At 36.7% G+C, this 72,089-nt stretch overlaps 2 protein-coding genes, 1 long non-coding RNA gene and 1 other non-coding gene across 9 annotated transcripts; 2 read left to right on the top strand and 2 right to left on the bottom strand.

The window, feature by feature from the left end:
• Positions 1-23,204: 23,204 nt before the first annotated feature.
• Positions 23,205-33,871, top strand: LOC116245965 (AT-hook motif nuclear-localized protein 10). 3 transcript variants are annotated; one of them, XM_031617610.2, is made up of 7 exons: positions 23,205-23,486; positions 23,626-23,677; positions 24,165-24,829; positions 26,154-26,206; positions 30,961-31,092; positions 33,128-33,289; positions 33,421-33,871. In XM_031617610.2, the coding sequence occupies exons 3-7, from the start codon at positions 24,328-24,330 to the stop codon at positions 33,646-33,648; spliced, it is 1,077 nt and encodes a 358-aa protein (XP_031473470.1). In that variant the 5' UTR covers positions 23,205-23,486; positions 23,626-23,677; positions 24,165-24,327; the 3' UTR covers positions 33,649-33,871. The 3 variants fall into 3 exon arrangements, with proteins under 3 accessions (XP_031473470.1, XP_031473471.1, XP_031473472.1); XM_031617611.2 differs by having other exon boundaries at positions 24,030-24,829; XM_031617612.2 differs by lacking the exons at positions 23,205-23,486; positions 23,626-23,677 and adding an exon at positions 23,760-23,988.
• Positions 33,872-46,765: 12,894 nt separating this feature from the next.
• Positions 46,766-50,224, bottom strand: LOC116245884 (heavy metal-associated isoprenylated plant protein 45-like). Its single transcript, XM_031617482.2, has 3 exons — positions 50,083-50,224; positions 49,114-49,189; positions 46,766-47,198 (listed from the first exon to the last, which is right to left on the bottom strand). Exons 1-3 carry the CDS (start codon positions 50,086-50,088, stop codon positions 46,999-47,001), a joined length of 282 nt encoding a protein of 93 aa, XP_031473342.1. The 5' UTR covers positions 50,089-50,224; the 3' UTR covers positions 46,766-46,998.
• A 10,229-nt stretch (positions 50,225-60,453) lies between these two features.
• LOC116246515 (U6 spliceosomal RNA) lies at positions 60,454-60,560 on the top strand. Its single transcript, XR_004170701.1, has one exon. It is a non-coding gene; the product is annotated as a U6 spliceosomal RNA (small nuclear RNA).
• Positions 60,561-60,740: 180 nt separating this feature from the next.
• On the bottom strand, positions 60,741-66,114 carry LOC116257767 (uncharacterized). Of its 4 annotated transcripts, none has more exons than XR_007572607.1 (4): positions 65,709-66,114; positions 64,671-64,785; positions 61,998-62,100; positions 60,741-61,852 (listed from the first exon to the last, which is right to left on the bottom strand). It is a non-coding gene; the product is annotated as an uncharacterized LOC116257767 (long non-coding RNA). The 4 variants fall into 4 exon arrangements; XR_004173464.2 differs by having other exon boundaries at positions 60,747-61,852; positions 62,304-64,785; XR_004173467.2 differs by having other exon boundaries at positions 60,741-62,100.
• Between the last annotated feature and the right edge of the window lie 5,975 nt (positions 66,115-72,089).

Raw genomic sequence — 72,089 nt, 5'->3', positions numbered from 1 at the left:
CTTAAATGCATATAGAACATAGTTAATTCTTATACTTTCTTTAATCATGAATTGTATATCTATTTAAATATGCACTAGATTACCTTGTACCAACATGCACCTCTTGTTTGAAACCAAACTAGGTCAGCTTAGTAACATACCGTGTGTGCATCAGCCTAGGTTTGTGAAAACCTCGATCCAGTTTGGTCCTCACACTAGAATCGTCAAATCATAGCCTTCTGTAAAATGCTTTTTAAAATAAATCTTTTTACATGATTTTGAAAACCTGGGTCATGCAGGCAAAGAGTCTAATCTTAGTTCAACTCTCAAAAACCCAGCTCGGACTGATCTTAGAGCTTACTACTTATAAACCTAGTCTCATAGCATAGGTATAGTCAAACGTCTTTAGACAACCACATATGAAATGAATAAAGTTGATAGCATATGCCACATGGTTTGACTAACACAAAACCCATTTACTATAGTCAAACCTATCCCAAGGTAGGTTTAAACTTAGTGTAGGCAAGACCGAACCCAGTCTTTTTGACGTATCCCTAGCCTATTTGGGTCATAAATCTCAATTATAGACACTGAAATCAAATCACTAACCTTGTAACTGATTTAAGCCTAGATATTAAACCTAATTCCAGTATATGATATTTGGATCTCAATTATTAGATTTTAGATTTTATATTATGGACCTCAGATCATGGATATTAGATTATGGATCTTGGACAACGACTACAATTGTACATCTCATTAAATAATGCCGCATGTAGAGGATTCTTGGCACAATATGAGGAAGAAATTGAACATATAATTTACTGCATGAGCAAGACCTTCATCTAGTATGAAAATAAGTACCCTATCATGGAACAGACATGTTTGGCATGTGCCAAAAATGTCTGACATACCTATCGCTTGATTCTAAATGTGTCAGTCCGCTGGAAGCTAAAATCGTTTTCTTCAGTTCTCAATCTTAGTATTTATGACTTTAATTTCAGGCCAATCATTCAGAATTGAGTTTGTTTTTCATCCTACAGATTTATTTACGGTTGTCCAGTTCTGGACATCTCATCTATGCAACTCATTCTTCTGAGCTCAATTCTGGTCAATCCAGGAATCGGTTCCTCAATTTTGTCATATTATTGCAATCAAATACTCTTTAGCAAAGTATTTCTAGCTTCAGATCAGACTAACATACCCAAGATTAAAACTTCCGATATTACCAATGCACACCCCACAAAATGGGACATTTTACGGTCCATAAATTTAGAAATTTTGAATTTTTGATGGGAAAATGAAGGCATTTTTCAGTCAAATTTTGTAGGTTGTCTCCTTGCTACCTTACACACTTTTATGTGTGGTCAGCTTGTCCACACAACCTATTGAGCTCAGTTTATGTGCCAAGGACATTTTGGCCTTTTGTTAATATGTACATATTTATTGGTGAACCTAGCTTATGAGCCACAAAAACCTAAGTTAGCTTTCTTATACAAGTCAACATGGACCTAGTAGGCTCATGCCCAGCCTGACCCACTCCAGAACCACGTAAACCTGGATTCCTAAAATAGAACACAGGCTAACCAGCTAAATTCAGCGCCCATCCTAGGTCTGAACCTACATCAAGATGATCCCACTCCAAGTCTAGCACTAGTTGTTTGAGTCTGAACCCACCTAGCCCAAACTAAGCCAAGCCTAGGTTCACACAAGTCTACATCTTTTATCTAAATTTAAGATATGTGATCTGCCTTTGTAAATCTAGATCCATCATTTCAAATTTCGGATCTCAATATGAGATCACGATTCAAATCCTCACATCTATCCATATTTTTAGAATCTTCATTAGATATGGATCTGGATCTGGATTCTAGTATCAAATCTAAATCCAATATCCACATGTGAGCATTTATGCATTATATTCATTTAATCCATCGTCAATTTTTCACTTTGTGCCAATATTCGTACAGAGTACATGAGCTGTGCGAAATTTTCAGCTCAGCAAGCTAATGCAAACAAAATTTAAATCGGTATTTTGTACAAAGTCAGAACATTTTTCTACTAAATATCAGTTACAACATATGTTTTTGATGTGTGTTTTCTCCACTCCATATTCATGCATAGTTCAGGCTCCATGCCACGTGTCAATCCGAACTGTTTAGAATGAACTGATCAGCACTTATTCGAGCATGTGTTACTTTTCCTGGAATTGAATTTGGATCCATATTGAGCACGCAGTAAACATTCTTATCCTGAAATCATCAATATAAAATATAATTTTCTGTTTTTGACTAGAGGAAGGGAACCAAAGGTTTAGTCATGTCTCGATCTCCATATGGGGGATCGACCTTTCTTAGCACTATTGAAATGGATTTGTGTCCCTCTCCTTTGGCACGAATTTTAAGAACTGCCATAAGGTACTATTATTGGTGAAAATTCCAAAGTAGTACTTGGATTGGCTTGACTCAATTCAATTTAAATTTCATATATTTTAGTAAGGTCTTACATTCAAGTTGCAGCAGCACTCAACCAAGAACCTATCTAGACTCACAGGAGGGGTCGTGGAAGCAGGCTCGGCCAAGCCTTCAGCAAGTTCAGGTAATTTCTTTTCCGTTTCCTTTCTTTTCATATTTACAGTTTAATGCTTTCTTTCTTTTCTTTTTTTAAAAGCATGCTTAGATTTCCTTTTCACTTTCAATCTACTTAGGTTAGTTTATTTTCTGCTTGGCTCCTAGGTTTACTTTACTTTCTTTAGTATGTTTCAGTTTAGTATATCTGTTTTGATAGGGTAACATTTAAGTTAATGTCTTTAGGGCAAGGCATGAGGCTAGGTATGCACCTCTATCTATGTGTCTTTTAAATTTTGTGCTCTTTCAATTTCTAATTTACGGCTTCAAATATGCATTGAACATGTAGATTCAATTCCGTCATATAATATCAAATATGCATTTCATGAATTGTTCATTCATGCACATGAACCATATCTCTTGCACATACACCCTCTGCTTAAGGCTAAACCCAGCTGGTCTAGTAGCATGCCCTGAGACATCTAAACCTAGTTTAAACTCTTTGCAGATACACTTTTAAAAACAAGATTTCCTTCCAGTGCGTTACAATTATTTTCTAAAACCCTAATTGATGCACTCTCAAAGGCCAACCCTATGTCCCATGTTCAGTACTTTAAGAACTAGCTCAAAATGGTCTTAAAGTGCTCAACCAATGTCCCCAAATCTTACAAATAAGTTCCTGGCGAGGCCTCAGAAGCCTACTTATATACTGAATCAAGTCCAAGTATAGAAGCCTTCAACATGGATTTATTATAAAATTCAGTTATGATCACTAAAACATGGGTATTTGTAGATAGGAATTATCCTAAACCAGACTAGGCTTCCAAGTTAAACCCTTTTCGTCAACCTACCTTGAACCCATTCAGAGTTTGGGTTTAAGTGTTGGATTTTGGATCAAGAACTCATCAAACACCAAATTTGGATTTAAAATAGTTATATTGTGGATGAAGAATCAGACTTATTGGATCTTAGATTTTGTTTTTTGGATCATAAACCCAAACATCAATCTAAAAGCAAAGTATTTTGGATATTTATAGTCGCCCTTATCTCCGTTTACACTACAACAAACATAACAGTAGGAATGGTTACTAAACCGTAGCAGTTGTCGAAAAGAAATGGGTCGGCTCTGGATCCGTTCATCTTTACAAAATAAAAAGAAAACAAGTGCAAAACACTTTTGCTTGTAGAAGCTCGAAACTTCATATTCCTCTCTCTCCTAGTGTTCTCCTCAGACATGCTCCCCATTGCCATCCCCTGACACATCTTTCTTCCTTTGCTCTCCTAAGCTCAGCTGCTTAGGCCTTTTTGACACGTTCAGCCTGCTGGTGTGTAAATGAAGTCCTTCCACTGAACTCTCCTCATAGCACAAAAGCAAAGTCGAGATGGATAGAGACACAGCTGAAAGAAGGAGAAGAAGATTGCGGCAACGGGTTAGTCGGAGACTGCAATCTTCATGAAGCGATGAGAGCATATATGCTTTGAAATAGGTGGACGAGAGCTAACTCTGCTCTGAGGAAATGTCATCCCCCTCGTCCGACTGATGGACGTCCTCAGGAATACTGATTAGAGCTTAATCAACCTCTCCATGGATCGTCTGATTGATGAGCATCTTCTTATAGTATCAATCGGGCTCAATTCACCTCCATTGATAGTTCGATTGAGGAGCATCCTCTACAGTGCTGATTGGTGCTTAGTCGTCCTCTCCATGGATAATGACAAGGACGTAAAGCAGAAGCTCAAGGTTGAGTTTGATCCTTCACAGTGAAGGCGATTGACCTCGCACAACTGCTCGTTATGGCACATATCTTGTCTCAATTCTCCACATTGTGAAAGATCCGACATGAACCTGAGCATCTTAGCCTCTTTGTGTGCTCTGGTCTAAGGCTGGGCGTGTCAGGTCGCGTACCCTGTAGCCGGTCTAACTTGGGATCAGGCCAAAAAAAAAAAAAAGCACCGGGCTGGATCGACAGCCGGTTCGGCTTGATAAAAATTTTAAATACATATTTTATTGATTATATATATAATATTTTATTACTATTAATTATATTTATATATTATTTTATATTAAAATATATATTTTTAAAATTTAATCAGGCCGGGTTCAGACCCAGGTTTTAGGTGTCAGGCCGGCCCGAGCCCGACTCCTTATCGGGCCGGGCCAAGTCGGCCGGATACCCAGACTTACCCTAGCCTTCATTCTTAACTCTGTTCTTCTTCCCCTCTTTATAAATGTAAATGAAACTTTTCTCTCTCTCTCTCTCTCTCTCTCTCTCTCTCTCTCTCTATATATATATATATATATATATGTGTGTGTGTGTGTGTGTTGTGTTTTAATGTATTATTGTTAGGGATTATTGAAATTGTTTTCCTATGGTTATTGAGGTAAACTTTTTTGGCTAATCTTGTCAATTTATTGCTTGTTTGTGTTTTGAGTTCATATCAGAATTAACGTATGAGACGGACATCCCCGCATTCCCTTGCATAGATTGCAAAATAATGGTAAAGTGCATGTGCTTGTAAATGAGAAGGCAAATTGTCAGTCCCTATTCATCTCCTTTTGTTTGAAATATTGTTTCAGAAAAGCCTAGGGTTTGACTTAATCCTTATTTGCCAAGGCAACAAATGTATGTATCTCATTCGGAGGCATGTTCCACTGTTGTGGTAAACATTTTGTATCATATTTGTGTCTTTTTCGTATCTATCATTTTGATTCATCTGGCTGGTAAACTTGCAATGTTTCTTTTGTTTTATTTTACGTACTACTAAAATTCTTGGTTGTTGCCATTTATTTGTTGGGAACTGAAAAGTCTATACCTGTTCAAGTAGTATAGATAGATGGACATTTGGATAAAACAATTTGGTATGAAGAAAATGAAGTTGCATATGTTTTATCTACTTAACAAAATCTTGGTAAAAAAGGCTTTTCTTTTTTATTTTTAGATATTGTATTTGTGCGTTACTTTTAGTGTGCCATCCTCTTCAAGAGAAGACGTGAGCCCCTATGCAACACTTAAAGGCCGTCTAACTCAAAAGACAATGCAAAAACTAATATATATTTTACCAACACAATTAAACTCCCAATCTACCATGAAGGAAAATTAGAGGACATGAATATGAAAAATGCAGAAATTGAAACCTAATTCTTTCGGCACTCAGCAAAACCTTTTTTACCTTCATCTACATAGTGATCTCATTATTTGTGCTCCTTTTATTTAAAGTGTATTTATCGTTTTTTGCAAGAAGCCAGCAATATTTTAGATTTCTTAATCTAGTTTAGAGGACATGAATATGAAAAATGCAGAAATTGAAACCTAATTCTTTCGACACTCAGCAAAACCTTTTTTTCCCTTCATCTACATAGTGATCTCATTATTTGTGCTCCTTTTATTTAAATTGTATTTATCGTTTTTTGCAAGAAGCCAGCAATATTTTAGATTTCTTAATCTAGTTTATTTAGTTTGCACATAATTTTTTCATATGCCTTTGAAGTTTGTTTAATAAATCTAACTATGTTAATTATGTGGGTGGATGCAACATGCTGAAAAGGTTAACCTTTCTAAGCTCTTAGTAGTCCTCAGGGTTGTTTATATTGTTTTTTTGTACTATTTTCTTTTCTTTTGTTTATTTCATTGAATTATTCTCAAAGCCTTCAAGGGTAACGCTCTATGTTTCTCCACGGTATACTTATTTGTATAATATTCTTATTCCTTTCAAGGATGTTAAGTGGTTATCTTATTCGATAAGCACAGTGTCGTAATTTCTTTATGTGAAGCCTGCTTCATTTTTCATTTGAAACTTATTATATATTTTTAGTGACCCTTCTTTCAAATTTTGGGAGTTGGTATGCCTACAAGGTTGCCATTTTTTTGTTCATTATGTTGCAAGTGAGTTTCACACCCTGTTTTAGGCCCACATTTTCTACAAATGATGAAAGAGGTGCATCAGATCATATTTTTTTGTGTTCACATTCTGCTGAACATTTCATGCATTAAGTGTAGTCTGCTGCTATTTTTATTTGATCTTCTTTGGTTTTTCTTTTTTGTGGTCTGATTGCACATGTTTCTACTAATGGAAAAGGTCTTTACGATAATTTCTCTCGAACTTGATAAAATTGCAATCCATTTGAAGTCGGCATCTTGCTTTCACGGCCATAGTCAACAAAGCAGTTGGTGTTCTTTTTCAATAGCTACTGAAGCTGCACACTCTGGGATTGAATCCCCTGCATTTCTTGATTGGGTTGGTGTTCTGTTTATGGTAACCTATTCTTACTATTTGGTATTGAAATCCTAATGTGGATCAATGTTCAGTTTTCTTATTTACGTCACACCAATAGTTGTTTTTGTAACTTCTCTTATACTAACATGAATTTCACATATACCTTGTTCAAAGAAATCATATCGTTGGTTGATGATAGTGCAGATTCTTCTCTTATTGCGATTAAAAGCATCAAACTATACCTACGTTCTAGCCATGTTTTTTTAGATATCTTGAAGGGTGCAACCTTAATTGCAGGAATGTTTTTCTTGTAGACACATCTGTGATGGCTTTTTATGTGAAGATATGATTCGGTCCTTTCATGGATTTTAGGGTAAGGATTTCCACCTTCTTGTTCTTGTTCTTCTTCATCTTCTTGTCTTTGTTTTCTAACTTGTGTTTGTTGATTGGAAGTGTATCTTTTATCTGTTTTTATTGGTTTCAATTTGGATATTTAATGGATTTTGTCTCTTGGTTTCATCATTCTAGGAGTGGTTAGCTTGTAGAGATTTCTTGTTGAATCTTAATTTAGGGGTTTGAGGTCAATAGAAGTTGCCTTTGGTGGGGCAAAAAGAGCTCTTATCAGGTAGGCTTCTACTGGTTTGCATGGGTACCACAATATGGTACATTTTGCAAGAGGAATGTTGGGTTCTTTGAAGCACTTCAAAAAGAACCTGGACACCGTCTACCGTAGTTCAAAGACAACCAAAATCTTCAAATCCTCCATGCGCACCAATAAACATCCTGCAATATGAGCCAACAATAAGCATTGGATTTACTTTAATTCATCTCAGATTCTCCCCTCATATATCTCTCTGCACATATTAAAGAAAGTGGAGGAATTGCTGGTTATTCCAAGGCTTTGATCTTCTTAAAAAAGAAAAGGAACTGCTGGTTACATGGTTTCTTCTTTCTGCTCTGCTGCACTGCTGTCCTCTTACTGGGAGGTGCACAACCAGGTCAGTACTCAGGCTCTTTGTTCTTAAATCGAGTCTTTCTCATCAATTGAATGATTCTCTCATGGCAAAGGCCAGAACCTTCTCTCAGGAGGCAAATATGGAATCTTTTACCAGCAATTCCTTCTCTTTTTCCTACAGAAATCTTGTTCCTTATATTTAGTTAGCACTAGCATAATCAGTTGTGCCTTGATGCATTGTTGTATTTTTAATTGTTTGTAGCTCCCATCAAATATTATTAATTCTGATGTATGAAGCTTAAAAGGAGAAAAATTATGATACGACCTACCTAAGTTAGACCTACTCTTAATTGACTAGTTCACGCTACCCCTTCAGGGCCTGTGAATTAAGCAATAAGTTTTTTCATTTTGAATGGTGATTACAAGTTTCTTTTATAAGTATCTCTTCTTATTGAAGAAATCTTTATTTTTTCTCTCTAAATGCAGGGATCCGTACTCGGAAAGAATCAATTCTTCAGCTGCAAGATCTCCGCTGGAGTGTACAGAGGATGGAGGCGTAACCATCCCGCATATGAATTAGATGACTGTGCCATTGCCCGTCTCTTCCCTGAAGTCAATGTGAATATTGAGGACAACATAAATGCGACAGAACAAGCTTGAGTGCCAGTAAGATGCTTTTAAATATGTAAGTACCGAGGGAGGTCATTTGCGATCAAATCCAGCCTCACTATTTTTGTACCGAACAATTTTTTGTGATAAATGATAACAGAGATTAATCTAATTTTTTGGATTAGCTCTCTCTTTATAAATATATATATATATATATATATGAAAACCATTGCTACAGGTAAAAATCCCTGGCTAAAGGTTTTTATGCACAGGCCTAATAGCTTTGGTTGTTGTTTACTTTAGCAATGGTTTCGAACCATCGCTAAAAGCTTTGAGGATGGTTGTGGGAGTTTTTAGCAACGGTTTTTGCTGTTGCTGCAGATAAATTTTCTGGTAGTGTAGAATCAAGATCTTATATGAATCATGAAGAGCTGAACTAAGTCTTTTGGATCAAAATCAACTTCTTGGATTTGAATCTTACCTCCCAATTCTAGGTTCACATCCCTCAGTTCAAACCATTTAGAGACTGGATTTCAAGTGGTCCAGTTGTGCATGCATCATTCTACATATAGTTTCATGTTTTTATTGGATCAAGGATGAACTGGACATGAACAAATTTCAGCTTGATTTTCCTTTGTTCACATCGTTATGAGGATCTAATTAGATTTTAAAACTGCTTTATTTCATATTCAGGATATGTTTGCTTTCTTATGATATGGACGACATCTAAATCTAGATTTAGAACACTTAGTATAGTCATTGATCTGTCTACTCTTAGTGAAGGCACCAAGAATGGTCTTGTATCAACAGGTCTCGTCTCGTCTCTCAAATTACAGCATTCAAAAAAACAGATGGGAGTACAAGAAATAATTCCCATTTAAACAGTCTATATGTAGAACAAAACTTTTACATGTAAATAAAAGTGGGGACCATAACGGGAGTTGTCTCTGTTTGATTAGACCAAGTGACATTCCACCCTTAGAGCCACCTAGGTGACCTCATCAGGGTGTTTCTGTCATTGTATTTGTATGTACTTTTAAATGTTTGATTTGGAAAACTGACCGTCAGTGAATTTGCTGGAAAGGTTAAGGACGTACTTGATGTCTTTAAAAAGTTGGTGCCCATCTGACATTAGCCCATTTGCTGGGCATGCTTTTGTAATTTTTCCTAAGAAAAGTAATGAATGAACTAAGTGGGTAACATGCAATCATTTTTTAAACTCATATGAGCCCATCCCAAGGGGCATAGCTCAAAAGGGCACTTGTGCTGTACATCCCCAGTTTGACCCAAGGGAGGTTATAGGTTTTATATCCAAGTCGCTATGTTCTTGCACCAAAAAAGAGAGGTAGGTTTTTTATCCAAGTTGAAGAATGCTGCTATCCCACCGCATAGTACGGACGCATCTCTCGACCTGATGGCAATGAAAATGAGGAAGAAATTCAGCTCTCGTCTAGGCTGTGGGATGACCTCCCTCACCCAAAACTCATACGAACTCAGAGTGTCAGATGATAAGCTGCCATTATTAGCGGCGGATTGGATCAGAAGGTCATAAGCTGGGGTCTGCCTAACACGGGTCATCACCCGAATGATGGGTTTGTCAATCGCCAGCAAGCTTAGACGAATTTGTCGTTTGCTTAAAAGCAACGAATGAAATTAGAAAAAACCCCTAAAAATTATCGGATATGTCAACAGGAATGGCTGACAGGGCTTGAAGTTGGGGTCCATTTGTTGGCAAAGCTAAGGGAATATAAAACGAGACATAAAACCCTTCTGCAACAAAAGTTTTGAGACCACCAGTCTCTTCCAAACCCATCTCTTTCCAAGCCTCGCGACAATACTCAGTCCCTGTTTTTGTTTCTGTCGCACCCCTAGTGTGGTGGTAGGATTCAAAGTCAGTGAGCGTCGGTGGCTTGGACAGGGCGTCTCGTCACCTCTCGAAAACGGGGACGCCCTGTCCCGCCCTTGACGCGGATATTCGAATCAGAAAATTTATTCTGTGGCTATTGTTTTTTATCATTCCTCTTGAGAGTGAGGAAGGCTTTCCTTTCCCAGGTTTGAACCAAGGTCACAGGCTCCTTTCCAGGAATCTGCCAGCAAAAGCAAACAGAAACTTCATGGGGAGCGCGCCGCGCCACCAATCACACAAATCGGACAAGCTCGAGTGTTTTGGCTATTGTCGCTGTCAAGCGATCAACAGAATCTGGTGAAATAGGGTGGGTCTCTCCCGTGTTTGTTCTTCGTCCTATCCATTGGTTGTGACGTGTTACAAGATAAGCAAATCATTCTCGAGATTGATGACATTGATTTCAAACCCCCACAGGCCTATGTCCCCTGTGGTACCCAAGCTTTTAGCAAGAGGATCGTCACCATCGCCATCCGGGACCACGATAAAAGGGCACCGTCGACAAAACTTGGAGAGGACCGGAGAGAAACTAAAATATAGTGTTTGTTTAATGAATGAATTTGAACTATTGAAATTCTTCAGAACAAATTGTGACTATGAAGTAGTTGGGCGCAATAATATTTTGTAAGGGGCTCACAAATCTGCCCTATTAAAGCAGATTCATGCAACAATAAATCTAATGTTGTATGAATCTGTCATAATCTCTATGCTATATGATATTTTTATTATCAAACAACCACTATAAATATATTTGATAATCTTCAAATATAATAATGACGTCTAGGGGAAACATTGCATCATTCTCTCTCTCCCACGAAATAAAAACAAGAGGGCTTCCTATTTACTAGGAAAAAAGGGCTTTAAGTGATATAACGTAAGAAGTACATTGCTGGATGAGTAGATTATATGTAATACTTTAATATTTTTTGGGTGATCAAAAGGTTAACAACCCACCAACTGAAAAGGACTCAAAGGCCCCCAATTTAACTTACTCAGGTTACAACAATTTTCACCTAATTTAAGGATATAACATTTCATCCCAATTAAAATTATAATGAAAAGAATTCGTTAATATCTTTTCATATCATGTGAAACCGTGATAGTCAGGGTCATATTTCATTTAGCTCATGTTTGCAAGTGAATTTTATGCTTGAAAAACCTATAAAAATTCAAATGGCTCTCGAATGTCCGTGTTGAAATGGGAGAGAGGAGGAGGATGAAGAATTGAAACACAGATTTTACGTGGTTCGGTTCATAGACCTACATCCACGAAGAACACCAGAGCAGCAGCTCTTTGCTTTCCTCTATTTTCTTTTTCTCTATTTTTTCTTTGATTTACAAGGACATATATAATATATTATCAATATGAACGTTTGATGAACTTTACATACAGGAATAAAGATTATTGAGGAAACTAACGAGAATGGCAATAATCCTTCCAACGTTCAATGGGCTTCAAAAAGCAAGATTGAGAGGAGCCGTTGAGTATGCTGCGCTGGCTGAAACGATTACTTTCAACACTCTCCTTCAAGTGGGGCGTAGAGATTCAAACAGCCCCACTTGCTTTTAATATCGTCAAATTGCTTTGTAGGAAGTCCCTTAGTAAATCCATCGGCCAGCTGCTCTGTGCTTCTAATATATGGAGTTTCAATATCTCTTTTTTGGACCTTTTCACGTACATAATGACAATCAATTTCTATATGTTTGGTGCGTTCGTGAAAAACTGAATTTGCTGCTATATGAATTGCAGCTTGATTGTCACAGTGCATTGGAATGGGAGACTTGATAACAGATCCAAGTTCTTGGATGAGTGATTTTATCCAAATGAGCTCGCTTGAGGTAGTCGCCATTGCCCTGTATTCAGCCTCAGCACTGGATCTGGAAACAGTATGTTGTTTTTTGCTTTTCCAAGAAACTAGGTTTTCACCAACATACACACAATAACCTGTCATCGATCTTCTATCTGAAGCACCAGCCAAGTCTGCATCTGAGTAACCTTGTATGTTAACATGCACATTCACTTTGTACCACAAACCTTGTCCTAGAGTCTTCTTCAAGTATCTGAGAATTCTTTCAACAGCTTTGACATGAACTGCTTTAGGCGAATGCATATGTTGACTTATCAGACTGACTGCATAATTGATGTCAGGTCGTGTGACAGTAAGATAGATTAATTTACCCACAAGTCTTTGATAGCTTGTCACATTTTCAATAGGTTCATCCTTGGTATTGTCAAGTTTAGGGTAGACTTCTATGGGCGTATATGCTGGCCTGATACTTGTTTTCCTCGTTTCTTTAAGTAAATCAAGTATGTACTTCCGTTGGTCTAGAAAGATACCTTTCTTGGATCTAGCAACTTCGATTCCCGAAAAGTACTTTAGTCTCTCCAAGTCTTTGATTTCAAACGTATTGTGAAAATACCACTTTGTGTGATCCATCTCTTGTTCATCGTTGCCTGTAATTATTATGTCATCCACATAAATCAATACAACAACAATTTTATCGTCTGATCTCTTGATAAAAACTGAATTATCTGAGTAGCATCTGATGAATTTTTTGTTTTCCATTGCATCAATCAATTTTTGATACCAGGCTCTAGGAGATTGCTTCAATCCATAAATCGACTTCTTGAGTCTGCAAACAAGACTTGGAGTGCATTCCATAAGATGGCCTGGTGGCAAGTTCATATATACTTATTCTTGAAGGTCGCCTTGTAGAAAAGCATTCTTCACATCTAACTGAAACAAAGGCCATTCAAAATTACAAGCAATTGATAGGAAGATTTTGATGGTAGTCATTTTTGCAACAGGAGCAAAAGTTTCTTCGTAGTCTAACCTTTGTGTTTGAGTATACCCTTTAGCAACCAGGCGTGCCTTGTGGCATTCAATGGAGCCATCACTCTTGTACTTGGTTTTGAAAATCCATTTGCACCCAACGGCACGTTTTCCCACTGGAAGAGTTACAAGTTCCCATGTACAATTTTTGTGGAGAGCATCTAGCTCTTCATGCATGGCTTCAACCCATATTTTTTGGTCTTTGGCTTCTTGGTATGTAGTAGAATCTTTTTGTTTTTCAATGCGACTAAGGAAGGCCACATGGTGTTTGGGTTGATTGCTATAACTCAAATATTTTTCCAAAGGATGAGAAACAACGATGTTGGTGACAAAGTCTTTCAAATGTCTAGGTGGCTGAATGTTTCGAGAAGATCTCCTTAGAGTGGGTTCAGACAGGTGAGATTCTAAAGTTTCCAAGTAAGGTTCAATAGGATCTATAGCTCCAATTTCATTGTTTTGATCTGCTTGAGGCTCAAAAGAGGCTTCCGTATTGTTAGAATCAGTTCAAGGTTTTCAACGATTTCTCTTCCTTCAAGGTCACTACAATGATGGGTTATGGTGATATCAAAATCATTGTATGATAGACTGTTGGGTGTGACCATGATGTCGTGCTTGGAACTATCCTCCCCTTGCCTTGCATCGTGAGAGAAATAAGACATTTTTTCATCAAAAACTACATCGCAAGAGATATGGATCTGCTTGGCGGTAACATCATAACACCTAAACCCCTTTTTTGTTGATGAGTAGCCCAAGAAAATACATTTTTTTGCTTTGTGGCTGAGTTTGTCTGCAGCTTTACTCTTGACATAGACAGTGCATCCAAAAATTCTCATGTGGTCCACTTTAAATTTCTTTTTCATGAGGGCTTCCAAAGGAGTTTTTCCAGCAAGAATTCTTGTGGGTGTGCGATTGATAGTATAACATGCTGTCAAAACTGCATCACTCCAAAAATGTTTAGGAACATTCATATCAAATAGTAAAGACCTAGTCGTTTCTAGAAGATGACGATTTTTCCGTTCCGCCACCCAATTTTGTTGGGGTGTATCTACACAGGTGAATTGATGGTCCATCCCGCTCTCCTTTTTGAATTGTTCAAAGAATTGGTTTTTATATTCCGTACCATTGTCGGATCTAAGACATTTTATATGAGTTGCAAATTGAGTTTCAACCATTTTGTAAAATTCTAAAAATTTTGCAAAAACTTCATCCTTGGTTTTTAGTAGATAAATCCAAGTGGTTTTTGAAAAATCATCAATGAAAGTGAGATAATACCGAAAATTTGAGTAAGATTTCACGGGGGCTGGCCCCCACACATCGGTATGAACAAGATCAAAAGGAAACATATCATTGTTTAAGGATTCATGGAATGGAAGTCTAGACATTTTAGCATACTTGCAAGTTTCACAAACATATGAGTCATAATTCAAATTTGGTAACAAAACATTCAAAACACGACGTGATGGGTGACCAAGTCTCCGATGCCAAAGTTTACATTCTCGGTTGATTTGGGCAGTCAAGGCATATTCATTGATGTTCAGCATGTATAGCCCGTTTTCGTGAGTTCCCTCACCAATCTTCCTCTTCGATATAGGGTCCTGTAAAACAACGTTAGTGGGAGAGAAAATAACTTGACAATTTAAATCTCTAACAATTTTTGAAACGGACAACAAGTTGGTCGAGAGATCTGGCATATAAAGAGTATCTAATTCTCCTTCTCCTTGAACATGCATAGAAGAACCATTAGCAATAACAACAGATTTTTTTTCTAGTCATAGAAGAATAATTACTAAGGTTATGGCAGTTCATAGATATATGATCACTAGCTCCAGAATCGACAATCCAATAATCAGATTTGAGTGAAGTAAAAGCGTTACCAGTAGCATTTGCTGAAGCTGCCGTACTGTTTTGATGTTCTTTATCATCGTGATTCTTGACATTTTTCAGCAGTTCGTTTATTTTTTCCGACAGCTGAGGAAGATCCGAAGTATCAAGAGTTTTGGCTGCAACATTGGCTACGGTAGTGGTGCTCCCCTTCTCTCTTTTTTTTGTCCTCATGGTGGTGGGTTTTCCGTGGAGGAACCAACACCTTTCCTTGGTATGACCCTCCTTTTTGCAATGAGAACAAAATCGTTTTGGACGATTCTTTCAGTTATGTTCACTGCTTTTATCGGCTCCATAGAAGGCAACATGTTCTATATTGCTAGAGTTCTCTTTAAAAGAATCAGAATTTTGAAACATAACTTTTTTTCTGGATTCGTCTCTCATAAGAATTGAGCAAACAGTGCTAAGAGAAGGAAGCTCCAGGGACATTAAAATTTGGCTTCGGATGGGTTCATACTCTGGGCCAAGAGTCGCAAGAAGCTCAAAAATTTTTTGCTGTTCACGCAACTTTTCTCGAGATCTAAGTGTAGCTGACATATCCATAAGATAGTCAAGTTCATCCCACATACCTTGAATGTCGCCTAGCAGGTCCCCAAAATTTTTGTTGTGCTTTTTGAGATCCCGAATACCTTGAGAGAGTTGATACATACGAGCAATGTCGTTTTTTTCACTATAGAGGTCTTTTGCCTCTCTCCAAATTTGATGAGCAGTTTCTGCGAAATAGAATCCTCGTGCGACTTTAGGCTCCATAGAGTTAATTAACCAGGACATTATGAGATGATTGGTGGATCGTCATTCTCTATAAGTCGGATCTGTTTCAGCAGGTCTTGGAAGATCTTCGGTGATGAAATCCGGCTTGTTTCTGCCACTTAAATAGAGCATCGCCGATTTGGACCAAGCCAAATAGTTGCTGCCATTTAGAAGTACAAAAGTAATCTTGTTTGCAGGGCTTGGTTGCTCCTGCACGATAATTTTTTCTACCACTCTGGTGGTGGTTCCAACACTTGAATCTTCTGTCATGGTGAAGCAAGCACTGATTGACGCTGGTGGCAGCTATCGCTCCTATCTCCTCCTTCGGATATTGGGATTTAACCCACTGATGAACAGGGCTGATCCAGCGATCAGGCTTGCTCCGCACTCAAAAATTCATTAAAAATCAATCGGAGGTCCGATTGCGCTGAAAATAGGTCCACAGCACCCTTGGATAGTTATGTTTAAATGCCCCAAAGATGAGCTCCAACCGAGCTCCCTACAGGAAACGCGACGCACTTGAAGTCCTCAATCTGTTGCAGTCGCAGGGTAGGTTCTGCTATAGATGATGAACAGGGGGACGCCAGGGTAGGTTGCTACTCCAAAAATCCTTAAAAAACACCCAGACCTCCAAATGAGATGAGATTTGGACTGAGGGCTGCTGAGATGATGAGTATTGGACGCTCATCTGGCCGAGATCTCTCTCCAGGGAAAAACGCGTGAAGATTTTCTTCTCGCCAGAAATAGAAGTCGCGCTGGTGGAGTTTTCCTGTTGCGCCTCTGATTTCCACCCAACTCCGATATGCTCCGGTGAGCTAGGCAGATCTGCTTTGATTGTCGTCAAAATGCAGCAGATTGTTCCGCTAGATGAAAGGAGCTAACGGAATCGTCTCTGCCCACCGGACGGCCTCCAGTTGTCGAAAATCAGGTCTGATCAGAAAACCCCCTTTTCTGTTGAAATTAGGTGCAGCGGTTAGATCTCCGGCAATGGACAGGAGGAACGCTCTGATACCATGTTGAAATGGGAGAGAGGAAGAGGATGAAGAATTGAAACACAAATTTTACGTGGTTCGGTTCATAGACCTACATCCACGAAGAACACCAGAGCAGCAGCTCTTTGCTTTCCTCTATTTTCTTTTTCTCTATTTTTTTCTTTGATTTACAAGGACATATATAATATATGATCAATATGAACGTTTGACGAACTTTACATACAGGAATAAAGATTATTGAGGAAACTAACGAGAATGGCAATAATCCTTCCAACGTTCAATGGGCTTCAAAAGGCAAGATTGAGAGGAGCCGTTGAGTATGCTGCGCTGGCTGAAATGATTACTTTCAACAGTCCGCCTCCCGCATAAGCCTAAGCTAGGCCTTGGAGACATTGTTACTAGAGTTTTATAGGGAAAAAGAATCTGAGTACTGTTTTTCAAGTTCCAAACAAAAGCTGACTTATAAATGATTTTCTTATTGAAGAGAAAATATACAACACTAGATCATGAACATAATGTAGTATAGTTACATCTCATGACAAAAAACTAATCAACCTCATGCTATGTTCGATAGGCCTGGATATGAGATCTACGGCTGCTTTGAAATTTATGCCCCCATGGATTTATAAGAAACACGGACCTGAAGTCCGGTTTTTGTGGGAGAGATGGAGTGATCGGACGGATCATAATCACATATCGGCGATCTTCGCCTCCCCCATGATCGGAGAACACCATAAATCCGAGATCTGCAGTTAACAAAGCCCCTCAAATAAGATTCAAATTTTGATGCTATGATAAATTAGTGGCTCGATCCATACTCTATGAAGGGTGTTCAGTCATGTGCGACTCAATAATACAGCAACTAATGAATAAAATAATGTATTGATTGCAACGGACAATCTTCTTGTTCTTTTTCGTTGGTAGCTTGGTTGATGATTGTGAAGGTCTTGCCACCATAAGTTATGATGTCACAGTACAAGCCAAGCCTTCACCTGAATCATTTCATACTTGTGGGAAAAAAAGGTCTCATTATCAAGTATCAACAAACGATGTTAGGGAGGTTGGAAAGATAATGTTCTTTTCATTTTTCTTAACTAATTTTAAAGTATTTGTTTCAAAGGGCCTAGCATAGCTGGTAAGGGTAGGGTACTCATCGAGGTATGGTACATGTTGATGACACATCCTCTGCGTCTATTTATGTGGGCACTACTCCCTTGGGCCCTAATGGTAGGGGCACTCTATTGAGCTTAACTCACCTAGACCCTAATACAGTCATGACTTCAAAGACAGAAAAAATTTGTCGTGAGGAGGGCTTTTGGGCCTCTTTTTCAAGCAGTGGGTTGTTAACCTCTCCCTCACCCAAAACTATTTTAAATTACTTATTAATTAATTTTTCAATAAAAAATGGTTCGACATGAATCCATGCATATTGGTCAAAGCCCCACAAGGAGCAAATTGATGTGATCCCAAATACCAACATTGACAACAACAACAAAAAAAACTTATTTCTGCAGTTAATGTTGCCACATAAATACTTTGATGCTTGTTAAATCAGAAAACCAACTAGGTTAATACTCATAAATTGAACTGGTTGAGCTAACGGCTCATAAAAAGTTAGCCGCTAGTTTGATTCTCATAGACATCAACTCCTTAAACTTCAGAGTTTTATGATGCCAACAAGCAATAAAGTCTCTCAACCCAAGTTGGCTTCTCTTGATTATAAACTACACCAAAAAAAAAACTCTATGAAGTTATATCTTAAAAAATAGTAAAACAATTTAGGAAAAGAAGAGATTGAGAAACATGCGAGTGCAGCAAAATGAAGTTATAGCTTACAAAATACTCAAATAACTTAGGAAAAAAGAGATTGAGAAATATGTAAGTGGGTTAGGCAAAATTAAGTAGTGCACTTTAGGCATGACATGCACCTTGCGACCCTTATCATGATAGATCGGGTTGTGCCTAACAGTCAAAAAAGTGTGGGCCTCCGCCAAACGCACTTTTTCCCAAGGCAAAGGACTAAACCCTTTTTTTTTTTTTTAAAAAAAAAAAAAAAGCGCACATGAAAGAAAGGACAAAGAGGTGATGAATAAGGAAAAACATGGGGGGATCTATACCCTACCACAGGATGAATGCCGTGTGGCTCTGTAGTTTTGAAAATGCGTTGGAGTCTTCCAGAATAAATTATTAAAAGAAGGCATCAATATCTATTTTTCCAGCTGTAAAAATAAATTATAAAAGAGAAAAGGGCAAAGCAAGGAAGGTTTTAAAAGAGCGGGGCGTCAATTATTGTCGTCCTTTTCTCCTGTTGTGGTAAAGATTCCGTCCCCATTTCACGTCTTTGAAAATAACTTTGAATTTTTGGGCCAAGTGGCGAGCGAGAGTTAGTTGTGATTGGATGGTCCATATTCTTAAAGTTTTCTTTTTGAATTTTTTTTAAAAGTGATTTTATCGTTACACCAAAAAAACCCTTATAATTCAAAAGGCCCACCTAATTTTATTTGGAGTAAATCGGATTTCAAATCCATGTTACATCTAACCTTTCATAGTTTTATTTTTATTTAGAATAGTACAGCCCTTCATTTTTATTTAGAATAGTACAGCCCTTCAAAGCCCTTGAACGTTATGCTAATACAAAGCGACACTTGCTCTAATAGAATACTCTATGTTTTTGTACGCTTAACAACAATTTGTAGTTTTTTTGTTTTTAGTTTTGTGTTTGCCACATCTGTTTAAGAAACTTGGTCGCTCACATACAAAATAAAACCGCCAAAACCATTCCCTACTTCCTTGGTCCCGGTACGTGTTGATTTTCGCAAGCAGTGAGTGCCACTGTGATTTGAAGCAGTGATTGGGCTCATTCTAACCAATGACCCAACCAGTTGCCCCACATCCCTTTCGGCAACCATGCTATCTAGTTAGCAGTTCAAAATTTTGCCTCGTTAATTTCAAATCTATCGTGAAGTTATGTAAAATAACGACAACAACAACAACAATAATAATAAGAATAATAATAATAAAGACCAACTTGAGTTCCAAAAAGAAAAACAGCAGTCTAAAATTTTAGACATGTGCGTATTTTTGAATTAAGTAGAAATTCGAACCATGTTTTGGTAAATAAAGGTTTGTTTTAATTGAACAGGAGGCATACTCATTAGACAAATTTTATTTTGTATGACCAAACAAGCATGTAGGTTAGTTATAGATGACTTTATTAACACATTCAATAATGATGATGATTTTCCATCAAAGATGGGGCAACGGTCGAAGTCTTTCCGCCAACATGTAGGGGCAAAAAATACACTGCTATTTGGTGGCAATTGGCATCAATAATGTAGAGCAGAAAATATTTTTCTATTGTCCATATTTTACAAAATGGAGGTGGTTGAAGTTAAATAAATAACATGGAAAATGCATGGAACCATAATGAAACCCAACAATTACTTCAGTGCATGTATTTGAGACATTCCAATTAATATATATATATATATAAACTGAACTGTGACTGGTAAAATTTGATGTCAAATGAACTGCTGATCAAAACCATCCGATCTAAAGATCGGACAGCTCTAAACTGTTTATTTTTTATTTATTTATTTTTCCCAACCATTATCTCTGCCCGATTTCTTTCCTTCCCTTCCTCCCACCTGCTACCCTTCCCACAGGGCACCAACGGCATTGGGAAACGGCGTCGGTGGTGCCCCATGGGTAGGGCAGCCAGAGGGTGGAAAAAAAAGAGATGGGCGGATTTCTCCACCCATCACCACCACTTGCGCCCATCGCCTCGCCGGCCGGCCTGTCCCCCGGGGTCACCCGGCTGGCTGGCCGGTGCTGCGTAGATCCGTCGGGGGGGGGGGGGGGGGGGGGGAGGGGGAGGGGAGTGAAAGTGGCAAAGGAAGAGAGACGGGAGGGGCAGGGGTGTAGAGAGCGTTGTGAAAAAGGGAGAGAGCTGGAGGAGAGAGGAATAGGATTATAGGAGAGTTAACGAAGGAAAAAAAAAATAATAATAATTTGGACCGTCAGGTCTAAAGATCCAAACGGTTATTATGAGCAGTCTCTTTGACATAAAAATTTACTAAGTCATCATTTAATTCCTATATATATATAAATAAGAATAAATAAATAAATGCACACATACACATAAAAAAAAGGGGTTTCATTGATACGCTTTGAGAGCGCGTCCTAGACAAAGTGGTCTATAACGTCCCACCTTCACAAGTATTATTTACTCTAGATGTTAGATTTAAGGGTTTGCTCTCATATAGGAGCCCAATTTCATGGTTTTAAAATACTATAGATGTCAGATTATTAATATTTTACAAAATCAATGATTGTGAAACTAGAGGAGGAGAGAGGTACATGACTCGAGATCCATGAATTTAAAGATGTAAGATCTTAGACCATTTAGAAAACAAGGTCTGAGGTAATCAACCATAATGTTAGGGGGCATCTGATTATCATTGGTTGACTCTGGTGTAACATCCTCTTGATTTGTGATCCAAGCAATTAATGTCAGAGTTTATGATCAGTAGTTTGATTTTATATCAGATTAGTTGCGGAGGCAAAAGGTGATGATCTAAAACATGGAAACCATAAATTTTGTTGTCGATATTTTGTCACTTGGTTACGTCAAGTCCACGACTTTAAAACCCTACTTAGTTATGTGTTTTGGTTTCCCCGTTGCCTCGAGTCAAGTTTCGTGCATATTCTCGTTCCCGAGCCGAGAGGACTTGGACACTTCACAAAGTCCATGAGAATGTTTTACGTAACCTCACTGGTGACCTTCTTAAAAGTGAAATGCTCAACTTCTATGACTACCTAGCGTACTTACTTGATGGAGCCTGTGCCTATCTTCATCGTACATCCTTGCGTCGATCCTCGAAAAGTTTTTCTTGAAAGATTTTCCCATAATACGCTGCATACCATAGTGTTTTTCTGATTTTTTTTTTATCATTGACAAAGATTTCCTATTTTTTGTCTTATGGATTATTTTAACTCGCCAAACGGAGGGAGTAGGACCCTTCTATTTTTCTGGTTAACGAAACGGCCCTTAATTACGAAGGTCAGTCCGGTAATTTTGCTCGGCTCAAACCGAGCTTGCCTGTCTTAATTGTTCTTGATCGCTCGTTTGATTGCGGACACGTTTTCTTATCAAAGGTTGACTCTAATCTTAATCTAAGTCGCGGCGGCTTGGCTGATAGCAGGCATCTGCCGCAAAATTAATGAACTCCCCATGCTCATCTTTTCTGAACGGCCGATAAAAGATGATTTTCCAAAATAATACCGAGAATACATCCGTTTGGTCAAACTTTGATTTCCACTTTCTATAGTGCCCAGTTCGGCGGGATCTCGAATTTGAATTGGAGTTTTTTTTTTTTTTTTTTCAAGTCTATCGGAGCAACTGGCAGGTGTGGGATTGGATTTGGGCCTTCAAGTTTGAACCGACGGTCCAGATTGTGTTTCTTTTACTTATGGGGTGCGAACTAGAACTCACAAGATCACGATGTTATATAAACTTTTTATACCATATAATACGATTTACAAGATCAGATCCTAACGGATGACGATAAAAAGGATCCGGAGAATCCAGAGTTCATGGTATTGGTTCGTGAACTTGGTTGTTTCTAAAGTATGTCAATAGATCCAATACAAAGTGGATATCTGACTGAACTGCTTAAAAAAGACAGTCATGAGGGAAATGATGTTCGATTGAGAAATCCGATCGACTTCGGATTTAAGAAACGGTTCAAATTTAATTTTAAATAATATCCTATATCACATATCTATACAATAAAAAATAACATCCGACTAGGAAATGGGATCAACTTCGGATTTAAAAAATGATTGGCATTTAATGTTTAATCATATCCTATATCTCATATTCATACATGTTTATAGTCAGTTCTTTACAGATCGCAATGCAGTTCAGATTTGGTTTCAAATTTCGATTCAAACTGGTTGCGAATTTTAAAATCACATTAAGATCAGATTCAAATTGTGAATTTAGATTCATATTCATATATTGTATGAACTTTTCTTGATTCATATTGGAATCCAAATACAGGAACATCCAATAAAAAAGATATGGTTATGGTGAAATGTACACAAATTCGATCAACTAACATTCCTACTTTTTTCTTAAATTAGAAATGAAATTCAGATCCACTAAGATTCAGTATTTGATTCTAATTCGAGTTCGACCCAAATACCAACCTTGCTTTCTTCCATCCCACTCCAAATCATGCCGGGACAGGACTGCATCGGGGATGGATTCAATCATAGTTGCAGGGGAGCCGAATCCGACCCATTAAGTACGATCCAAATGACCACCGGCAACTCGAAAAGGCGCGGTCAAGAGATAGTCGTCGAATCCATTTTTTCCACTCTGCTGAGATAAATTAATTTGAAAAACGACGTCTAAAAAATAATAAAAAATAAAAATAAGATAAAGAAAGTGAAGAGATAGGGGGAGAGAGAGAGAGAAAAGAAAAAACGTTGAAGGCAAGGAGAAGGTAGTGCATTTGGAGCAGGAGTTGGAGTTAATGAATTATTTAATTATTTTTAAATTTCTTTTTTTTTGTACGTGAGCAATTTCGGCCTGCTTTTGCCTGCTTTTTTAAATAAAGAGCCCCAGAGTGCTAAAAGGGGGAAAAAAAATCAAAGAATAAAAAAATTAAAGGAAATACTCGAAAACCATCTATTTTTTTTGGGTCCCTCTTCTTCTCCTGCGCTCTGCAAACCCTAAAATTTGCTCATTCGTCCGGAGAGAGCGCAATTTGGGATTTTTGGTCATTTTCTCAGGTGAGATATGCGGGAGTTTTTTTTCTTTCTTTTTTTTTTGGGGGTTATTTTCTGTATTTTCCTGGAATTTGGTCCCTTTTTCTGGCTTTTGTTTGGAATTTAATCTGCAAATTGGATGATATTTTTTCTCTTATTGCAGGCTGGGAAATCAGGAGCGCAGTATGGAGTTCATTTAGAGCTACAGGATAAGGGTTTCCATCTTTGCATTTTTACTTTTGTTTCTTTTTTTTTTTGTTGGGGGGGGGTGGGGGGGGGGGTGGGGGGGTGGCTTGTGTGGGGTGGGTTTTTCTTCTGAAATTTCCGGGAAAGAATTCTTTGCCTTTTTCATATCTACAGAGCGGTATTTTTTCTGTTGAAAATCGGCGTTGATACCTGAATTTTCTTCCCGATTTTCTTACTTTCAAAGCAAAATCCTTCTCTCAAAGGTTTTCGGGGAGCTCAATTTCGGCTTTTCTAAAGGATTTTTAACGGCCTTTCATCCCCTCTGTGAACTTGCTCCCTGGTACTGTTTTGATCTTCTTATTGTTCTTCTTCGTCTTCTAGGTTTCTCCTCGTTTCTCTACTAAGCTTTAGCAGTAAACGACAAAAATCTGATCTTAGAGTTCGGGAATCACAGCAGAAATTTCTGTCTCCTTCGCAAAAAAGGAAGAGTAATTATTTTTTTTTTCGGGGATTCAGACGTTACAACTGTCCAGCAAGGTGAGCTCGGAGCTCCTCTCTCTCTTCGGTCCAGCAAGCAAACTGAGAACTACCACTTTCCTCTTCTTCTGTGGTCGCCATACTTCGATATTGGAAGAGGAGCTTTGGGGGTAGGCGGGGTTTCCAGGAGGATTAGGGATGAATGGAAGCAACGGAACAACAGCCTCGCTTGCCCGCATCTGAGCCAGGTATGATGGCGGGGAGAGAGTCGGCGTTCAGCGTGAGTCTTCAGAAAGGTAGCGTCCCCGTATCGGCGCAGTCGCCTGCGGCTTCGGTGCAAAACATGCGCCTGGCGTTCACCTCAGACGGCTCCGCCGTTTACAAGCCGGTGACGGCGACGTCACCGCCTTATCAGGGGGACGGCTCTGCAGCTATTTTACAGCAACAGCAGCAGCCGCAACAGCAGCAGCAGCAGCAGCAGCAGGGGGTGCTGGGGATGGGCATGGCCGGAGGAGGCCCAGTGAAGAGGAAAAGGGGTCGGCCGAGGAAGTACGGCCCTGATGGCACCATGGCCCTAGCGCTTACCCCTGTCTCCTCCTTGCCCGGCGGCTATTCTTCCGCTGCCAACCCGACGTCACCCACCGCCAAGAAGGCGAGGGGCCGGCCGCCTGGCTCCGGCAAGAAGCAGCAACTCGCAGCTCTCGGTTCGTGCCTTCTCTCTCCCTCTCTGTGTGTGTCGCTTCTTGTCTGGACTGGCTCATGAGGTGGCTGACTGAGGCCCCTTTGGTGGGCGAGTTGCCTCGTTGTCAGTTTTGGGCTTGTGGTGTCTGGGGTGGGCTCAGCATGCCTTGTGGGCGACCACACCGTGCGCAATTTTGTTGAACTAGTTGGGTGGTGCCTGTTAGTTCTATTGGAAGATTTTTCTTCTTTTTTTGGAGACTGTGATCACAACAGTGTTTTAAAGATTTTAAGAGCAGCATGGTAACTTGATAGTGTTATGGCGGATTTTAGGATTTTTGTGGAGTGGGAGCTTTTTGGGGAACAAAGTATATTCTTAAATTGCGTGTTTCCTCTTGGATTTGGGCTTCATGCTGGAACAAGCGAACGGCATTTGCCATGAAATTACTACTCAAAGTTCTCCTCTTACTGTTATTGATGCGGCTGTGTTAGTATTAACAAGAATAGGAAGGTCACAGCAATATTACTGTTATGATCAATGCTGTTAAAATTGTAACAACAATAAACGAGTAAGATAAAAATCAGACCGACAAAATGTTGAAAAGTTATTAAAATTAAAATCTGAATCAGTAAAATGAAAAATTATTTATTAAATAAGAAAAATGACTTCATTTTCTTGTGTTCTTGATTTGGACTCCCATATGCTCTTCCCTTGGTTAATTAACGCATTGGCTTTTTCCTTTTTTGTTTTTTCCAATTGACTGTTATGTTTATTTGTCATTGACGACCCTTTTTTGGTCTGTTTAATGAGTTCCCTCTTTCTTCTTATTCTAAGGGTTGGTTCTTTATCTGGCTTATGTTTGTTAATCTGTTAATCTTATACGATTGAGCACTTTGAGATCGCAGAGATTTCCTACGTTGACCTAGTCAATGGAACTGCTGATAAATGGTACCCATCTTTTTGCTGTTGTGACGTTTAAGGGGAATATTGCTATAGCTATTGATGTTTAAGGTTCGCAGCTCCATTGACCTTGTCAGTGGACATATTGATAAATAGCTATCTTTTATGGTTGTGACGTTTAAGGAAAATTCTCATGGAAAAGTTGTTTTACAGTAAAAGATGGTTAGAGCCATATCAAGATAAATTTCATTTTCTCGAAATGGAATTTCCTGTGAGAATCAGGCCATCTGACGTAGCTTGTCCCTAGTTGTCTCAGCAAATAGTTTGTTGTTGAATTTCTTTTCCGCAGTATCTTGGGACCATCTGATCCTCCTCCTTCTAAACTGTGTTGGGGTTAGTATTGCTTTGCAGTTCAAAGGATTTACCTTTTTGTTTCCAATGGATCGCAGGATCTCCTGGGACTGGTTTTATGCCTCACGTTATTACAGTTAAAGCTGGCGAGGTTTGTCTTCTATCTTTGCTTCAAATGAAAGAAAAATGAGAGTGCTCTTCTACCTCATTCCTGCGGTACCTTTATTCCATTGTGTTCCTTTCGAATCTTATTACGATACTTGCACATGTGAGAAAATCGTGGGTGTTCTGTACTTTCTTTTTATCTGTCACCTTGTCACATGCACTCAATGTATAATGTCTGTTGATGTCCTAACTGGTTCTGATCTGTATTGTTGAATATGGGTGATTCATTTCTGAATCCGAATTGCATATCCAAATTTTGTGTTCCCTGTAATAGTCATTTGACACTGGCTTTGATTTTGTTCATATGAAAATTTTAGTACTTTGAGATTTAGGTGTTCCATCATATTTGATAACTGCGGTAGGGAGTTTGGACCAAACCAGAACAGCCCTGTATGGTTAAAAGGTTAGTTTAATCTGTTCAACCTAGTCTAGTGAAGTAGGATATAATACACCCTTGCAGTGTCTGGTTTACCTTTCGGGTTTTGATGTTACAATAGAAAGTGTTTATTATGTAAGTCTTCGAACATAAAAGACAACAATTTTGTTTTTGAAATTAAAGTTATATAAATTTCTTAAGGCTGAATGTTTAGTTTGTCATGGAAGACACTCTTACATATATGAAAGGTAAAATTTAGGCTGATTTTGCACAACAAAATTAGAGCTTTCATAGTTTTTACACAAGAGCCTATATGTTTCCTCCAAAATAATAATTCCAGGTCCTCTGACCACTATGTAGTATCACAAGTCCAAGGAGTAAATTATACACAAATAAAAACTTTTTATCTTGATAACCATTTAGTATTGATAGCATTGCCTTTGGGAAGTTGATTTTTCTTTGGAAAATATTGAGAATTTAAAAAATTTTAAAAATGAAAAAATTTAAAAAATTATGAAAGTTTAAATTTCCACAAGTTTTTTTTTTTCAAAAACTCTTATAGAAGTTAGAATAATTATTGAAACATTAAAGATGCCTCAAAAAACTTAAAAATGTCTTTTAACATTTTTTTTTGAGAAAATGCAAAGCATGAGGAACATTAAAAATGCAATAAAACATGATTTTTTCATTTCCTTCCCAAAATATCATGATTCTTGGACCTTTTTTTTGCTTTCTTTGTGTTTCCTGTTTTTTCATGTCTTTCAGAAAAAGACAGTGATGGTTGTGACAATGATGGATAGTCGTTTAAGTTTTCAATTTTGATGATTTATAATGCAAGCAAACATGTTACCGTAGCATGTCTTTGTTATTTTCTTATCTTTATGCAGCTCATGTGTTTTCATAGAGAATTCTTGTCCTATTTTTTTTCCTAATTTTTCTTATCTGTTTGTATTTTTCTATTTATTTTATATTTTCTTAACATTAAAAAATAAGTTTGTGATTTTTTTTAATCTTACATCATTTTGAGATGATCTTATATATCAAATTTTGTGCCCAACTGATATGGGTTTCCTCGTTTTACCACATTGGTCCAACCTGTTTGCAGGTCCACTGGATTCTGTACTTTTCTTCTAATTGTTTATTATGCTTTCATTAACCTGTGATCTATGTCACAAGGACTTTCCAAAACAGCAGCAGCACCCATGTCAACATGATGCAGGTGCAGTCAATGGGCATCCTGTGTGGTCAACTGCACCAGGCTAAAATTGCCCACTTTTTAATCACACCTGACTCACATCAACCAACGAGTTGGGTGTGGTCAAAGTATGTTGGGGATGTTTTTGTCGTCTTTTAATTTTGTTTGACGGTGTTTTTTTAAAACAGTTTTAGTTACTGTTTTGCTGAATCTATTACAATGTTTTTAGTATTTTACTGCATATTTTTGCAGTTTAATATTGGGGATATATATGCTGTTTATAACTTTATATACTACATATGGTTATGTATGTTGTGCTGTTTATAAGTTTTGTTAATCAGTGAACAAGTTTCCTTTAAGTTTTGTTAATCAGCCAATAAGTTTTCTTATATATATATATATATATATATATATATATATATATATATATATATATATATAGTCACTGAATCCTTGGCTCTAAGGTTCATCTAGAGGCATTCATCCTTTTGATGGAAGGCTCTCATTGATCTTTTTTAAGTGCATTTTTTACTTTTTTTTTTTGTGAAATCGTGAAATAGAGGAGGGAAGGACAGGAGGAGGAGGCCCTGCTGGCTGATGGCGGCACTCAGGCTTTTGGCCGCCGCCCAACGGTCACCGACCACTGGGTGGTGCTGGCCGATGGCCTGGGTGCCGCCGTCAGGAGAGGGAGAAACCCATCCTCCTTCTCCTCCGCTACTTCCTCATGTTTAGACTCTAGAGGAAGGGGAGGGATTTTTCCCCCTCCGGCAGCGCCCAGGCCGTTGTCCAGTGCCGCCCGAAGGCCCAAAAGCATGCATGCATATATATATATATATATATATATATATATATATATATATATATATATATATATATATATATATTATTTTTATAAGTTTTACATGTGTCTTGCCAGTTTCACTAAACAGTTTTATACATATTATATATGACATTTTGCTTTATGTTTATGTGTTATAAGCTTATAATACTGGATGTATAACAGCTGCTTGCTTAATGCCTACTTATGTTATCCGTAGACAGTAAGCTTGTAAAATCTGAAATCAAACTCCACAATATGTATATTAAATGGAAGAAATAAAATACTTCAGATCTTGGAAGGCTTTGGGTAGTAATTTTATTATTCAGTTGATAATTTTGTCTTGTTTAGGGAAAGCTTGTATGTATGTATACACTATTGCCGCACCGGTATTCAAGTTCTTTTGAAATTTGCTGCCTGCATTCGCACCGCACTTGCACCTGCAAGCATCTCCTTTTTCATAATTTGAAATTGGATTTTCAAATCTAGGAATTCTGTCAGCTTTGTGAGATTTTCTACCTTTTCTTGCCTGATCCACTCTCTCTTGGACTTAGTGATTTTTATCCATGAAAGAAATATCTGATTCACAGGAGTCCTTTCTGTGCATGTGGTTTTCACCTTTTTGGTACCGAAAGTATCATGTCCATGAAAAAAGTTTTGCCTTCATGTAGTTTAAGGCATATTGGAAGAAGGAGGCAGAAAAAAAAGGAAAGAGTGGGGTGTTCGGAAGACCTGGGGGAAGGATCTTGGTGTTGGTTAAGAGACACTTGGTCTTAATGCGATTTAACCTATTATGTGGTTTTTGCTGGATACTGCTTTGGTTACTCCTAGATAAGTTTCATTTATTTTCACACAATTTCAATACTCCTGGTGGAGCCGATTTAATATTGTGAGATTTTCGTTGCCAATTCTCTTCTTGTTTTTCTTCAAGCAGTATAAGTTTCCTCAGGTTTGCCTTGTTAAGAAGACTTTTGGAATGATTTTGCTACTATCACTCTCACTTTTTGTCTTGCTATTGCTTAATTTTTACTACTTGACTTCTTTAACGACCAAAAATGTATTTGACCTATTCAACGGGGATCAGTTTTTCGTGGGTCTCTTGCACTTCGTTTTATGCTACTGGTAATATTTGAAGTTCCGGTAACCTTAACTTGTAATAGTAATTAGCTGTGCTGCTGTGGCTTGTATGTGGTCTGCTTATTTCTTATACTAAACAGGTTGAATAGTTGATCACCTTAGCCTTTTAGTGCAAGATGGAAATTGTACTTTTAAGAGAAATCATGTGGGAGATGGCTGCTTTTAGCAACGGAAAAAATACAACTAGTTTTAGTGAAAAATTCTTGTTTTAGTTAAATTGGTCCCATTGTTTACCTTTTAGGTGATTCAGACTATCTTGACGACCCATATCATGTCATGGCATTTCTCATTATCTGCATGTGGCACATCCTGTGCTGTTAAAAGCGCTATGCAAGATTAGCGGCATTGAGCAGTGTGAGAAAAAAATATCAATATGGGAATACCAACAAGAACAAGAACAACAACAACAACAATAATAATATAGACAAATGACATATTTGAATTAGCGCATGATGGTGGTGCACACTAAGGATATATTAACATAGAAAATGAACTGTTAAACTATCCTACATATAGTCTTTATTACTTAATATGTACAATATGTATTTACTATGGTAGATATTTACAAAACAACATTAGACAAAAATCATGTCAGTATATTACTAGTTAACTATGCGACTAAAAGAAGAGTAAGAATAAGAAGACGAAGGAAAAGGTAAAAAGGAGAAAAAGGAAGAAATGAACATATCATATATCTGTTTTTGTGTGTGGCTCAAAACAATGTCCTTTTTCTTAGAAACTCATAATACTACCTAAGTTGTGGTTCCCTAGATGTGCAGAGGTGACAGCCTAGGCTAACAGGTGCATCTTTAACAACATAAAGCACATCATGCCAGTCCTGCATCTTAAGTAGAGCGACCTTGGCATATCTTATATCGTGAGCAAGATGGATAATTAATTGTAGTGTGATGAGTGCAGGCTGGCTTACCTTGTTCATATTAAAAGCTGATGAATTGAGTCAGTGGCATCGGTTTGAGTGCATGTACAAACATGTGTCATGAACATGGTTATGGGGGCATGGAACTGTAGCTACTTGTGCATGCATGTATGCATAAATTTTTATGGACTGCCTTATGCTCTTTGCTGAACTGAGTTTTGAATTAGTTGATTTCCGTGTTTGGTTAGTGGGCTTGTCAAGTTCAGATTAGATGCTTTGTGGTTCAGTACTTGGTCACTTGTTGACAGATCTGCATTGTGAATGTTGTTCCTTTTTAGGATGTTGCTTCAAAGATAATGTCATTTTCTCAACAAGGACCAAGGGCTGTGTGCATTCTCTCAGCTAATGGAGCTATTTCTAATGTGACCCTTCGTCAGCCTGCCACATCTGGCGGTACTGTTACATATGAGGTCTGTTGGAAAAGTTACCTCTGTGTGTGTGTGTATTCACATGGGCATAAATGAACTTTCACACTACTTTGGTTCCTCCAGCTTCACTTTTTTATGTTGCTAAAAAGTTGTGGCAATACCATGACGCAATGCACAACGCTACATATTTCATTGCCTTTGCTTTTATAGGATTATGGCAGGTTGGGATTGGATGGATATGTATGTCTATGGAAAATGGGTAAAACCAACCCCAAAATGGGACTGTATTTTTTGATCTCCTCTCCCTAGGATTTTTATCAATCTTAGATGGAGACTATAATTGTGAGAAGTGAAAAAATGAAAATGAAGGAGGGGGAGTGAAAAAAGTAGGTGAAAGAGTGCGGAAGAAAGAAGAGGTCGGAAGAAGCATATCCAATACATGTGTATTGGCATCTGCATGTGTATGTGTGTTTTTATAAGTTTGATGAGCAAGATGAAGGTCTTAGATTAGTTACAGTCGTTTGCTGGGGCCTGATGATATTGTGTTCGGAGTAGTTCAGCTCTGCTTTAACTGCTAGGATTGCAGTTTAGCTAAACGGATCGTGGTTGGTTATCTGAGTTAGTTTTTCCATTCCAAAATGCTGGCATGGAATTGGATTCAATCTTGTCCAGATTGTCAATAGCTAAGTGTTTGAAGAGTCATAACATTTTGCCGTTAATTAAATGATTCAGTTTTTTTGAGAAGGTTTACTTTTCCCTTACAGTTCTTTTTGTTCTTTATATGTCAATGGCCTGACGGCATAGCTTTATAAAGACTCAACATCTTAACTTCTAGGTTGGTTTTACTTCTACAAGAATAAGATGGAAAGCCATAACGAATCTTAAAAAGTCCAGACTTTCTTCTACTTGCGGTGGGAGAAATTTGTGCTGTATAATGGTGGTCTGGAGATTATGCATTTTTCAGTGACTCTTTATTGGATGAAGTTGTAAGACCTAAGTCATCAGTGTAGATTTGATTCCACCTTCCCACATATTCACGTTTACTTTTCATTATCATTTCTTAAATGAAATGAATACGTGATTATTATGAAAATACAAATTGGAGGTCCCTTTCATAATTTTCCTTGACTTATTAGCACGTTTCCAAAATAATGCTTGCCTTTTGGTATTTTCCAAGTCTATTATTCCTTTTCTTTAATTATAGTGAAGAGGATATCCAACATTAAAAGAGAAGTAGAACTATTGGGTTCATACAAACCGAACATGCTTTTACAAATTTCAATGAAACTCAGAGGGGTCGGCATGGTGGGATTAGGGTTGTTGTGGACTCTTTGGATGGACAGAGGCAAGGTCTGTCTCCTGGGTCAGGGAAAAAGAAATATATGGTACAAGTTACTCGACAGGTTCAGATTCTCTGAGCAACGGATGCTCATTAACACGAAAACTAGATCACAGGTGGTGAAAACGAGTCAACAGGTTCCAATGGTCCCATGAGATTTGGATGCTCATTGATGTAAGTACTAGATTCTTTGACAATGTTCGAAGGAAGGATGCTTCTTGATTGCCTAGAACCTCATGAAAACATGAAAAAGATAGAACTATTTTGGAAAATATGCTGTTAATTTTGAGTTGTTAAAAGAAAATTTTGAAATACATTATAGGTGAAGTTATCGCATATTCTTTTACATAAATTAATAACTCCAGAGAAGTTTGTTTTAATTTTAAATTTTGACATTGTATGTCATCTCGTTTTGTTTTTCTCAGGCAGCTTTTATTTTTCTGTAGTGATGTTTATGTCTGCACTTGCAATGTGCGTGTGGAGATTTTTCTTTCTTTTTACCATTTCCTTAGCTGAAGGGCGGGTCTGACTATCACCATATTATTCAATGTACACGATGTTTCTCAATTGTATCCTGTCGGTTTTGTTTGATTTTGGTTGAGTATTTACTTGCATATAAAGTTCCTGTGTACGCATGTACCCATCATTTACATTGTCTTCGTTGCTAACTTCTAACTTTAGAAGGCTAATAATTCCTACCTAGCCAATTTCTTGGCTTGTCTGATAATATTGGTGCAGGGGAGATTTGAGATTCTCTCTCTTTCTGGTTCCTTTTTATTGTCTGAGAGTGGTGGACAGCGCAGTCGAACTGGTGGATTAAGTGTATCCCTTGCTGGACCTGATGGTCGAGTTCTGGGGGGAGGAGTTGCCGGCCTCTTAATGGCAGCATCACCCGTACAGGTCTTATTCGCTGTCTCTCTCTTTCCATAATAATTCTGTCTGTCTTCTGTACAGTCTATTTTGATGAAATTTCTACTTTTTCAAGTAAATTTGTTTGGTGGCATGCTTGAAAAGGTTTGTCTTCTCTCCAGGTGGTTGTTGGCAGCTTCATTGCTGATGGCAAGAAAACTGAACCGAAAACAGCAGATTTCTCTGTTCCAGCAAAAATATCCGCAGGTGGTGCTACAGCAGCAAGTAGTCCACCTTCTAGAGGAACACTGAGTGAGTCCTCAGGTGGTGGGCCTGGCAGCCCACTTAATCAAAGTACTGGTGCCTGTAACAATTCTCAACCTGGAATACCTAATATCCCATGGAAATAGTCATGGTGCCATCATAACAATTTTTCTCATCCTCCTGTATTTTAGCAGGTGTAAAATCCAGTTTGGTACCTATTGTTTATCTCTGCCGTAAGACGCAAGTCTGTAACTTATGTACAAGCCTGTCTGAATAGAAGGTGCACTTCTCCCTGCTTTCTTGTGAGCTTTCTATTTGTTCAAACAGTTAAAAAACTGAGGTCTTACCCTATGAATCAGTTCTCTGTCTCTCCACCCTCCCCTGTGGGCATTTCGGTGGCTTGTTTGAAGTTTTAGGGAGTTCTGTTTTCTGGCTTTTGGTTTGCTTGGTGCTCTCTCCGAGTCTCTTCTGGTTGTAGCTCTCTAACTACCCGATGGGGGTGGAGTGTTTTGCAATCTCGAGTATATTTTCTGCACCCTCTTTCTACGGGCCTGCTTGCCCACTGGTTGCGTGTTTGTCCGAAGCCTTGCGATGGTTACCGAAGTAGCCTCACCTTTCTAAAGTTTTACTTGCTTCCAATTTTATCAATTGTTTTCTTGAATCTCACAGCCTATCTTTGAATGCAATGTTATCTGTATTATCGTATACATTACTTATGATCAATGTTATCACTGTCGTATTGAATGGCATATCGGTTGGGTTGACTTATATGTTGTATCTTAAAATCAATTTTTTAATTTGTAAAAAATATTAAAAAAATTATAAAAAATAAAAAAATAAAAAAAATTAAAAAAATCTGAAAAAACAAACAAAACTATAATTTGCTTATAATAATTGTACTTATGTCACTGTCACATAGGACATTGTATCCTCACAAACATATAAATAAATGTAGGAAATAAGAAAAATGAATGATTCAACAGCAAAAATAAGTTATTGAGTATTTTCTTGGTGTTAGAAACCAAAAAACCCTCGTTCTTCACACTTCTCACCGTCTCGAGACTCTTCACAACAAGAAATAAAGTTTTTCATTGACAAATCTTGATGCAAATAGAGAAAATCTCTCCTTCCCATGTTTTTTGCAGTGTTTAGAAACAAAAAGAGAGAGAGAGGAGCATAGATTTCAAAATAAGACGTAAAAAAGGGGTCATCAGACCCCTTTCTCATTTTACCTCCGTATCGTAGCGTAGGTTTCAAAATAAGATGCAAAAAAGGGGGTCATCGGGCCCCTTTTTCATTTTACCCTTGTATCATACGATACAGGGGTGTATCGCATGTATCGTGCGATATAGCTTTCGTATTGTACGATACGTGCGATACGCACGCGGATCGTATTTCGAACACGTATCGTATAGGTTTTCTTGACCTATACGATACGTATCGTACCATACGCGTCCGTATCATATGTGACCTATATTATATGCTTACGATACACATTTTTTTGTATGTATCATTGGTGTATCTGGGTATCTCATACAAAATACAGCTGCTATATCAATATGGTTGTATCATAAGATATAGGGGTAAGTTGTAAAAAGGGACTTGACTCTCATTTTATTTTTATTGCGTTTTAAAATCAGTCTTTCCCTTTTTATTTCTAATACATGTAAGAGGTTTGAGAGGGAGAATTTTTACCAGGTTTTGAGAGAAATTGTTGATAAACCCAAATCACTAGTTTGAAGAGAGAATAAAGATATGAATGACTATGAAAAAAACGAAGATGGAGATAATCATGAGGTTAATCATCAACATATTTTCATTTCTTGTTTGCGCAGTCAACAATTATATGTTGTAAGGTGACGTAGGACAAGTCATATTTATTAAGTTATTCTTAATGTGTTGTTAATATATTATGGTGAGCGATGAGTCATCAATGTATATTATATGTAATGTTTTTTTTTTATATAGAATACTTTTCATGATTGTTTTTTTTTTTAACTTTTAACTTTTTATTTGTTATTAGTTAAGAAAATATAGGGCACGTTTACACTACATTATGATATGGCATATAGGTTAGCTTGGTCGGTCGATGTATGATATGCCTTTTACAGTATTTATTATATGTAGTTTTACTCAAAGCATTCCCTTCTCTTTCACCTTTCCCCCTTATTTAGTGGTAACTTTGGGCACACCCTTGATTTGGTATATTTGATTTTCAAAAGCAAAATTTAGCTATGTAGCCCCTTTAATTTGTCTTACCATATTGACTTTTGCAAGATGTGCATTCTGCCATTGTAAACTTAAAGCAGTAACTGTGCATCAATCTCAGATCATCACAATCATTGGTGAAGAAAATAATACTTAAATATTTAAGACATTTAATTTTGAGGCATCGATGAAGCAGGGTTGATTTCTACTAAGCACAAACAGTGTGGACATACAATTTAAATGCAATGTCACAATTTCTATACAATGCAAAATCTTTGAGATTTTCCTTTTCTACTGTTTAAGAGGACAGGACAATTCTTTTTATTGTTTAAATAATCTTCTAGTTATTTTACTTAATTTTTCTACTTAACAGAAATTTAACTCCTCACTCATCTCAACCATGGGTAGCAACGATAGACTTGTTGTAGATAGAGGTCAACATTGTCAGGGATACAAAAGCATTATTTCACATAATGATGTTGAACAATATCTTAAAGTAGTAGACCATGTTTTCCATTTGTTCATGCATACTATTTCTGACACAAGTTTCTTTACAATAGTAACTAGTAGCTCCAATGCAATGACTTGTGGCACAAACTATAGAAAGGGGTGACAAATTAAGCTAATCAACAAGTAGGAGAAAAGGTGGATCTTATGACATCTCAGCTTAGGGACCCCTTTACTTAAGAGTGGTAAATTTTGCAAGAAAGTAGTCAAATTGTCCGTATTTTCAATATTATAACATAAAATGCCTTTCCTTTTATTGAATCACTAAAAGACCAGCATGAAATTCTTGGTAGTAGGTTTTCATGCATCTTTTGAGAGAACAACAAATGTAAAATATATATTTTTTAAAAGCAGAACTATAAATGTGATTTTTTTTTTTGTGTGTGTGTTGGCACTCTAATATATTGTGTGATTATTTTGGAGCTTTACATTGTAAATATGATTTTTGAGGCTACATGTATAAAAACAATAATTTCTCAACTACCATTGCCCAACCATGGTGAATTTTTATTTTGTTTTGTTTTTGGTGGGGTGTGTGGAGTGGGGATGGTAGGGGAGTACTTGGACTTGATAAATTATAATTGAAAAACAATAGAATGAGGAGAACTTGAGAGAACAAAATCACACAATGCAAGTAGTTTTGCATGGTTTGGCAACCAAGCCTACGCTCACAACCACTATATCTCATTGTCAAACTCTTATCAACAAATTCCACCTTGAAGAAGAGAGGAGATGGTGATAGATTTTATTAATCAAGTAATTGTTGATATACATGCATGACCTCATTTACAATTTTCTTTAGATTTATATCCTACTTTAGATGATATTCATGAGGCATTTTAGGTAATATGTTATCCTTTCCCTTTCACCTTTAAGATTTTAAAGGGATCATCGTAGGAGAGATATGCTTCTCCTTATCCCTTGCTTGACAGCTATGATTGATATCTTTAAGTTTATCTTCACAAATCTCTTCCCTACAACTTACCATATTTGATTTAACGTCCCCTTGGAAGGCAATCTCCTAGATATGCAACTTGTTTCTTGACATGATAAAGTGAAGACCTGTGAGTGCTTTTATTAAAATATTTGCATTTACCTTCTATAGTTTTAGAATTGAATTTGAATCTATTTTTTCTTGCACTTTCTTTGACAAAGTAAAAGTCAATTTCTATGTACTTTGCTCTAGCACGTAGAATCAGATTTGTAGCTAGATATGTTGCATGAAGTTGCCACATGATACAACCTGTACACTATGGTGAACTCTAAGTTCTTGCAGAATTTGTTCTATCTAGATAGATTCTAAAGTCGCTGCTGCAATTGCCTTGGGATTGTCTTTTGTCATTGACTTGACAAGGGTTTGCTATTTTGATGTCTTCCAAAACACTAGATTGTCTCTCAAGTAAACAATATATCCTTGAGTTGACCTTCTTCTTTAAAGCACCCAACCAATTTGCATTAAAAAACTTTGACAAATTAGCGACACCATTCATTAAAATTATATGACCCATGTTGGAAGTTCCTTTCAAGTATCTCCATATTTCCTTGACATGATCTTGTTGATCATCATGTATAGGCAATTTCATAAATTGGCAAGCCTTGTTAATGACATGCATAATATTTGGTCGACCAGGTAGTAGGTATTACAACTTACCAACAACACTCTATACAAAGTAGTACCTTGGAAAATCTTGCCTTGATATCTTGAAGTTTGACATTAGAAGCAACATAAGTAGTAACACAATTTGCTAAACGTACGCCACTCCAAATAAACAGATCTTAAATGTACTTCCATCCATCGACATTCCATTTGTTTTTATAAATCCACTTATGTCCAACAATAATATTGAGAACATTATCATGAGAAGAATGGAGCAAATATGAATTCGCATGAGGGCATCCATCTCTTATTATATTGCATCTCATCATTTATGAAACAATTTAGCTTGGTCAAAAGTAACTGGCTAATAGGAGTCTTGAATAACACAAGTTTGTTCATTGAAAATAGGGTAGAGAGCTTGAAAGAGATGAGGTCTAAAAGTCCCATCCATGTTTCCAATAACCATGTGATGGGACTAAGTGGGGCCTGACTCATGCAAAGAAAACACTAAGATGTTGAATAAAAGAGGGAAATGAAGGATTAAAGTCAACTATAAGGTAATTCCTAGGGCAATTGAGCAACTTAGATGAAATAGAATGGAGAGACTAGGTGATACAATTAGGCTGTTACTTGAGCATGTCTCTCAATTGCTAAAGGGAAGAAGTGTTGGTTTCAATGCTTGATTGGGCTCATGTGGCTTCCAGACAACAATAACAACATTCTTTTAACCAAGAATATGAATACACACTTTTTAAACATTGACAGGGCATTAGCATTATGAAAGGAAAAATTTGCTTTCATCAACAACACATGGCTTGAAACAATAAGTTCATTCTCCATAGGATTAAAGAAAATATAACCCATAAATTGAGCACCATAACTAAGAAAAACACAGGGTCTCTACTTGGGTTGAAGTATGTTGAGGAACTAGACCCAAAAAGGGAAAACAAGTACACCTGAAAACTTTAAGATGGTTTGAAACTGGCTTTTCACCAAATAACTTCTCATAGGGTGTCTTGATTATTAAGGTTTCGAGCTGCTATATGGTTCATGATGTACATAACAATTTAAAAAGTATTTAATTAGCACAAGTATGGAAGCGTGAATTAGCATAGCCAGACCAATTTCAATTATATGCATGTGTTTTTGTTCAACCAAACCATTTGTTCAAGCATGAAATCCATTGTTTAAACCTATTTGAATTTAGAAATGTAGAATAAACATCATTGATAAACTTTCCACCACTATCAATTTGAAAAGTATTTATTTTAGAGCCAACTTGATTTTCAACAATACTTTTGAAAACTTTGAAATTGGTTAGGACATCATTCTTCTACTTTAAAGGAAAGAGCCAACTAAAACATGAATTATCATCAATCAAGAGCATATAGTATCTAATTTTTTTCTTAAATTCACGATATCTGGTCAACATAAGTCAATATAAATAATTCTAATGGAGCAATTTTGTCATGAATTGGGAATTTAAATGGAGGATGATGTGATTTAGCAAGAGCACAACCAGAGCAAAGTTCTTTCCTTCAATTCTCGTTTTCCAAAAAAACATTCTTATTTTTTAAAACAACCATAGCACATTCATTAACATGACTGAATCTAGCATGCCACCAAATGTTGACATCAAACTAGAAGCAACATTAGCAAATTAAGGAAATCAATGCATCGTCTAACCACTCCCTTAATCAGTCAGCAACACATATACTCCTCCTTTATTTTTTCTTTCATCATTGTCATGTTCTTTTCATCTTTAATAGAAAAGATATGGATTAATAAATTCAAAACTGTAGTCACTGCCTTTGTAAAATGTAAAAACATATAAAATATTCTACTTAAAGATAGGTACATGAAGAATATGAGATAGCTGAAATATATTATTTTTATGTGTCAAATGCATCATGTACTCATATTAGAAATAGGAACATACATAGCGTTGACATCCTTGACACCTTATGCCCTACTATATTCATGTTTTGTCATCATATCTTGATGAGATGAAATTACATGGTTTGTCACCTTAGTATCAAGGAATCACTAACTTGCATGAATTTTATTGTTGTGGCGACAAAAGTCTTTGGTAGGTTGTAACAATTTCTAACAGTGTGGCTTCCATGTGACAGATCTAACACATTACCGGAGATTTATTCTCATACTGACCTTGATTTCCATGGCCACCACCTTGAGAATTTGCACTATGATGCCTTCTTTTTCTACCACGACCTCGATATTGACCTCTTTGATGACCTCAGGCTCTTGGGTGAATAAGCTACAACCAAGGACCTAGACGACACCTATTGCTTGCTTTTAAGGAACTCCATCATCTTTTCTTGATTTATAAAAAGATCATACATTTCAGAAAAAGATGACAACATCTTGAAAGTTGTCACAATGGTGATAAAACTTTCATGCTCACTTTCAAGACCATTTAATATGAACATAACCAAATTAGCTTCCTTGACAGGCTCACCTAAGCACTTAATGGGTCTGCTAAGAACTTCACAGGATTAGAGCACTCTCCCATATTTTTGTATGATTTTGACACATTTTGAAGGTCACACTTCACTTGAAGAATTAAAAGGCTGGACATTGATGCAAACATCTTCTCTAAGAATAGTCTGACCAAACTAGCATTCTTGTGGTGAATAATTTGACTTAGAATATGTTTAGAGATAGTAGATTTGATTCACTTAAAAAGTAATTGATTTGCACATTTCCATGAGAGATGTGTTAAATTGGAATTCCGTACAATATTGTCCATAAAAAACTGTTGTAAGGTATTTGTACAAACCATCAATGCATTTCAATAGGTCTTGACTAAACATCACTGACTCTATTTGAGATTTCCATAGCAAATACTTGTTTTGATTCAAAACCAAGCAAAGAAGGTATTTTATTAGATTGCAAATGTAAAAGCCATGGTTGATGAAGGTAGGACAACTACTGAAGGCTCTATATTATGAACAATAATAAAATGAGGAAGCAAACTTACGAGAACTCAATAACATAATGCATACAATTATACATGGCTCCATAACCATGACACACATGACCACTAGATGTCATTATGAAACTTTTTGTTTGCATCCTCAAAATTTTTGGTTTTTGGAGTGCTACAGAAAAATGAGTTTTTGTTTTGAAAATGAGAGAGAAAGTGACTCGCTCGGTATAAGGATTGACCGTTCCCGACACATTTACCAAGGTAATCAATCCAATGGCTATGTTTATTATTGATGTATTTCATTTTGGCTTAAACATATTTTCTCATTCTATATGCAGTGTAGAAAAATATTAAATGTTTGATGTTTTAAGCTTTTGAAAAGGTTTTTGAAGAATTACTTGAGAATGTGAAACATTTTGGGGAAAACTAGAATTGGAATACAAATAACATTTGGAAAGCTTAGGAAATCATTTTGAAGTCATTTTAGTGTTCTCTTAAGACTTTAAGTAGGTTTAAGATTTTGTTCTAATTCGGTTACTACCTAGTTAGAACTCTATCTCATCTTACTTAAGTTCTTTGGAGTAGTGTTTGTGGTCATTTGTGATGTTAAGTGAATGTGGATGCATGAATGTATTGATCATATATGACTAAAAGAAAATAAAACATTCCTACTATAACATTCATCTAAAAGTATTCATACCATAACAAACATATAAGATTTTTGTTTTTATAATTATCATATATAAGAAGGAAAATTTTTTGAAAATGGATTGAATTGAATCCAATATTAGGTCATTACTTGATTTTTGGTCTTAGTAAATTTGGTAAATAAAAAATTTTTGAGAGAAAAAATGTTAAAAAAGAATGAAAAAGATGAAAGATTTGATCACAAGAGAAATATACAAGAAGAGAGAGATGTAGAAAAAGATGTACATATACGTGTACATACCATCATATATACACATATATGAAAGTTTATAAAAAGGAAATGTTGATTTGAAAAGAAAGGGAGATTTTAGAAAGAGAGAACAGAACACATATATATACGAATTCTTGTGTATATGAAAATTTTTGAAATAAAATATAGAAACATAGAAAGAGAAGGATGAAGATTACAAGAGTTCTTTCGAAAATATTTTGGAAATCATGATTTCAAATAATTTTTTATATATGAACATAAAACCTAGTTACTTTGTTTGTTATAAGGGAATATGTCTCTTCCACTGATGGGTATGGAAGAAAACCGAACCATATGATAAGGTGCTCATTAGAGTTCTTAATCAGATGATTAAAAATAAAACTAACGCAAAATGACATGAAAATGCATATCAACATGTACATATTCGTGATGGTTTTTTTCAGGTTGGACAAGTCCCAACCTCAAAAATTAACATAGAATAAAGAGAAAATCCTAAACCATACTCTCATTCTCATCGTGCATTTACATATAAATGAAAAATCAAACAACTAACATGGATAATATCTTAAAACAAAACAATATTCAAGAAAAGAAAGAGAACATGATTCAACCATAAAATGAAATATTATTTCATCTTCTCATACTCCCGGTGCACTCAAGCATAGCTTATTGACTCTAAAACAGAGATTTGAGAACTATCTCCTATGGCCATCGAGAGATGATGAGGAGAGGAAATAAGAAAACCAAAACAAGACTATATTCAAGAAAAGATAGAACATGATGCAATCATAAGATGAAATATCATCTCATCTTCTCATGGTCATGGTACAATCAAGAATAGTTTTTTGACTCCGAAAAGGGGATTTTAGAGCTATCTTATATGACCATGAGGAGTTAAAAAAGAGAGGAAATAAGAGAACCAAAATAAGGCTACATTCAAGAAAATACATAGCATGATTCAATCATAAAATGAAATAATACTTCACCTTCTCATGCTTCCGGTGCACTCGAGCATAGGTTTTTAACTTTAAAATAGAGATTTGAGAGCTATCTCATATGGCCATATAAAGATGAAGAATGAAAGAAACAATAAAAAGAATATAATGAGATATTGATTACATACCTCTAAATGAAAATGATTTTAGGAAAAAATGATCTCCCTTGCTTCGAGTGATCCTAGATTCATCTTGAATGAAGCTCTAAAATGATGAAGAGGATACCTCAAAGAGATCTTTTGTGCTCTCTTGAAGAGTTCTTGCTTGAGGAAGTTTGCTCCCAAAGTTGGAGAAGAAGAATGAAAAGAAAGAAGAAGAATGAAATGGATGATAAGAGCAAAAAACTCTAAGTTCTCAAGTGAGAATGCACTAGAGCTTCTCCAAAGGCTAGCTCATGCTGAAGAGGGAGGAAAATGAGGGTTTTTATAAAGAGTTTTGGAGAAAAAGTTCAAAATTTGATTTTTGTTTAATTTCACAACATTTTCATATGAATTTTAAATAATTTTGAATTATTTTCAATTTTTCTTAAAAACAAAATAGGTTTTGAGTGAGTATGATTGGCCATTAAGCTTGCAAATCTCTTTTTGAGCTGTAGGCAGGCTACCCCACCTAAAACGTTTAGAAATGCCCTCCAACGGTCGATTTTCAAGGAAAATGGGGCTTGACAATGCACGCCATTGTGAAAACGTGCTTGAGGGCATGCGCCCATGCATCGCGCACGTGGTCACACGGTCGCACATGTTGCCGAGCGACCATGCGTCGCGCGATTGTGTGCATGCTGTTGCGTGACTGTGCATTGCACGATGTGCGGTCGCTCAACTGCTCGTCGCGGGACGCACAAAAAAACCTTTTTTATAAAATAATATGAAATAAAAAATGAGATAAAATGAGCATAAAACCCATTTTTTTGTTTAATTTATTTAGAAAGTGTATAAAATTGGTTTTTTTTCATTATAAAAGTATGGTTGGCTTCGTTTTAAGCTTCAAAAGCGTATTTTGGTGCGAGGACGAAGCGTAAACCAAGAGAGAGGTCTGTGCACGCTCGCACAACTATTTTAGCACAAGACTTTGTTGTTTTGAACTCGATTTTGGATTTTGAGTTTCAAATGCTTGATTTGGATCTAAACTTGGGTTTTGGATCTAATTTGGATTCAAAAATTGGATTTTGGGATTTGAACCTCAGATCTAAAGTTTTGTGTTTTGGTGAAAGAACATAAAAATTTGGAAAAAAATTGGGGTGATTACACTTTTATAATTGAATTTCACCTTGAAGAAGAGATGAGGTGGTGAAAGATTTCAGGGATCAAGTACCTGCTGGTACACATGCATGATATCCTTCACATTTTTTTTTTGGATTTACAGTCTAGCTTTAAAAGACATTCATGCGACATTTTAGGTAAGATTTTCTCCTTTCATTTGACCATGGAGATTTTAATAGATCATGATAGGAGGGGCCTGCTTCTCCTTCCTTATCTCTTTCTCGATGGCTACGAACGAGATTTTCAAGTCTATCTTTATAAATGTCTTCACCACAGCTAACCATATTTGTCTTAACAATAGAGAACAATGTTGCGGGGAGCAGTTGCATGTATGATAGTTATTGCATGAAACAAATTGATAGTTTGCAAGCTTAGCAAATTGTTTAAAACAATCAATGAAGTGTTTCCAACATTTTAATTTAGCATGACATAAGTCTTTGTGTAGTTATTTTCACTGTACGCATTTTCAAGTTAACAATTTTAATGATGAAGTTGAGTGCTTGAACTAATCTCATTGCACTACATTGAACTGAGACTTTGAACAATTGAAAGCATGACTTTATTCAGGGAACCTTTTCTACACTAAATTTTTGTTTAAGGTGAGCTAAAGAGGGACATTGCTAAACACAATATAAGGAATTGATTCATCAACCTCATAAACGTTGTCAAACATCAAATGGCCATAAGATAGAATGAGTTGGCATACTTGTCATATTGTCAACAACAAGACTTTCTAAGATCCAAACCCATGACCATATGTTTCTTCACTGTCTTTAGTTGGGATTGAATGAAATATATTAGGAAACACAGATTTCAAATGTAACATGCAATAAAAGTTAATGCACCATCTTCAAACATTCTATAGTTTCATGTTTCATGCAAAAGAACAACAACATCATAGAATGATCACAAAAAGGTTAAGCATGCCAACTATAAATTTGAAGTTCCTCAATATCGAGTTTTGAATCATGTGACTAGTTATCTGTAAAATTTAGAATTATTTCAAAAATTTATGAGGTTTTGGTGATTTTTTGGCAAAGTACTACAGCCATAGACACAAACTTCATAGGTCTTGATTCTTCTTTAGAGTTTAAAAACCTTGAGAATTTAAGGTGGTGTTAATTTATGTCACATATGGGGAACAACTAACTTTGTTTTCTTTTAGCCACATTGCCATTGTTGTTTATTAATATATACTTAATGCTAACAAAAAAAGGCATGTTTTTTTTTTTTTTTTGCATAACACCTAACACACAACCACTGCATGATTCAAAACTTTAAAGGTGTAAAAGTAAGATGCCGTTGCAACACCTTTCCCAGTGCTTAACAACACAAACTTGACCTTTTAACCAATGTTGTGAAGAAGTAGAACTTCAATTTCAGTTCTTTACTGCAACCGCATATGTAAATTATAACATTATATTCACCACCATTTCCTGTTCTTTTTTTTTCTAGATGGCAGAATTAGAAACAACAAAAGTTGTAACTAAGATTTTGCCCTAATTTTGTTCTTATTTTGGCATCTAAAGTACATTTAACATATGTTTTCAATGTTAGATTCACTGATTCAGTAAGCGGGATAGAATTATAATAATTTGAATGATTGAATATTGTACTTTCCATCATCTGCCATTGATGTTACATTGCATAAATGACTAACCCTTTCCACTTTTCTGCTTATTCTCAGTAGCAATTAAATTTCTTTCTGATACAGCTAAATAGTTTCTCCAAAATTTCTTGAAGACTTGGCATAGAGCACAACAATCCAGCTGCAAAAATAAACTAATTTCCTCACGGTGTGCCATATGTGTGTGGTGCGATCTCTGACAAATTGCTATACCTGGTTCCTAACAGTTATGATTTATGTAAATGCTGAATCTTTCCTATGCTGGTTGAATGATCTTTCACTTTTCATAAGCACACTCGCTTCGCTTTGGCTGCAAAGTATCTTTGGAACAATGATTGTGCTTATTGTAGCATTTGCTGAAGAGGAAAAACAGTCTGTACAAGGTGGAGTACCAGTTAGTGTAATGCTCCTTCACATATTGATCCTAGGGATGATAACACAGAAGACAACAAGATGGTGCCACCCATAGGTTTGAGGCATGCAAAGGAGATGAAAGCATCGTTCTTGGCTGCAAAGGCTGTGATGGAGGCTTCGGCTATGTAGCCTTGCAATTTCACTGGGTTGTCCAAGCTTTATCAAGCCTCAATGGGAGAAGATCCTGCATTATTGATAAATTGTCTCGACTGATACACATGTACCATTCTATTCTGCAAGTTCATAAGTGAATTCATTTTCTTCCCTATGGTTGCGTCTCAAGCTCTTGACATAATAAAGGATGGTCATAATACTCTCTTGTAAAAATCTAAAAAAAAAAAAAAAAAAAACTCTACCTTATAGTTTAAGAAAACAACTGAATAAACAATCTTTTTTGGCAGGTGGAATTTTTTGCGTGACCCAAAGAAGGAAAGAGAGGCTAACGAGGAGGCACCCTCTTATCGATAAGGGCCAGTAAGGGGGCCAACCGGTAGAAATTAAGTCAGAAGTACTATTCGGAATTGAGAAGGTCAAAATCAGACCGGTCCACAGCCATTCACGTGGCAGCACGCTGCTTAGGCATGCAATGATGAACTTCACATACCGTAAGTAAGTGTCAAAGAAGGTGCTTTCTTGGGTCCCAACTTTCACCTTTACAAAGGAAAAGTCATTCAAGATAATGAAACATTTCTTTTAAGATAAACGTCTAGCTTCCGAAGAAACAAAACAGAGCAAGGAAGCATGGAATAATACCTTACGGGAAGTTGATATTTATAAAAAAAGAACGGAAAAAAAGGACCATTTTTGCATTATGGACATTACCCAACTCACCGAACACTTTTTAAAGAAATAAAATAAAGGAAGAGAGAGAGAGAGAGAGAGAGAGAGCTGGTGAGGTTGCCACCCTCCCTTGAAATTCACATAAAAGAAGAAAAAGAAAGGCAGAAAAGGGATGAACACATGTGTAGAGCGATTTGTAGGACAGATTCTGTAAAAGTGCGAGATGAGGATATTAGGTAGCTAGAAGAAGCTGAAATGGTTCATCCTGAAGTTGCCGTAGCTCCCACTAGCGTAGGCGTTGAGAAGAAACTCATTTTGTGTGCACCAGAAGTCCGCCTTGAGCCCAGACCTCCTCAGCGCCTTGAGAACTCTGTTTCTGTGCACGTACCCTGTGACCACCACCTTCTGCGTGCTCACGTCCACATCCACTTTCTCTATTCCTGCATCAAAATAACTCCAGATATTATACCCACAGTTTTGCTAATTAGAAGAACAATGATTAATGTGTAAATTTTCCAACTTAGGGCGCCAATATTTATAGAGCCTTTTGAAATAAAAGTGAAGAGAGGCGTGTGCACCACAGACTCAAGATCTTCCAAGTTCAAGAAAGCCAAGGATACACGAGTACTTGTTGGGGATCATCTCTCCTCCGCTCAGTCTCACATTACGAAAACAGAAACAGTCAGAGAATATCTAATGGGGGCACGCTCACAAAGAAACGTGTTTTATAGATTCTTATACGCTCCAAGCAAAGGAAGGCCAGAAGAGGTCACATTCACGTGCTAAACGGAAGCCAGAAAATTTTTTGTTTTAGGAGTTGAACTGTAGTTTCAATTTTTAGCATGAGTTGAAATATATTTTTTCAGTTTTTTTTATATAAGATAAACTAAAATTTTTGAAATTTACATGTAAAATTTTTTAATTAAAAAAAAAGAATGGGGAGGGGCCATAGACTTGCCTCCCCTGCCTCAGCCCCCATTTACGTGAATATGAACAAATCTTAATCAGCAAAAATTAAAGTTGTAGCAATTTCCCCGATAAAACTTGGGAGCAACCAACCTTTTGTTGAGGGGCACTATTTCAGGAATTTTCATTGTTCAATGAGGCAGTAGAATAAACAAATGTTTTGAAGACATCTACACAAAATAAAAACAAACTATTGGGACTGGTGCAAGCAACTGCCCACATCAGCCAATGTATGGGTCGCCATTGTTTGGGAGCATTGTCATAGAAAACTCATATTATTAAAAAAAAACACGCATAATACGCGAGAAATAAGTCAGTCGTATAAAACAACAACAGTTAGACACATATTTTTTAATAAAATGCTAGAAAATAAAAAAACGTGAAATACGTGTATTATTAAATGTTTAAAATTTTTAAAAAATTTACCGAGATTTTCTCAAGCTATACAATATTGCCATATTATACTATAGAAATTTCTCACCAAATAATACCCATACACAATATATGTGACAATGCTTGGGAGTGTTGTACCAATTGTCGTACATTGGGCATATATTAAACCAAGAGATTGAAAAATGAAAGGGGCCTTTAGGCTCTTTTTTAGGTAGTGGATCATAATCATCTCTCACATTCAAAATAATATGAAGAAAAAAAGAAGATATTATTTGTTTTCTCATTTTATCTTTGTATTGGTTTTTGAAGTCGTTTGTCATTAAAGACACCTTGTGAGTGTCCCATAAATTTGACCCAATGATTAGGGCCAATTGAGCTAACAATAGCTATAGTGTTTTGAATTTGCTTAACTTTTAAAGTAAATTCATAAAACACTTACAACCAAACCACTTACAAAATAATGTTCATGCTGCCAAACACCCCCTTTAGTGTGTTATACTCTTCTTGGATTTTAGGACTGTCCATTGTATTGGACACATCCGCCAACAAGCGCAGATAAATATTCATATATTATTACACAAACGGACGTAACCCCACATAAGCCTTGGTTTTGAGTGGGACCTACGTTATTCAGGTAAAGGAAGGGATTGGTCGGCAAGAAGTTAATTCCTTCATTGTCCTCCCGCATGCCACTTGATGTGGCTGCGCTGAATCTCGGAGGCTTCTAAAATTTGGGGTCCTTACAAGTGTATGTTTATTTTGTAGAATTAGGCATCAGGTTCAGAGTTAAGTAATTTACAACACTAATGTTAACAATGATAATACCATGGCATTGGCCTGAGCAAAAGCAACGCTATCTTGGCTGAGGCTGCCGCTGTTCGTCAAATACTGGGGCTTCATTTACTTCATATATCATTAGAGGAAATAAAGAACTAGAAAGTAAGAACTGATCGCTTACGAATAAACATTAAATTGATTTTTCATGAAGAAATGTACCTTTGATTTTAGACAGGCTTTTCCTGATTCTTCTCTCACAATGCATCCCTACCATCTCCACCTTGAGCTCTACCGTCTGAAACATATGAAAGATATATAATACATACATGTTATTGAATATGAGATTAATTAAGAAACCAAACAAATAGAAATCGAATTGATAGATCTCATTTCTATGCCCTTGATGGACTGAGAAGCTGATCAGAAAAGCAATAAAATCGAACAAATGTACGTCCTCAATGCCAATATTAAACCATGCCGTTAGCCATTGCCGCTTTGGTCAAGGGTAGGCTTGGTCAGATATGGGATGAGCCTTTTCTCTCTCTCTCTCTCTCTCTTTCCCCCCCCCCCCTTTTGCTAAATGTTAGATTCCATTGAGGCCCAACTTCCGATATAACTATAAGGTTGCAAAAATGGCAGATCTGATATGAGTTTTTTTTTTTCTTTTTTTCCTGCTGTTCGTATGGTCTCACATTCATTAATTTGTATCGGCTAATATGCATCATATTGGTGTGTTGCTTTGCCTATGTAAAGGACTATCTCAGGAAAATCTAGCTTGAAGTTTAATTAACCTTTCTAATAAGCTGAGATCTGTCATATAAAAACTATTTTTATATAAAATATACTTTGATTCTTATGAGAAATGTAAAATTTTTTATTATCAAAATGTTGATGCTACGGAATCCAGTTATTTATGTTTATTATAAAAACACTATTAAAATTCAAAACATGATAAACTTAGTATATGTTTTACATCAACTATTCTTAATTCATACCAATAACAAAAAAGAAAACCTTAAACATCACATTTAAAAGATTTGGCTTTTGTTCCTGACTTAATGGTCTAGTTTCTACCAATTGGCATATATATGTATATATACAAGCACTGACAAAATTATATATATATATATATCGAGAGAGAGAGAGAGAGAGAGAGAGAGAGAGAGAGAGAGAGAGAGAGAGAGAGACCTCCATGAAGCGGCAGCAGCAAAAGCAGGAGAGCTAGGACTGGAAGGCAGAAATGGCCAAGGTGAAGACGCAGAGGCAGGAGAGAATTCATGCATGAAAGCAGCGGCGGATGAAGAGAAAGCTGGACAGGGAGATGGCGATGGTTGCAGAGGGTCGTTATATAAAAGACAGCAAAGTGCTGTAGAAGACATTCTCTTTTCTTTTTCCAAAGGGAGACAGTGTTGAGAATGTAGGAGTCGCTCTTTCCTATAAAAGAAAAGGAAAGAAAAGAAGCAAGAAGAAGCAGCAGCAGCAAAGGAATAACTCTCTCTCCCTCCCTCTCTCTGGGCTGTGTGGGGGAGGTGGAAGCTGGGTTGAGCTCAGTGCCCGAGGTTGGTGGCTTGTAGCAGAGAAAGAAGGGAAATTAAAGAAAAGCAGGCGAGGTTGTTGCTGAGGCAGAGAGCAGGCCTTTAGTCATCATGGCTTTGACGGTCCAACCCTTTCTTTTCCTTTCCCAACCTTCCTTCTTTCATCAAACTGCCCTCACCTTCTTGGTTATCGACGTCTTTCATTTCTTTTTCATGTGTGTAATTTGTCTCTTTCTACAACAAATTCAGACCCGAACATCCTTTCTGGACTAAGCATCGCGGCAGCGCGCCCTGCTATTGAATCTTGTTCGGAAATTAATAGCCGATGTCGCAGAAGCGAAGTTAGCTAACGGTGGAGAAAAAGGAAAATAGATAAATTCGCCGAAGGCACACTCACTTACTTTCACACATTGTAGAGGTATTGATCATATTTTTAGACAAATTTTAAAAAGATGAATATTTTTTTATAAAAACTAATGTAACTTCTTTTTTTTATTATTATTAAAAGTTTGAGGCGGGCCTGTGCTAAACATGGCTCCGCCTCTAGCTTGACTAATTTAGATGAAGACAATAATTAAGTCAGTTTCAAGTCCACATTTGCATTTCATGTTTTGAAACTACAGCCAAGTCAGTGTAGACAAAGACCAAACATCTACCTATAACAAAACAGAGCTGGGTATTCCCCTTCATACCACAACATGGAACTGCAATTGAATTCGATCAGATTAAATGAACTAAACCCTTTCTAGTTTTTGCCTTTAAGGTATATATATATATAGAGAGAGAGAGAGTGTGTGCGTGTCCAATTGGTCACGGTTTGGTAAATTCAGGGTTGCATGGGCATATATGTTGGCTTGAGAGTGAAGCTAGTTATATATGCCACATCTGTGTGTGGACGTAATTTCATGTGTCATTTTAATAATGATAAAAAAATACCCATAATTAATAAAAAAAACCTAGGGACAAAAAGTAAAACCATAAAAAGAAGATTTGAGGATTCAATAAAAATAAAATTTGTTATATACATATCATTATGATCAATATACCACTTTAAACAGTAAAAAAGTGTCTTCACCGTTCATAGCATTATCTCCTTATATTATAAATATTTTATTACCTCATAAACATTATCTCATAATTATGTTTAGCATTATCTTATTTATCTACTTATTATCTCATTATTTCATAAATATTTCATTATCTCATAAATATTATCTTATAGATTCGTATGTTATCTCAGTATATAATAAATCTTTTGTTATCTTATAAACATTATTTCATACTTATGTTAGTGTTACCTCATACATCCGTCTGGTTGTTATTTAATTGTTTCATAAATATTTTGTTATCTCATAAATATTATCTTATACTTATTTATCATTTTATACATATTTATTATCTTATCTTACTCACATGTATATGTAGTGTTTAGATATAAAAATAATAAATGTGTATAATTATAATAGGGTCTATCTTCGGCGTGTATAATTATAGTAGAGTAGGGTCTATATTCGGCGTGTATAATTATAGTAGAGTAGGGTCTATATTCGGCGTATGCTCGTCCACTTATTTAGAACTTTCTCTCGCTCGAAAGCATGAGGACCAGCTGAAATGATCTCGGCAACTGCAAATAAAACAATAAGAAATTAAGAATAAAGGCAAAGATGGCCGAGCAGATAAGGTAACTGAGCTACACGTCATGGTACGTGGATCTATTCTTTTCAATTTTTTTCATCTTTATTTTTGTTCTATTTTATTTTGTCTTTGGAACTCGTATATGTTTGGTCCCCTTAGGTGGTCGTTTGTTGGGTGAATTACAAGCAAGGGTTCGCCATTAAATTATTGAAAAGATGGCTACTGCCAGTGCAGTGTTGCGCCATCTAAACATGTGAAATAACTGTTGAGCACCACGTGTTTCACCTTTTATTCCCTCTTTTTCCCACAACCACCGAGAATCTATCTTGTTTTGTGTCAAAAAAGGATTCTTCTTGAAGATCGAAAATTTGATAAACCAAGAACTTATTATTTTAAAAAGCAAAGGAATTAAATAAGCGGTCCGATTAGTTGGAGAGATATTGGAGTTACCATGTACGTGACTACAACTCCGTTCATGATTCGCCAAGCCGTCATGAGCACGACTCATGTGCTTAATATCATGTTATATTCAAAGTCATGCATCGTAGCAATTTGGGATGAGGTAATGGGAAAATTCTGCTGATTGAGTTGATCAGAGAGAAAAACGTAAAATCAACTATCATCGTATCGAACATCGTTGTGGACTTGATTGATAGGTTTTACCCATATTCGGATACAATTTTTTTCCACCGTATTTGAGTTGAGTATATGAATATATGAAAAAGCGGATATGGTTAATAGTACGTCTATTTCAAATCATATCTATCGACATACTTAAACCCAATTTTCAACTGGTTTTTGGAACTTGGTTTGTGTATCTGAGTGACATTGTTAAGATTATTAAAAATCTCTTGAAAACAGAGATTCACAACTCAGAATTTGGTCTTTCACAAACTCAGTTTCTATTGGCACCCATACTTACCTTGAATGCTGTTTTGATTTGAAGGCAAAACTATACTTGGCTACAAAACAGTATGTAAAAATGTAACTCAACACGTCCCTACATAAAATCTCATCTTCACACTGTTCACTATGACCGTACACTCGCATTTCTTTATTGACGCATCCACATATGAGGGTAGGAGAGAATAACCATTCCCTTTGTTAAAGAAAAGGAGCTGGGTCTAACCCATCATATTCGGGCCCATAACTCAATTCCCAGTACATTGAACCCGCAGCTACGGGGCCCACATTGATTCATACCTGTCATACACATATAGTAATGTAAAATAAGCTATAATTTGGTTCACTAAATCCAGAAAGCAAGGCGGGTGACAGATACATACCAAATTTGTCAGTTAATTTCAGGTAGGAGATGGAAACCAGCCAATGTGAATAGGAGGAGTATTCTACTAATGCACCCGAGTGAGAGCCCAAACCATTTTCATTCTTTGTGCCGGTAAGATCGTTGACTACATTGATAAGCCCCTGCTACTAGCCTTGGTCCAAGGGCGGAGGGAAGGGGGGACCGGCCTAGGCAGACATTAGCTAAGTAAAAAAAAAAATTTTTAATTTGAGAATTTTTAGTTGTCTAATATTTTTTATATTCTGATTTAGTTTGGCTATACCTGGATAAATTCATTGGACCGTTTGGCCCAGCCAAATGACCGTTTAGACCACCCCTGAGAAAAATCCTAGCTCCGCCCATGCCTTGGTCTAGTCAATGTGTAAAAACCTTGAGAACTTTACCCCTGTCTCTCTCTTCTTCTGCGCATATCATATATATATATATATATATATATATATATATATATATATATATATATATAATATATATATATATATATAATTATGTCACACGTTAAAAAGGAAATTACAAACTTTGCCTTTAATTTGTTTCCAAAACGAATGTTTCAAATGTAAAGTAAAGAACGTTGGAAAAGGGAAGTCGTGGACGGCCATGGAACTAACAGAAATTGCTCTATGAAGCAAAAAGGATTCGCTAGGGTTTCCTTTTCCCACCTCCATCCTTCTACTTTGTCTCCGATTCTAATTAAACCAGTTGATCAGCAAGGGCCATGAATTTGCTGCTCGTGCTAGACTGCATGTCATCGGATCGGGTTTGGGTCGGACCCATGCCTTCCGAGTACGGGTTAATTGGATCTGGCTTATAGCGTAATCAGGTCCAGGGTCACGTTCAGACTCAGACAGTTGACACCCCCAGCGATCTATCACACGCCTTTGAGAGGTGCTGCTTTGACCACCACACAAATTCAGTTGACGACTCCTCGTGACAATGATCCTCGAGCCTGTAAAAGTAACCGGAAGACGATTCATCCAGTGCCTGTATATATATGAGAGAGGATTTAACAAGATATACAATTTCAGCAATGTATTTTCGATAACGAGGACGAACCCCAGCTGCCAAACCTCGTGAGGATAACATTTTCTTAAACAAATTATTAATCACTATTTTCCAAAGACATGTAAAAATTTGAAATTTGATACGGAAACAAATGTATCTTTTTTATATTCACAAAAAAAGTTACATATAAAAGCTTTTCAATGTTCATAATGTTGGGTCGGGTCCAGGGGTGGAAAGAAAGAGGGGAGGGCACCCGACGGTGCCCTATCTCCATCACTCTCACGTCTCTCTCTCTCTCTCGTTTTTTACTCTTTTGAAGAAAAGAAAGAGAGGTATTCCCTCGTGGCTCACAGCAAGGATAAGGGAAAGAAGAAGACAAATAAGAGAAGGAAGGCAAGAAGGAAAGAAGAAGAAGAAGAAGAGCACGGTTGTGGATTTGGGCAGCCGTGTGGGTTCAAGTGTAGAGAAAGAAAGTGAAGAAAACAAAGGAAAGAAAAGAAAAACATACGGTGATTTCTTTTTTTTGTTGTTTTCTTGTGCATTCATTCTTGAGAATGATTTATGCTATCCTCTGCAAGAAGAACTACATAATTGTATTGCCTCTTTGAAGTATAAATATATATTTTCTTTTCCGCGGTTTTTTACCCCATTATTGGGGGTTTTCCCACGTAAATTGGTGTCTCTTGTTTTCTGCATTATTTAGCATATATCTTGGCATATATTGTTGCAATATCGGTGTTAGAAACTCGATCTTATGCTCGCAGCCCTGTGATTCTTTTTTTAGCAATTTTATATTGGTTTGACCTCTTTTATTGTTGTTGAAGCTTTTTTTTTTTAGGAATACAACTATAACAAAGTGGTATCAGAGCCATGTTCACACCAGGTTGGTTGTGTGCATTTTTATTGAATGATGGATTCGACTCCCACTAAAATGGTCTCTCTAAATGGAAACAATTGGACCATATGAAAAGCCAAAATGAAAGATTTGTTGTATTGTAAAGACCTGTATGCACTTATTAAGAACCAGAAATCAGCGAATATGACAGATGAAAAATGGAAGTTATTGGACAGAAAAACCATTGGCACCATCAAACAATGGTTACATGAATGTGTTTTTCTTTTGGTATCTGCAGAGACGAGTGCGAAGTCGTTATGGCAGAAACTGCATAATCTTTACGAGATGAAAACAGTTGGAAACAAGGCTTTATTGATTAGGCAATTGGTAAATTTGAAACTTAGAGAGAGAAAACCAGTGTCAGAGCATTTGAATGAAGTGAAGAGCATAATCAATCAGTTGCCAGCCATGAAAATGATATTAGATGATGAGTTACAGACACTCTTATTGCTCAGTTCTCTTCCCAACAGCTGGGAGACTTTAGTTGTTTCTTTGAGCAACTCCGCTCCAGATGGTGTGCTTACGATGAAGTATGTAACGAACAACATTCTAAATGAAGAGACAAGGAGAAAGTCTCTTGGTACTAGTTGCTCACAAGTGCTAGTGATGAGAGACATGGGCAGACAGAAGAACCGTAACAAATGACATGACAGATCAAACTCTAAGTCCAAATCAAGACCCAAGATGATAGGTAAATGCTTTCACGATGTATTTCAGGGCACAAGAAAATTGATTGCAGGAAATAGAAAGAAGAAAAAAAAACAGAAAAAGAAGAGTTGTGAAGCCAAAATAGTACACTGCAGTTGCTTCAGATGATGAGATAGTATTATTTTTATCTGAAGAAAATGATTGTCTTACAGTTTAGAATGGTGATTCTATATATATTTTAGATACTGAGACATCATATCATGTCATACCATGTAGAGAGTTGTTCTTATCCTATAAAGCTGGTGATTTTGGAGTAGTTCACATGGGCAATAGTGATACTTAGAAGATTGTTGGGATAGGAGATGTTCGCATTGAGACGAGCACAAAATGCAAGTTGACTTTGAGAGATGTAAGACATGTTCCAGATCTTAGAATGTACTTGATTTTTGCAAGAAAATTAAGGGAAGATGGATATTATACTTCGTTTAGTGAGACTGGTTGGAAACTGAAAAAGGGGGCACTAGTGTTGGCTAGAGGTGATAGATTTGGCTCTTTGTATGAGATCAAGTCTCAAATCAGTAGTGTGGATATCAATGCAGTTACTGGTGGTACTTCGTAAGATCTGAGGTTAGGTCACATGAGTCAAAGAGAAATCGATTTGCTCACCAAGAGGAATTTGTTACCAAAGGCAGATGACACACAGTTATCTCATTGTGATCATTATTTGGTTGGTAAGTTGCATCGAATTTTCTTTTAGAAAAAATACTTTTCAAAAACTAAATATATTTTAGATTTAGTTTATTCAGATATATGTGGACCTATAAATGTGACATCTAAAGGTGGAACATCATATTTTGTCACATTTATTGATGATGCATTTAAAAAGGTGTGGATGTTTACAATGAAAAGCAAAAGTGAAGTAAGTAGTATCTTCATGACTTTTCATGCAGCGGTTGAGCGCGAGACTGGTAAGAAGATGAAGAGACTGCGTACAGATAATAGTGGTGAGTACATATTATCTTTTTTACGAAATTATTGTCTAAAACATGATATTACACATGAAAAGATAGTTCCTTATACTCCACAACATAATGCAGTTGCAGAAAAAATGAATAAAACTATAATTGAGAGAGTTAGGAGTTTACTATCTAGATCTAAGTTGTCAAAGTATTTTTGAGCAGAGGCAATGCGTACTGCAGTTTATTTAATAAACATATCTCCTTCAGTGCCTCTAGATAGAGATATTCCACAGGGAGTTTGGTCAGATGAAGAAGTTAAGTATGATCACCTTAGAGTTTTTGGTTGCAAAGTTTTTATGCATGTACCTAAAGAACATAAAACCAAACTGGATGATAAAGCTATTCCTCTAATATTTTTGAGTTATGCAGATGATGAATTTGGTTACAGGTTATGGGATCCAAAGAATTACAAAATCTACAAGAGTCATCATGTTGTCTTCAAAGAGGATCAGACGATTGAAAATGTCATGGGTGACAAACAATCAGGTGTGAGTGCTAGTGGTGTTCATGAGCTAACCTATGCAGAACTTGAAGAACTTTCATCTGAGTATAGTGAGACTGATGAAGATGTAGATGAAGAAGAAAGAGAGGCAGATGAGCAGTATACAGATGACAGCCCTATGGAGACTCAAACTGATCATGAGCATGAGTTGGAAGGGAAGCTTCATTCTCATTCAGAAACAATTGATGAGCAATTGGGAAGATGTAAAAGAACACGATACCATCTGCAACACGATACCATCTGCTAGATATTCTACTGATGAATATATTATGTTTACAGATAGTGGAGAGCCAGAATTCTATGCAGAGGTGCTAAATGATGTGCATAAAGATAAATGAATTAATGCTATGCAGGAGGAAGAGATGAATTTTTTGTATAAGAATCACACTTTTGATTTGGTAGAGCTACCAAAAGGTAAGAAAGTGTTGCAGAACAAGTGGGTCTACATGCTTAAAAATGAAGGTAAAAAAAAGTTGAGATACAAAACTCGGTTAGTGGTGAAAGGTTTCAAGCATGAAAGATGTATTGATTTTGATGAATTTTTTTCTCATGTTATTAAAATGTCATCTATTAGGATAATACTTGGTTTGGTGGCATGTCTAGACTTGGAGTTAGAACAGTTATATATAAAAACTGTTTTTCTTTATGGAGATCTAGATGAAGAAATCTACATGACACCGTCAGAAGGTTTTGTGGTTGCCAGAAAAAAACACAGTTTGTAAGTTAAAGAAGAGCATGTATGAATTTAAACAAGCACATAGACAGTGATACAAGAAATTTGATACATTTATGATAAATCAAAGATATCGCAAGTTAGCTGTAGATCACTGTGTCTACATCAGAGAGTTCTCATCAGGTAACTTCATTATCTTGTTGTTATATGTAGATAACATGCTTATTGTTGAACATGACTGTCAATTGATTAGTCAATTGAAGAAGGATATGGGCAAGTTCTTTGATATGAAAGACTTGGGGCCAACATAACAATTGTTAGGCATGAGGATTGTTCGTGATAGGAAGACCAAGAAGTTGTGGTTATCACAAGAGAAATACATTGAGAAGGTGCTTAGTAAGTTCAACATGAAAGATGCCAAAACAGTAAGTACATCTTTAGCAACACATTTTAAATTGAGAAATGAGCAATGTCCATCCCCAGTAAATGAGAAAGAAAGAATGGACAATGTACCCTATACCTCTGCAGTAGGGAGTCTTATGTATGCTATGGTTTGCACACGCCTAGACTTGGCTTATGCAGTTGGTGTAGTTAACAAGTTCTTGTCAAATCCGGGCAATGAGCATTGGGCAGCAGTGAAGTGGATCATAAGGTATCTTAAACATACTTACAATTACTGTTTATGTTTTAGTGAATCTAATCCAGAGATACAAGGATTTGTTGATGCAGACATGGCATGTGACTTGAACTCTATAAAGTCTCTTAATGGTTATGTCATGTGACTTGAACTCTAGAAAGTCTCTTAATCGTTATGTCTTTACTTTTGTAGGGGGAGCTGTATCATGGCGGTTTAGGTTACAGAAGTGTGTTGCTTTTTCCACTACAGAAGCAAAATATATTGTAGCAACTGAAGCTTGTAAAAAGTTGTTGTGGATGAAGAGTTTTCTTTATGATATAGGCCTTAGTCAGAAGACCTATGTGTTGCATTGTGATAGCCAAAGCGCTATACACTTGGCGAAGAATTCAGCGTTTCACTCAAGGAATGTCAGATATCATTGGATTCGTGATGTGCTTGAGCAAAAACTGATTCAGTTAGAGAATATACATATAGAGAAGAATCTTGTAGATATGATGATCAAGTCTCTACTTAAAGAGAAGCATGACATGTGTAGAGACATAGTTGAGATGACTGCCTTTAAAACAATATATTAATTTTGTTTATTTTGCAGGTATAATCCTTCTCTTGAGGATGGAGGGAGAGCTTGTTGGGTTGGGTCCAGCCTCAAGTGAGGACCCGACCCGGGTGAAAAGAAAAAGGAGGGCACCCGATGGTGCCCTATTTACATCACTCTTACGTCTCTCTCTCTCTCTCTCTCTCTCTCTCTCTCTCTCTCTCTCTCTCTCTCTCGTTTTTTACTCTTTTGAAGAGAGAGAGGTCTTCCCTTATGGCTCACACCAAGCAAGGCGAAGGGAAAGAAGAAGACAAAGAAGAGAAGGAAGACAAGAAGGAAAGAGGAAGAAGAGCAAGGTTGTGGATTTGGGCAGCCGTGTGGGTTCAAGTGTAGAGAAAGAAAGTGAAGAAAACAAAAGGAAAGAAAAGAAAAACATACCGTGATTTCTTTTTTTTTTTGTTTTCTTATGCATTCATTCTTGAGAATGATTTATGCTATCCTCTGCATGCAAGAAGAACAACATAATTGTATTGCCTTTTTGAAGTGTAAATATATATTTTTCTTTTCCGTGGTTTTTTACCCCATTATTGGGGGTTTTTCCACGTAAATTGGTGTCTCTTGTTTTCTGCATTATATAGCATATATCTTGGCGTATATTGCTGCAATATCGGTGTTGAAAACTCGATCTTATACTCGCAGCCCTGTGATTCCGTTTTTAGCAGTTTTATGTTGGTTTGGTCTCTTTTATTGTTGTTGATGCATTCTTTTTGGAGAATACGATTATAACAAATAAAAGGAATAGCGTTTATACATACAATGCATGCTCGTTCCATGTAATACATCGGATGGATGTGATTGAATGAAAACCCTGGCTCCAAGGTTCAGATTCACGTGTTTCTATCATGACTCTCGAGAACCTTTTGATTGTTTCAATCTGGTGGCTCTAGTGGGCCTTTTTTTTTTCTTCTCTTGAAACTTGCGGGTGGAAGAGGGAGGCACAGTGCCTCTCCCATCCCCGACGGACCCATCTATTGTGGAAATGCTCGGGTAGAGCTACCAATCCTTCCCTTTTGCTTTATTAGTAAATGTACCAATATCCAACATAATAATTTCACCATTTCTTTCAATTTTAACAGATTCATTTTGACAATGCTTCCTGACATTGTATCATTACTTTTTACACATGGTCTCTTTTGAAGAACGAAAAAATTGGAACAACACAAAAACGATTAGCATCTCCCCTGCACAAGGATGACACACAGATGACCTCTCACACATGATATTCACTCATCTCCATTGTCATAGATTGAGATGAGCATGCCAATTGCCAAAAAACCATTTTTAATTCAAAGTTTTATAAATAACTGACACAAAAAACTGCACAAATTTAATCAAATATGAAAACAAATAACGTGTTGCCAGAAATGACCGAATAAATATATTAACTGAAGGTAAAGAAACAGAGAGTTCTAAACATTTTATAGTTTATAAACCAACATGTATAGAAACTAACTACAAAATTAATAATCACGCACCAAGTTGAGCCTCATTCCCTGTTCACGCTTTGCCATGTAAGCCAAATAGTAAATAGAGATCACAGCTAGGGTCCAACAGTATAATCCAATTTTCAGTCAAGACAAAGGATACATAAATAAAATACTACCTTGAGGCCCACAATCGAAAATCCATTTTGACTTGATCCATTGGATGCAAAAGGCTTCCTATCAAACAGATGGCCATTACTCTGATGCAACTTCTCATTAACTAACTCATTGTTGAAGGGGGAGTGCGACTAGGGTGCTTGGGTCACTGCCTGGTAATAAGGTGAGCTCAATGTGCCTGTCTTTAAAATGCTGATTTTGCATAGAAAGAGTGGCAGATATTCTACATTCCCATTGTTTTTTCAAATGCAGCCTATACTTCTGCAATCACAAAATGGAAATTTTCCAACACACTAAAAGGTCGTTACAATTAAGATTGCCCAAATGATGAAGTACACTGCATTTTAGTTTGTTTTACAATAAGGGAAACAGAACATGGAGATAAGAAGGCATGGTGGACCGTGGAGTTCTGCAGATGGCTGGCATGTGTAGTAAAAACCCCAGGACTGAGGACATCCACAGCCTTCAGAATCAGCCTTGGAATAGCTCCTGATCAAGTATATATTCATTAGTGATTTTGTTTAACACTATACACCAAATCCAAAACTAGAATAAATTTGATGTTGATTTCACTCAGTTTGAAGACTGAGCGAAACATAACATTTTTTGAACGTGTTCTATATAACAAGCTACTGCTCATTCAGCTGCCAGATAAACTCCTCTGCTGAATAGTAAGAAAGCTGAGCACATCTTCTTAGAGAACTGTCCAGTTTTCAGGTGGATGCCCTAGAAATTATTGCGCCAGTGACCTTGAAGTATGTTTCTTCACTTTCAACTGGCCAATTGCTTAACATTGATAAGGGCACACAATTACTTGATCAGAAAATGACATGGAACACAGTCCCTTGGTGCTTTTCCTTTGCCTTGAGGCTACCTTGGAGACAACTTGGGCAAGGTTGGTGCTTACATGATTCTGCAGAATAACTTTCAAATCTTTATTTCTGGTGTATGTGTCAGCTACGGGTTAGATCAAGAGCAATCCACCTCTAGGCATGCTAGCTTCATAGGTACAAAGAAGAAAATGTCTGAACTCAAGAGGATAAAGCAGTAACATGTACCTTTCCAGACGTAGAAAGTACCTTCTTAGGATACTGCAGCTCAGAAACAGGCACCTGTGAGCTCATCATGTGAGAGGTATATTCGTCCTCTTCCACCAGTCCACTGAAGGAAGCACCATCTTCACAATTTAAGTTATATGCAAGTAACTATATATATATATATATATATATATATATATATATATATATATATATATGCATGTGTTTCATTTAAAGAATATGAACAGGAAAAAGATGAAAATGTAGTGAAAAGAAATTAACATGATCTACATTTATGCTGTAAAAGGTACATGGAAAATGAAACACCTTAATCCTGTATTATGCTTTTGACAGGTATTTGGTCCCATGCGATATGGCCTTCGAGCAATTTATTGTCTTGAGTGTCTGGCTTCATCTTGCTCCTGGAAGGGCCTTACTTGTGTTTGTCAAGGACACTTTGCCTTCATCTGGTTTGTTCTTATTTTGTGTTGTGTTTTGTAGGTCATTTGAGTAGAAGGAGCCTTATTTGATGACTTTCAGTAAAATTGCAGCCCAAAAAATCCAGAAACCCATATCGTTTGGGGAAGTACCCTTTAATCCCAATTTTCTATATTTGAAGCGGTAGGTATGTAGGCCTTGTTTGGATACACCCCTTCAGGTTTTCATCAGAACCTGGTTGTCCATTTTTTTAAAGAGTTTTGAAAACCTGGTTTTAGTGTTTGGGTAACATGGTAAAAACCAGATTTTCTATAGAACATGAGCTTGTTATCACAAGAACATGAAAAATCCAAATGAATTGGTGCAAAGAAAATGTCAGAAAGAAAAAAATTGAAGGCAGTAGACACCATTGGCTTGTTATCATGCTGCCAATCGCAACACTAGCAGATTTTCTTACCTGACATTCCTAGAGATCAGAAGACTAGAATATGAAGCATGAACTAGCCGAGTTCAGGGGGAAAAAGAGCTACCCCATGGCAACTAAAGTGACTGCTGACCTGAGATGTTCGTGATATTGCACATAAAGGAATATCCTACATTGCAATTCAATCCTACTCAATACGATGCTTCTATTGCAAAGGAAAAATGGAAGAGGTGAAGAGACAGAAGAAATACCTTAACCAAAGCACATAGCAACCATCCTTAAAAGACTGATCACAACTGGAACTCTTCTAATTAGAAATTGACTAACAATTCTCAGGAAAAGGAAAAAAACTATAATATAATTGCAAATGAGAAATGCCAAATAGCACAGATGCAGCTAGTTTCCGATTATTCAATACTTGGGGACTTTTCTCTGCTCATTACTGTATCACTTTTAAGAAGTAGGTCATGAATCTCTCGCTCATACACGATTGGCAAAGGCAGTGTTAGTTGTGAGATGCCTAGAAGGACAAAATAGAACAGGAAACTGAAGCACTCAATTTAGAAGAACTCTGATAAGGGAATGGATAATGGATAACCAAAAGAAAGAAAATTTGCCAAGAAGTATTCAAAATATTACATCTAATTCCCTACTTGTTTCAAAATAGAAAATGTTATAGCATCATTTGGAAATTAGGTGAAAAAACTAAGCCGAGTGGTCCATAAGGGCCTGCCTGCCATTTAGCAGAAATTTACATGCATATTGCTAATTTGCAGAATAGAATGTGAACCTTAAAGAAGTATGCTGAGAATGTTATCAACAACTAGCATTTAGACTATTTCCTTATACAAGCACAAAAGTTGTAGGGAAACAGTAGAACAGAAAACAAAAAAATAAAACATATGACAGGCCAGCCACCTCGGGCAAACAAGATCAAGCCTGCCAATCAACAGTTAAGGCCAAGAAACAATGGTTTAAATTGACCTACGCTTGGCTCAGCAACTGTAGACTCACATGGTTTTGAAAGATAAAGATTCTAGGCTCAGCTTGGGAGGGGATGTTGGACAAATATGGCCTTCCAATGGGTAGTGCATCTACACCTAACCTTCAGAATTATTGGGCAAGATAACAATCTATAAACCATGCCAACAATGGAAGATAAAAGATCTATCAACAATACACCAGAGCTTACTTCAGTTATCTGATGTCCTTGCTGTGGATGTCGAGGAACAATAATAGTAAGCAAACTTGCATATGTTTTTGCTAGTTCCTGGGTATCCATAAGGTAACTGCATTTTCTAATTGTTAGACCCTAGATAAATCATATAACGGACTTCAAAATATTACAACATAGCTAGCAAAACCAATAAGTTTTTCCTTCCATTGCTGGACCTAGTACTAATAGAACTATAGAAGGATCTTATTAAGATATAGTTCTTGACTTACCACTGGATTTGCAAAAGAAATTGCATTTTGGAGAATGTCCCTACCTTTTCTTTCAACAGTTCAAATATGTCTTTCCAGTAGGGAACTGTTTCAACCATGAGATTTTTATTGATTGTCAAATGTTTTATCTAGTGCCGTTTTACCCGTAAGGGAATATAGTTGAATCATCACTGAAAGGTTCTTCCACAGAAACATAGCCATTTTACGGGCACTATATGTCGCATCAAAAGGCACAATTAATCATGACTGACAAGTTTCCTATGGTTAAGTAAACGAAACTGAACTGCAGAAGAGCAGAAAGCAGAGACTATTTTGGAAACATTATATTCAGGCAGGGAGGTGTCCGTCAGGAAGACAGTGGGAAGACTCTCAATAATGTCAGTTACCTGCTTCTTCATCTTTATGAATAGAGGAAGCCATCCACACCTTCCTAGAAGCAAAGACTTGACTGTAGATTTTCAATGTTCACATTCTGCTGGCTACGAAACTCAGGATCCCCTACTGTTTTAAAAGCAAACAAGCAAATACTTTAATTCAAATAGGTCACACGGCAAAAAACATGACACTTATTAGCACCATAAATGACATGCAGGAAGCAGCTATGAATTTGACAAATATGGATGCCTGGAAACATCAAAACAAGATAATGAAAGACATAAATACGCCACACAGCTCAAAAGCTTGCATCCATGTTATTTCTCTGCAAGAATTCTTGGAATTTAATTTTGCAACACTATAACCAAATGACAGCACTCATTTTTTCTTGTTTTCAGATCATGATAAAATTATAAATAAGATTAAAAGGTGGTTCATACATGAACATCAAGAAAAATATAAAGACAATGGGTGGTGCAGCATTGACCTACGTTGTTCATCAAACCAAATAAAAGTTTATTTGAGAATTTCAGTGACATTATTCTCCTCCTAGCTGCATGACTTATTTCTTTCTTCACTGCTATGTAATGAACCAGTACTTTTGCAAATTGTCTGATGGCCAGGGACATCCTACCTATAATAACGAGTTTCCCTGGCCTAGAGACGTGGAAAACATATGGAGGATGTGAGAAAATGAAAAACATAAAGTAAACAAGATTAAATAGCACGCAGTTGTCCATGCTTATTCTACAGATGCTCTTCATAATCATAGCAAGTAATCTCGTCGTGCTCTAGGCTGCTACGAGTTGCAGAGCGTAGACAGCTTCTCTATTCCCTTTGCAACCAGCAGACAGTTCAAGAAACGACAGGCTGAGCATGAAGTTTACTCCATTAAGAAGAAATATGTATGTAAATTCTACTTCCCCATCTCAAACCTAATCCCTCTTTTGTGCGATGAGGAGAAGGCTCAATCGAAACCTTGAAGCAAGAAAAGACAAAGGCGTGCATGCGTGAAGAAGGGAGTGAGGAGCGATGACGAGAGGGCTCACCTCGGAGGGAGATGTCGAGCACCTGGCCTGCCTCGAGGGTGGTGGGGCCGGATGTGCCGTTGAGAGCCATGAGCTTCGTTTGGGTAGTCTCAAACTGGGCGGCGATTCCGGTTAGGTCCATGCCCATCGCCACAACGTGGGCATGGTGTTCAATCGGGAAGGCTTCCCCTTGGTCGCAGCTGCAAGGGAGCGGGATCCACTGCCATGGCACAGCTGCAGATGTTGGGGACGCGGACCGCCTGGCCGGCAGTGATGTTGTAGTGCTTGGAGGTGCTGAGCGGTAGGGTAATCGGCTCGAGGGGGGAGAAGTCGGACTTGATGCCGAAGAGGGCGGCCATGGAGGAGAGAGTCGACGCGGTTTTGGGAAAATACTATAGGGGAGGACAGAGAAGAAAGTTGGGAAAGAAAAAACCCGGGGGGAAGAAAGGTGAAAGTTTGGGCGTGATGATCTATACCGGTGAAGCCAACACCGGTATACAAAATTACGGCGCGAATATCACCGTTACCTATTTCACCGGTATATTAAGCACCGGTATAGGCCGCTTTTTAGGTAGTGATAGATCTTCCTCAAAGTCGATTGAAATCTATTTTTAGGTTGATGATTACTTATTTTCATAGTTTACATGTTTCTTATTGTTACGCTCAGACTTAATTTTGTTCTACCCATCTGCAGCATCAAACCCCCCGAGAGACTTTTTCCCCTATGTCATATTGGGACATGATATCAAGCAAAGTTTGTTCATCATATAACTTCATTGGGCTCTGCCCTTATCCGCAAGCTCAATTACAGTTGTTTTACCTTCATTACCGAAAAACAAAATGGATTGTGATTTTCCGAAGGACCATAAGTTTATAATACATGCATTTAAAAAAAAATACTTGACTGTGTTATTCATCAAATTTTGCTATGTTGGCATTATTGCTTTAGAGCATGGTAGAGCATGGAGGCTACGCAATGATTTTTTTTTTTACATAATATAAACTAAATGTAGTTGTCTAGTTTCAATATTCTAAGCATGTGTTCAGTTAAAAGGTTTCAATCAATAATATGTAGAAATAAGTACATATGTCAACATATTGGGTTCCAATTGGATGCACTACAAAAAAATGTAGTTTTATTGACATGAAAAAACATTAGTAAAACTACTTGAAACATCAGTAAATGTATTACTAATGGTTTATGAAATTTATTAGTATGCAGGGCGGAAATGTATTACTAATGGTTTATGAAATTTATTAGTATGCAGGGCGGAGCCAGAATTTTTTTCAGGGGCGGGCCAAACGGTCCGCAGGTTGGACCAAGAAGAGTGACGGATTGAGTCAAACTAAAAAAAGTTGATTTTTTTAATATATATTTTTTTTCTGCACTCACCCGAGCCATGGCCCAAGCGGGTCCCCCCCCTTTCGCCCCTGTCAATATGGATGGTGTTACTGAAGGTTTCACTAACGGTCTAGAAGAATTGCCAATATTTGTCGACTTATACTGACAAATCTGGATGCCAATGTATTCGTTGGTTTGCTGACGTAGCTTACCGTCAGTCAAGTATTTTAGTTCTACTAATGGAGAATTATCGGTAGTAAACTCCAGCCTTTTATTAATGGACTCTTCTACGTCAGTAAAATTCTTGTTACATTAATGTGTTTGGCACATTAGTAATTTGGCATGTTAGTAATGATTTGTTTTACTGATGGGCCTCCCACATTAGTAAAAATTTGTAATATTTTTATATTATTTTTATTATATACCACCCAAATAACGGAATCCAATAAAGCCCTGCAATCAATAGATTATAGAACAAAGCCACAATTAATGTATTACATAGAACATATTCTTGGTTAACATACCAATGAAATTATGAAATCACTTTAGCATTTGCTGTTTTCTTCAATAACAAGTATGTTAATACAAATACATGAAAACTGAAATAAGTTCAACACAGTTTTTGATATATATAGTCTATCTTCCATAGTAAGATGATACTTGTATATCTCATTCACTACATAAAACTAAGTCCAAGAATCAAGATTTCAACTTCGTTCTACATGTATTAATGGTGGAAATTGAGAAGTACCAATAACCTAGCATAGAAGAGGAAAAATATGTTACAAGAAATGTTATAATTTAACATATAATGCAATTTAAATTTTAACTGAAGATCTTTCAAGCAAAGCCATGATTTGATTTATACAATCTTCGAGCATATCTACCCTTGCACATTTAGAGTCTACCTCAGGGATTCTAGCACAAGTTGCCTTCAGCGTAGGTACTCTCACACATGTTCCTTTGAGCTCATCGCATCCCTCCTCAAGTACAATTGCTTTTTGTGTAGGGCACTGACTTGTTAATGTTGTATTTTGTGCTTCAAGTTGACTTTTGCTTGTGATTTCATTAAAAAACTATGAAAGTTGCACACCTAGTATTCCCATTATACACATCCGACCATGTCTATTTTCTCTTATAACATAAAGTATCACATCACCACTACCTGTGAATCAGATGCTCCCGAAGGAAAAGTAGCTATCTTTTCTTTTACCTTTTCTTAATGCATTATATGTACACAAGTAACATATATACTCTTGTGTGAATAATACATGTATACAATACTTAATACATAGTTTCAAGGTTCAAGTAGTTTGCATTAGTGCTACTTCAAGTAGCAATAAAAACTTCACTATGTAAAGACTCAGGTCCATCTTCAACAAACTGTACAAAGGAATGTATCAAATTGGATATTTGATTATGTATAGTTAAATATTATTCAAATATAAATTCAAAATGATGTTAAATTATAATTTACCTTATTTGCTTTAAATCATGTGAAGCTTTCTATACGTGTGGTAAGTTGGTACTGCAGTTGCATATGGTTTTAAGTATCTTTTTCACTAACTTCTTGTGAGTTGTTATATTATATAAAATATTACATACACTTATACTAAGATTTATAATACAAATTAATTCCCACCGAATTTATAAAATACATATATTTTGCTGATCTTCAATAAATTGCTTCACCATAGATTCCAACCGATTATATGGAATCTTGTGCTTAGCAAGTTGTGCTTTACAAGCTTCAAAAGTTTGTAAGCATTTGTGTAAAGTTCATCAATTCATACCATGAAGAGACATGCATATTTCTATATTGTTCACTTGTGTGTGGTCAACTTATGTTCATTATGAATATCAAACTTCTATGTTTTGAGCACACAGAACAAAGTAATATATCGAACAAGGTATAAGTGCAAACAAATGATATGTAACATTCAATTATTAAATTTTAAGTAGAAGACAATAATAACATGTGCACATTTATGAATGGGCAATTCTGACCACCTGTAGAAAAATCAATAGTGTGCATTCTAGGTCTCTCGGGTTGGCGTTCTAATATACATTGTCAAATATTGTTTTTCACTACTGATTGGCTATCTAACAATGTCCACACGTAGTTTATACTTATAACTATGTTTCAAATTTGCAGTGGCAAGAGATTGAGTCAATCTCCATGTGTTTCTTGGTTGGGATACTATAAACAAATCAAATCAAAATATAAATTAATCTTTAGTGATTGAAAATATTAGTATTTGAATAACATTAATGTCTTATCTTTTATGCTCTCATACGTTGATAGTATATACTATTGTTGATAAGTCATCTAACAAAAGAATATTTTGTCATATAATAAATGAATATACATAAGAACAAGTGTAGAATAATAATGGCATCATTTATGAATGCAAATTGACATAAAAGGTTGTCATGTCAATGCACGGAAAAACATGTAGCTACTATAATGAATTAATTTTGCAAACGATAATATATGTGTAATTCATGCCAACTATCTTTGTAAGAATGATTAACCACAAATTTTGTCCATCATCCCAAACTCAAGTCAAATTATCAACGACATTATAAGAATCAACAACTGACACATTATTTAGACATAGATCTATATCACAATCATTATTATTGTCACAATGTTTCTCCTCAAAATGTCATACATATCTCATGTTTGTTTTAATAACAAAATCCTGATCATTTTTTATTGAGTCTTCTAAGTAAAAAACTTGTTGCACTTGTGATGTTAAGATAAAAAGGCAATCTTTAATACATCTGAAGTTGATGTTTATGCATATGAATCCAAATTCATCTTGTTCAATGCCACAACTACATGAACTAAGCACATCATACCATTTACCGTTGAATAGAACCAACACCAGAATCCCATTGTAAGTGACATTTACAATGTCTATGACAAATCCATAGAATGTAATTTCACCATTCATAGGATTCCTATCACTTGAACTCAAGAAATTAGAGTTTTATACATTAATAAGTACACTAATATCGCTATTGAGTTCATGAAATTGGTCGAAGACTCTTCGACTTAGAGGTTGAGTCTAGGGTCTTACCCCTTTGAGTAGCCGTTCTAGAGTGTGGGTGTGGTTTGTTCGTATAGGAATTGTATGTATGGTTTGGCAAAAGCTGATAGGTTTATTGTATTGGACGTACTTGTACGACCTTATTCATTTGTATGACCATATTCATTTGTATTATGTAGTCAGCTGACTGATTTTGGATGGGTTAACCCCTTATTGTACCTCGTCTCATGGTGTTATTTAACCTAGTTGTTGTTCAGTTGGACGAAATTTTGTATAGCTTGCAACTTGTGAGGTATCACGAGCCATCTCGCCGAGTCCCTACTGGGGTTCCATCAAGAACACATGGGACCAATTATGTCTCCCAAAGAATGAGGGAGGGGTGGGCTTACGAAAACTCAGGGAGATGAACAATGCATGCCTGTGATTCTTAGTGAAAAACCTAGTAATTGAGAGAGAATGAGAGAAATGATTATGAAATCTTTCTTTGATGATGTATTGAAGACTATTACAAGGTATATATAGAGTTGTTACAATGGGAGTTACAACAAGAGAAAAGGGAAGGAGACGTGTGATAAGGGATGCAATGGCAAAATATAGAAAGGAAAAAACAACTATTGACGCCCAAGATTTTAGCATCTGATATGTTTTTATCCTCTAATAAAATCTTCAAAATCTGTTTTGATCTTGCCCTTATCACTTTCCTTAACATCCTCCCTCAAAGGACGTGGATGCCTTATTGACGCCTGCTGGAAACCAGCTACTAAATGCTACTTGTTTGGTTGAAATTTGATCATTGCTTGATCTTGTTGCCTTGATAGGATAAAGACCATTACAGGTCTTTGGTCCTTGAAGAATAACCTTGCCCGTCTGCTGATCCTAGATAACTAAGTCAGTTGGTGAGAATTGAAAAATGCAGTCATTTTCATATGTAAACTTACCCAATGATAAGATATTATGAGTTATACTAGGGACGTGAAAAACATTCTTAAGATGAGTCTTAGCAGTTTTCACTAATAAATTCCATGTATGTTTAATAGAAAGACTTGAGCTATTACCGATCATGATATTGTCTGGTCCTTCATATGTTGTCTTATTGCTCATCATTTCATCATTATTGACAATATGATTTGTAGCTCCTGAATCAAGATACCAGTATTCATCAGTAGATTCCTGCAAGTTCATTGCAGAAAAAGCCCGTGGAATATCATAGCATGTTTTGGCCGAGTGACATTTCCTACCACAATATTGGCATATAACAAGATTCCAAGGACGAGTTCCATTGCTTTCGTTATTGTTGCTTGAATCTCCATTTTGTGGCTGAGTTTGAGTTTTGTTTTGAAAATGATTTCCTCGCCATAGAAACAGCCTCCTCCTCGTCCTCAAAAAGCATTGAAGGCCGCTTGATTCTCCACCTGCGGTAAGGCTTGGACAGAATGGTTAGAATCTGTGACCATTGTTTTGAAAAGATCAAGTCTCTTTTCTTAAGTAAGGAGGATCAAATAGCTCGGAAATGTGATAGAAACATTTGAAAAGCTAGAACTAATAAGAGTAACAAAGCTTTCGTACTCTACCGACAACCCATTCATCGTGATCTGATCTGAACAAGATCACTATCATCAATTTCATGCCCTACCGCGGATAGAGTATCGGCAAGTAGTTTGATTAGTTCCAAATATGTCTACACAATCATGGTTTTCTTTTAGATAAAATGCAGCTCCTTCTTTAAAAGCATTATTCTCAAAGGTGACTGAGAACTAAAGGACTTCTTCAAAGTCTGCCATGCAGCATAGGCAGACTTGCAGGACACGATCTGTCCTAAGACAGGTTCAGAGACGGTGGCTTTGATCCAGCTCAAGGCCAATCTATCCGATCTCTTCTAGACAGCGAACGCTGGATTGTTTTCGCTCTTGCCGTCCTTGATGATGACTTCAGGAGGAGGTGGAGACGACCCATCGATGAACTGAACTGGTTTCTATGACTCCATAACGAATTCAAGTTGGCTAC

This window comes from Nymphaea colorata, chromosome 1 (assembly GCF_008831285.2).
Source record: "Nymphaea colorata isolate Beijing-Zhang1983 chromosome 1, ASM883128v2, whole genome shotgun sequence".
Classification (NCBI taxonomy): Eukaryota; Viridiplantae; Streptophyta; class Magnoliopsida; order Nymphaeales; family Nymphaeaceae; genus Nymphaea; species Nymphaea colorata.
This window is presented reverse-complemented; position numbering and strand designations above follow the sequence as displayed.

Bases quoted from the DNA above. Each gene is read 5' to 3' on its own strand.
- LOC116245884 (XM_031617482.2), bottom strand. The intron at 47,199-49,113 runs GTACATTTCTTC...ATTTTGATGCAG, and splicing joins AAGCCTGTCTAAAATCAAAG to GAATAGAGAAAGTGGATGTG.
- LOC116245965 (XM_031617610.2), top strand. From the start codon at position 24,328: ATGGAAGCAACGGAACAACAGCCTCGCTTGCCCGCATCTGAGCCAGGT. The intron at 26,207-30,960 runs GTTTGTCTTCTA...GTTCCTTTTTAG, and splicing joins TTACAGTTAAAGCTGGCGAG to GATGTTGCTTCAAAGATAAT. The intron at 33,290-33,420 runs GTCTTATTCGCT...TCTTCTCTCCAG, and splicing joins TGGCAGCATCACCCGTACAG to GTGGTTGTTGGCAGCTTCAT.